This window comes from Rosa chinensis, chromosome 3 (assembly GCF_002994745.2).
Source record: "Rosa chinensis cultivar Old Blush chromosome 3, RchiOBHm-V2, whole genome shotgun sequence".
In the NCBI taxonomy this organism is placed as follows: domain Eukaryota; kingdom Viridiplantae; phylum Streptophyta; class Magnoliopsida; order Rosales; family Rosaceae; genus Rosa; species Rosa chinensis.
In genome coordinates, this window is record NC_037090.1 from 690,602 (window position 1) to 751,549 (window position 60,948).

At 38.6% G+C, this 60,948-nt stretch overlaps 6 protein-coding genes, 1 long non-coding RNA gene, 1 other non-coding gene and 2 pseudogenes across 10 annotated transcripts; 6 read left to right on the forward strand and 4 right to left on the reverse strand.

Annotated features, from left to right (window-relative positions):
* The first annotated feature begins 555 nt into the window (after positions 1-555).
* On the forward strand, positions 556-9,721 carry LOC112192321 (vacuolar protein sorting-associated protein 54, chloroplastic). Its single transcript, XM_024331983.2, has 19 exons — positions 556-1,509; positions 2,248-2,310; positions 2,428-2,507; positions 2,816-2,933; positions 3,342-3,416; positions 3,795-3,951; positions 4,173-4,261; positions 5,144-5,400; positions 5,788-5,959; positions 6,073-6,156; positions 6,247-6,638; positions 6,822-6,975; positions 7,323-7,404; positions 7,684-7,763; positions 8,217-8,378; positions 8,471-8,538; positions 8,848-8,928; positions 9,011-9,260; positions 9,428-9,721. Exons 1-18 carry the CDS (start codon positions 718-720, stop codon positions 9,144-9,146), a joined length of 3,042 nt encoding a protein of 1,013 aa, XP_024187751.1. The 5' UTR covers positions 556-717; the 3' UTR covers positions 9,147-9,260; positions 9,428-9,721.
* A 1,378-nt stretch (positions 9,722-11,099) lies between these two features.
* On the forward strand, positions 11,100-12,516 carry LOC112192322 (putative F-box protein PP2-B12). Its single transcript, XM_024331984.2, has 3 exons — positions 11,100-11,461; positions 11,627-11,745; positions 11,882-12,516. Exons 1-3 carry the CDS (start codon positions 11,192-11,194, stop codon positions 12,369-12,371), a joined length of 879 nt encoding a protein of 292 aa, XP_024187752.1. The 5' UTR covers positions 11,100-11,191; the 3' UTR covers positions 12,372-12,516.
* An 898-nt stretch (positions 12,517-13,414) lies between these two features.
* Positions 13,415-15,953, forward strand: LOC112194759 (putative F-box protein PP2-B12). The gene is made up of 4 exons (XM_040516408.1): positions 13,415-13,790; positions 14,279-14,421; positions 14,534-14,978; positions 15,807-15,953. The coding sequence occupies exons 1-4, from the start codon at positions 13,584-13,586 to the stop codon at positions 15,951-15,953; spliced, it is 942 nt and encodes a 313-aa protein (XP_040372342.1). The 5' UTR covers positions 13,415-13,583.
* LOC112191620 (putative F-box protein PP2-B12) lies at positions 13,473-34,484 on the forward strand. The gene is made up of 4 exons (XM_024331004.2): positions 13,473-13,488; positions 31,259-31,562; positions 33,502-33,620; positions 33,824-34,484. Exons 2-4 carry the CDS (start codon positions 31,287-31,289, stop codon positions 34,272-34,274), a joined length of 846 nt encoding a protein of 281 aa, XP_024186772.1. The 5' UTR covers positions 13,473-13,488; positions 31,259-31,286; the 3' UTR covers positions 34,275-34,484.
* On the forward strand, positions 24,362-24,463 carry LOC112195562. The gene has a single exon (XR_002934622.1). It is a non-coding gene; the product is annotated as a U6 spliceosomal RNA (small nuclear RNA).
* Positions 24,363-26,865, forward strand: LOC112192423 (putative F-box protein PP2-B12). Of its 2 annotated transcripts, XM_040516094.1 has the most exons (4): positions 24,363-24,731; positions 25,321-25,439; positions 25,538-26,029; positions 26,515-26,865. In XM_040516094.1, the coding sequence occupies exons 1-3, from the start codon at positions 24,429-24,431 to the stop codon at positions 25,995-25,997; spliced, it is 882 nt and encodes a 293-aa protein (XP_040372028.1). In that variant the 5' UTR covers positions 24,363-24,428; the 3' UTR covers positions 25,998-26,029; positions 26,515-26,865. The 2 variants fall into 2 exon arrangements, with proteins under 2 accessions (XP_040372028.1, XP_024187931.1); XM_024332163.2 differs by lacking the exon at positions 26,515-26,865 and having other exon boundaries at positions 25,538-26,112.
* Positions 34,485-46,882: 12,398 nt separating the features above from the next.
* Positions 46,883-47,994, reverse strand: LOC121052364 (annotated as a pseudogene).
* A 1-nt stretch (position 47,995) lies between these two features.
* On the reverse strand, positions 47,996-49,404 carry LOC112192425 (annotated as a pseudogene).
* A 1,311-nt stretch (positions 49,405-50,715) lies between these two features.
* LOC112192788 lies at positions 50,716-51,883 on the reverse strand. Of its 2 annotated transcripts, XR_005808776.1 has the most exons (5): positions 51,656-51,883; positions 51,448-51,564; positions 51,076-51,174; positions 50,860-50,938; positions 50,735-50,779 (listed from the first exon to the last, which is right to left on the reverse strand). It is a non-coding gene; the product is annotated as an uncharacterized LOC112192788 (long non-coding RNA). The 2 variants fall into 2 exon arrangements; XR_002933601.2 differs by having other exon boundaries at positions 50,716-50,938; positions 51,656-51,880.
* Positions 51,884-56,243: 4,360 nt separating this feature from the next.
* LOC112192786 (subtilisin-like protease SBT3) lies at positions 56,244-58,764 on the reverse strand. The gene has a single exon (XM_024332659.2). It carries the CDS (start codon positions 58,749-58,751, stop codon positions 56,421-56,423), a length of 2,331 nt encoding a protein of 776 aa, XP_024188427.1. The 5' UTR covers positions 58,752-58,764; the 3' UTR covers positions 56,244-56,420.
* Between the last annotated feature and the right edge of the window lie 2,184 nt (positions 58,765-60,948).

Sequence of the window (60,948 nt, forward strand, 5' to 3'; positions counted from 1 at the left end):
GAAACTTAAGAGACTGTTCAAATAAAGACCTCTCAATAAGAAATTAAAATAGGCCAAACAACATCATGAAGAGAATCCTTGATTTCTTAGTTGCACACTAATTGACACAAAGCCCTTTAACTTTCTCCGTGTTATACATACACAATGCACTAATTAGGGAACATATGGACCTAGATCACAAACATCAAATCATTGAGAAAGTTCTTCCTTTATTAGAAATCTAAGCCAAACTTCTAACTTCATGATCCTGCGTGGAAATTAACTTTTAAAACCAGAAGGTTTACGCTCTTCTTCGTTCGTTCATGCAAACTCTAAATATGACCTTTCGATTTCCGTAACTCACATTCCTATCTTACATATCAATGTAAAATGGTCATGATGGATAAAAAAACAGAACAGGCAGATTCTACCGGTGGACTTGGGCCAGCTAGTAGAATTCCCAATTGGGTTTGCCACATCAAAAAAAGAAACTTCTTTGGGCTTTCCAACTGAACCCAGGCCCTCCCTAATCCGGGTCAACCCGGTTGCATTTCGGGCATCATCACTAACTCTCGACCCCGTTCTTCTTCTCCAGTTCTCCTCCTCCTCCTTCTCTCCACAGATTTACGACCACTCCGATTCTCCCAGATCCACCTTCACATTTCCCTCTCCAGGGTTTATCCAACTCGCTCCGAGTCAACTCACCCCAACTCGCTCCCTCCCCCCTAACACTACTACATGAGCAGCAATGGTTCTAAGAGAACGGTGACGACGGCCATGGACTCCGTGAGGTCCTCCCACACCCGATCCAACTCCATATCCGACCCGAATTCCAGCACCAGCACCAGCCAGAGCCTCGCCTCCATCCTCAACAACCCCAATGCCTCCGACTCCTCCTCCTGGGCCGCCTGGTGGTCCTCCTCCGCCTCCGTCGCCCCGCCCGAGTTCCTCCCCCTCCTCCCCAAATCCGCATCCGACTCCCTGACCCGATCCGACTTCCTCCCCTACATCTCCTCCATCTCCGATCACTACAACCGCTTCGAGGACATCCTCAACCACGTCAAGAAGGAGAGCCTCGACTTCGACTCCATCGGCGGCCAGGGCGAAGCTCTCGTCGCTTGTCTCCGCGAAGTCCCCGCCCTCTATTTCAAAGAGGACTTCGCATTGGAAGACGGCGCCACTTTCCGGTCCGCCTGCCCCTTCTCCGGCGTCTCCGAGAACCTCGTCCTCCAGGAGAAGCTCTCGCATTACTTGGACGTGGTGGAGCTTCACCTGGTGAAGGAGATCTCGCTCCGATCAAACTCCTTCTTCGAGGCTCAGGGCCAGTTGCAGGACTTGAATGTGAAGATCGTTGAGGGATGCAATCGGATTCGGGAGCTTAAGGAGACCATTTTGCTCCTGGATGTGGATTTGGTCGACTCTGCTAGGCAGATTCAGGAGCTCAATGTTACCAGGAGTAATTTGTTGGCTCTTCAACAGAAGCTGAGGCTGATTCTCTATGTCAATCAAGCTCTTTCGGCGCTCAAACTGGTATTCCATTGCGCTTTGTCTCTTCGGTTTAGTAATGCATATCGATTCTTGTATGTTGATGACAATTGTTAGCTGTGTAGTGTAGAACTTTATCTCTTCGGTTTAGTAATGCATATTGATTCTTGTATGTTTATGACAATTGTTAGCTGTGTAGTGTAGAATTCTAGAGTTGTAGTTGCTGTTTTACGACTTTAGGGCCAGAACAGGTAGAACCTGATGCTAGAGATTTCTAGATGGCAGCGGCACTATAAGATGGCAATTTGCAATTGGTAATGTTTAGGTATATAAGACTTCATGCAACCTCATAGTTCAATCTCTGTAGCTTTTGTCTTGGTCATTCACTTCATGCAAAATTAGCTCCTAGTATAAGACATCGTGCTCGTTGGCACATACCAGTAACAGCCAATTGAAACAATGATATTTCGAATAAATCTTACCAAGACTCAATCTACGAAGTCTGTAAGGTTTTTTAGTGTTATGATTATTTTTTTTCCTGGCATTTCTTCTCTTCTCTTGGTGTTGTACAAGTACGTAAAGTTATATCCCATTCTCTATCTTGTGTTGTGATATTATACCCTAACCTTTTGTATTGAATTCTTGGTAGAATTAGAAAAATATGATTAAGAAATGTTTTTGATTATACCTGAAGAGCTGCATGGTAAGTTGTACAGTTATGACTTACGACTATAGGCAGCCACTTACTTGATATAAGTTGATATATTTTTTTCTGTCATACAGCTTGTTGCCTCTACAGATTGTGCTGGAGCTTTGGATGTCACAGATGACCTGCAGCATTTGCTGGTATTTTTTATTTACCCTTTCTTTTAGCTGCCACCACTTAACTAATGTACTTGAGATGAAACAGTCTACTGGACTACAGTTTCATGTTTCTTATTGATGTTTCTATATGTGTAATAGGACGGGGATGAACTTACTGGTCTACATTGCTTTCATCACCTCAGGGATCGTGTAGCAGCGTCAATTGAATCCATAAACAGGTACTTTCCCTTGATGGTGGCATTAGTTATGAAATGAATGAGCGAGACATTTGCATTGATTGGACAAGGGTTGGCAGTCATTAAATTCCATTATCCTGAGAATTTTAACTCAACAAAAGATTGTCTTCTTAAGGGAAATTAATTGTGTTGTGTTGTGTTGCAATTTGACATTTGCAATAAACATGCAATGCTGATTCAGTCTGATGAAAATATTGCTTGCTTTCTACCTAAATAAACATTCTGTCTTTGAGATGGAAATAAATGATATGAGACTTGTCTATAGTAACTTATTAAATTTATTCTTGTAGCATTCTTTCTGCAGAATTTATGCGTGCTTCAATACATGATGCTGGAGATACAGACTCTATAATTATATCTAAAGCGAAAGCAAGGGCATCCATTCTCATGAACGGGGAAGATGGTGAAGTAAGCTCAATTACATTTGCTTATTCACTGTCTGAAAGCTGTATATTTTTGGTTTAGCATGAGAGTCAAAACTCAACTCTTTGTCTCAAATCTCATAGTCTTTCTTTCCTTTATGACGAATTGAATTCTCTTCCTGGAGGGGTTGCATTGGCAAAACCATATTATCGAGTTGATTAATCTTTGCAGTTTCAGAACAATGCACTCACCAAATATTTTCCAACCCCAATCCTCTAATCCGTGAAACAAATGAGGCCGTAGAGTGGCTTCCCAAACTTCATTGTTAAGGGTCTGCATGTGTTAGTGCTATGTGGCTGCTTCAGTTTGAAGTTGTTCTCTTTTATGCGAATTTCATTAGCCAGTGGAGGATTCGTAGAAGTGAACTGACTGCTTTTATGTTGTTGTTTTCAGGTTAAGTTGGACGATGAAGAAACCTCCAATTATCAAGATCGTCTTCTTCCTATCATCATTGGATTGCTTAGAACAGTGAGTAATTATGGGTTGTTTAAGTATGAGTAATAATTTGCGGCTGTTGTTCATTAATATTATTCATGTTTTGGAAAACAGAGAGTTGAAGAAAGAAAAGAGAGTGAAAGAAGTTTATGTTCTGATATTGGAAAAAGGTGTTATATAGTTATTGTAATTTATATGCAGCATATAATATGGATAACTTTGTTGGGACTTGCAAGAATGTTATGATGGAATAATCTTCACCCCTATGTACGGATTCAACTCTCAGTTGGTGTTTCACATGCTTTTACAACTGTGCATGTGCATTGTGAATTTGTGATGCTGTTTTTTTTTTTTTTTAAATTTATTTATTGTTATTATTTTTATGTCTGATGGTATCCTTTTCACTTTCAGGCTAAGCTCCCTTCTGTGTTGAGGCTATATCGTGACCAACTTACGGCTGATATGAAGACTGCTATTAAGAATGCTGTTGCAGAGCTGCTTCCCATTCTTGTTTCCCGACCTCTGGAATCCGATTTTACACCTGGAGAGCGAGTTGCAGATGCAGACGGTGAGAAATCTGTTATATTGTTTCTTTTCTTCTCATATGACTGAAAACTTTGCTGATACAAAATAAGTGGTTGAAGATATATTATTAGTCATTATGTTTTCTTTGTGATCAGATTTTGTTCTTGTATGCAAGACTGAAAACTTGCATGATACAGGCACATTTTTTTTCCTTTTCTTTATAATATGTACTTTTCTTTAACCTTTGAACACTTGGTGATGTAGGCATAGGTGCGTCACTTGCAAGCAAGTTGAGGAGCCTGTCATCTGAAAGCTTTGTTCAACTTTTAAGTGCTATTTTTCTGATTGTAAGGGTATGTGTACTAGACTATGCTTGCCTAACTTTTTTTATGTTTCTTTTTGGCTTGGACTGGCTGTAGTTTTTTTTGTTGAATTTCCAGTACACTTCCTGTTTATAATGAATGACAATGATTAGGGATACAAACAAGTTTTTATCCTTTGTGAACAAGTTAAGCTGAGCTTGAAAATTGATTTGGCTTGGGTTCTACAAACTATTCAAAAATGCAACCCTCTTATTGAGTTTAAATTATTAAGCAGACAAGTTCAAGCGATTGCTAACTTTTGATCTATTCCTACTCTTCTCAAAATTAATTTTGTAGATGCTACTCTATAAACAAACCTAAGCTTTTTACCATATGAATCTCTGCTATGTATACCTTAATTCATTATGTTTCTTGCACAGATGCTTTGCTTATGTACAGCACACGATATCGCCTGTTGTAATTTAAATAAAACTGACAAGTAGAAGCACTTCAAATTTTCTTTTTATTTAGATCCTGGAGCACTGAGTTCGATTTATGTGTTTTAGCCTGTCATTGTCGTATTTGTTATTATTAGGGACCTGTAGATTTTATCGTTAAATGTCTAAAGAAATGATACAGGTTTCCTTTATGTCTACATTTTAAAAACATAGACTTAGTTTAAAGTTTGAGTGAAGCGGTTAGATTCATTGGGGATTTAAGAGTCAATCTGTTGTGGTGGTTGTGATCAAATGTATGGGTTGCACATATATAATCTCTTTTGGGTACATTTTTAGTTGTGCAATCACTAAACAGATGGAAGTATAATAATTGAGTGAGATTCTTCAAAGTTCGTGCCTACTCTTTTTTTTTTTTTTTTCCATCATGAATCGCTATTGGAGTGTGATGTCATATGATTTATTTTAGTGAATGCAGGCACATCTAGTACGGTCTGCTGAAGTGAAGAAGGCTATTGAGTGGATTATGTGCAACCTTGATGGTCACTATGCAGCTGATTCAGTAGCTGCTGCACTTGCAATTGGCGCTGAGGCTGCAGAAACAGCTCAAGAAAGTGATGGCCAAGGTGGCTTGCTCGTGTCGTATTCATCTCCTAGAGTTGCTGCAAAGGCCCTTTCATTCCAAGGAAAAGCAAATGATGCAACAAGTCCTTCTACTACATCTAAGAACTTTAGGTGAAGTCTGGTCTCTTGATCATGTTAGTTCTTCGGCATTAGTCTTGTTTCTAACTTGGACTCCCGAAAGTTCCCATGATTAAAAACCTTGTATATATTATTTAAGAAAATCTCCTTTGTCAATCTAAAAGTAGAAAATATGATTTATGCTCTATTTAACTTATTCAAGTTTAATAATAGTGCTCACCTAAGGGATGGTGGTTTCAAGATGGGTCTAGATTTCAGAATACTATGTCTGAATTGTTTGTCCCTCAAAAGTGTTTTCCAATTCCGAATTGGCTGTTTTATTCTGTCATATGTTCCATTTGAAGGTTTGGTTTTGATAGTTCTAATTTTGAAATGTTGCCAAAGTTATACAATATTCTGAAACAATGTGATTCTAAACAGAGCTGATGTGTTACGAGAAAACACAGAAGCCGTTGTTGCAGCATGTGATGCTGCTCAGGGAAGATGGGCAAAGCTACTTGGGGTTCGAGCTCTTCTTCATCCGAAGTTGAGATTACAGGAGTTTTTGAGCATATATAATATCACACAAGAGTTTATAACTGCTACAGAGAAGGTATTACTTTTTTTTTATTTTATTCCTTTTTCGTTACTTTTTGTTTCCTCTTCCATATTTTTTTTTTAGCTTTATGATTAGACAGCATCTCAATTTGTGCCAACCCTATTCAGGTAGGGGGAAGGCCGGGATTTAGCATCAGAGGAACACTACAATCACAGGCCAAAGCCTTCCTCGATTTTCAGCATGAATCACGAGTTAGTTCTAACTGTGCTTACTTGTATATAACATCAGTTTCACCTGGTATGGTATTTTAAGTTAACTGCTTTGTTTTTCGGTATTTGTAGATGACCAAGATTAAGGCAGTGCTAGACCAAGAAACGTGGGTGGAAGTAGATGTTCCTGATGAATTTCAGGTTATTGTCAATTCATTATTTTGTTCTGAAGCATTGGTAGCCGAGAATCTGGATGCTGGCCATGGTAGTACGGAAACAAGCTACAATGAGGTGGATACAGGACCATCAATTACAGAAAAGCAAATTAAGCAAACTGATTCAACTGAATTATCTACGGATATGACTGGAAACAATAAGTCTACATCTGCTGATGGAGCTGAAAAGAATAAGGCTGATGTTACAAATTCTGTGGCTCAGCACAACCACAGCAACATGAAGGAGAGGGGAAAATCAACTTCCCAAATCTTATCTTACAAAGGTGTTGGTTTTCACATGGTAAACTGGTTAGTATCCTTGTTTAACTTTGTTGACGCTCCCTCTCCCTCTCTCCCCTTAAATGTGCTTATGTTATCCTGCTATATGTCTGCCGATACTATCTTTTTCGTAACACTAGTGCTGTATTTGGAGTTCCATTCTGCTGTATAAGCTGTTAACTCCGTGTTCCTTCAATCTTTGTTTCCCTCCAGTGGGCTGATATTGATGAAGATGTTGTCGGAGTATATTGATATGAACAATTTTTTTCCAGTACTGTCCTCAGAAGTTGTTCATCGTATCGTTGAAATTTTAAAATTTTTCAATACAAGAACATGTCAGCTTGTTCTTGGTGCTGGTGCCATGCAGGTAACACTTTCCCTCAGTAATCAGTTGATATTGCGCTTACAATTTACTTTATGAAACTGCCATATAGATAATTGAATATGGTCATTGAAGATTTCCTTAAGTATCTACTGTTCTTGTATGTACGTGTATTCAAAAATTAAACTGTTTCTCTGACTTTATAAGTAGTGTTTGGTCTCTAACTCAGCAATCCTTTCAACTATTAGAAAACTCTTGATTATGTAGGACCTTATGAGTCATCTTGATCATTTTCATTGTTCATATTTTAAAGTAGTAGAATAGTGCGTACCTTTTTGATCCTTTGGTTAGTTCTGATTTGTGTACTAACCAGATCGTATGTGGTATTGCAGGTATCTGGTTTGAAGTCGATCACTTCTAAACACTTGGCCTTGGCAAGTCAAGTCATCAGTTTTACATATGCTATTATTCCTGGTAGGTGATTATAACTTACAGTTATTCCCCAAGACTTGGGTGCCTATTCTCATATGCATGCATTCACTTTGATGTTTTTGATTTCTGTAATAAACAATCGTTGTACTCCATAGACTCAGTGTCTGTTATATCTTCAATCCATATGTAATTTCTAATCAGAGACATAATATATAGTCTACTCGTCAGTAGTACTATATGTATTTATCTACATTTATTTCTGCTTTGACCATGGAGCTTTTGTTTAAATATCCTGACTTTAATTATTTTCTTTGCTTCAAGAACTCAGGCAAATTCTTTTTCAGAAAGTACCTGAGACAAGAAAGGCAATGTTGCTATCTGAAATTGATCGAGTGGCTCAGGTTTGTCCTCTTACATCGTGTAACAATGTCAACCTGGTTCCACATTGTTTATTTTTGTTTGTTATACTCATACCTGTGAAGCAAGTAAGGGAACTGTTGTGCCATATGAACTTTTCACATGCGTGTATTTTCTGTTCACATGTAAGAAGCAAGAATCAATTACTGTTTCTGATTGAAAAAACCACTAATTTGCTTGATGAAGTTGAAGATGATAGCTATCAGTAAAAAAAAAATGTACTGTTTGTACTGTCTTCTTTTTTTCTTAACTAAAATTAATCTATGTTTCTTCTAAGGGAAATAAGACAATCATGAGTCATAGTTATCGTTCTACCTTTTCTTTATTATTGTGCTAGTATATCTGTTTGTAATATATCCTCTAATATCTAAAATTATTCCTGGTCTTCTTATTCAATTTCTTTTGTTCATTTATGACTTGATTTCAATTGAAAACAGGATTATAAGGTTCATAGAGATGAAATACATACAAAGCTGGTTCAGATCATGAGAGAAAGGTTATTGGTTCATCTACGTGGGTTGCCTCAAATTGTAGAGAGCTGGAATAGACCAGAAGATGCTGACCTACAGCCCAGTCAATTTGCTCGATCACTTACCAAGGTAAATGCCATACTGACCCACCTCTAATAAGTGTTGGTTTTTGGCAATGTCTTTGTCTTACACGTTGTTATGCCTTCCCGACTCATTGCCAGGAAGTTGGATACTTGCAACGTGTTCTAACTCGAACTTTACATGAGGTCGATGTTCAAGCAATTTTCAGGTAAGTCTCATCTTTAGCATGCAATTGATTGTTGAGATTTGGGATACTTGAAGTACCTTTTCTCTTTGCCGCTGTACCCAGTAACTTGTAGTAAGAACTTACGTCCTCTCTTTGGGATCTTAATCCTAGCTAAAGTATGTGGAAATAAACTCTTGAAGAGAACACAACAAATTTGGGTGGCCCTTCTGTAGCATTTCTTGTTTCCTTTTTCCTTTCCGAGCACTCATTTAGACCAAGAGTCTATTTATGTAACTGGTTGTGAAACTCAGTCCTACAAAACTAATGATCAATATCGTTTCTACTTTTCAGGCAAGTGATTATAATTTTTCATTCACAAATTTCAGAAGCATTTTCCCGCTTAGAGATCAGCACACCACAAGCCAAGGACAGGTAATACCCATTCAAATTGATCCCCGCTGCATGTGTACTCTTTATCCTGTTTAGTTTAACAGATCGTTTCACTGTCTACCAGGCTCTGTCGTGATGTTAAGCACATTCTTGGATGCATTCGATCTTTGCCTTCTGATAAACTGAGTGAATCTGGTACGCCAAACTGGGGTCAACTAGATGAATTCTTGGTGCAGAGATTTGGGTCAGAAGCTAGTTAAGTGTTGTTGTAAAGTGTAGCAAATCAATTGCTTCTTTGGAGATAGCTAATCAAATTTTGAGGATGTCAGAAGCCAATTTCGGTCTGTGCATTTCCCTTGTACAATTTGATTGAGGTAAGGGCATATTCTCCCTCTTTCTACTGTCATGTTCTATGATTAATTTCTTGTCAAACACTTACTTGAAAAAGTTGGACAATGAATAATCACAACCATTCTATTCTTTTACATTTTCCTTTGCTTACTGGATGACCTTTTTTTTTTTTTTTCTTTGGCTTTTCCAGGTTTTGCATTTTTTCTGAGATGTATAAAGTCCTGTAAGAGATCCAAATATTTGACAAGAAGATTCTTGAGACCAGAATTTTTTTTTTGTACCAGTCACTGTCACTTGAACTACAAGTTGTACTTACTAGGCTCAGTGTTTTGTTCCCCCGATTGTAATGGGTTAAAGATGAAACCAATTGAGAGTTTTGATTCGGTGAAAGCACATTCATTCTGTATCCCGCTGTTGAGGCGCTTGAATCACATCTAATTGTACCAATACTCGAATTAATGCATAAATGCTTTTCCTGAATAGTGGTCAGTAAGAGCTCAATATCCTGTACCTTGCTTTGTTATTCAACTCACCGATCCTTGAGATAACAAAACCGAATCATCTTAAAAGAACTCTCCATCAGATCCAGTTGATTTTCAATGTCCAAATTGCATTGTAAGAAAAATGCCACAGTCCAAGTAAAAGAAGGCAAATTCCAGTCCGTCCCTCGTTACACTAATAGCAGTTCGTTGCGTTAAACATGTGTGGCCTAGTGGTTGAGCGTCAAGTTTGAAACTCGTTCGATCGACGAAGCTGTTGTTTGTGGCTACGGGGAGGAAACATTGTTACAAGACTCTCCCACTGCGTATTAGTCCTTGGTTGAAACTTGAAAGTTTTGGGATCTGCATGGAAACAGAGGTCGTAGTAAACACGGACGCTTAGATACAAAATATATAGGGGAACAAAACGTGTCAAAAAGGGGTCCAAGACCTTGTCACATATAGACATATAGTTCAATCGATTAGTCTTTTGCTACCTAGAGACTCCAACAACTAGTTTTGACATATTTGTTTACTCTAATCTAACCAATGTGTTAATTCAGATGTGGCTTGTGTCAATTCCAACGTGGCAAAAGACATATTGTAGACTCTGTCAAATTTGACAGCCAAGAGAACTGTCTTTTATTTTTTTATTCTCTCTTCTCTCCTCTCTCTTCTCTCATCTCTGATCTCTCTCATTCCTTCTCTTCTTCGTACCCAATATCCAGATTCCAGAGTTCCAGACTAAAGCAAAATCAAGAAGGAGAAGAAGATAGAGATTTCAACAACACCCACTTCCTAATGTCTTGGGTTTTCCAAAAACAGCAAGAAACAACTATTTCCCCAATCTATCAAAGCCCTAATTATAGCCCCAGATTGTCTTCTCTTTCTCTTATTCTCTGTGATTAGTGGCTTGTACGAAGGACCGGTTGCAAATCCACTGGCGGCAAAGCTCTGGGGAAGCAACTCCCCACCAAAGCTGCTTGGAAGTCAGCTCCGACAACCGCCGGAGTCAAGAAGCCTCATCGCTCCAGAAACCGACCTCCATGAAATCCAAAAGTACCGAAATAGCACTGAGAAATATGGGTATATGAACTAGAAGCTTGTAATTGGAGTGTGTATCTTTTGGATATTCAAGTAATGGAACTTTTGGTGTTCATCTTTTGTTGTTGGCTTGTTGCCCATCAAAGAAGAAAAAAGAAACGCAAAGAAGAAGTTCGCTCTTCATAAGAGATAGAAAAGGAGGAGAAAAATAGTTTTCTTTTTGTTATAAATTTTTTAAAAAAATAATAAAATAATATTTAAATATAACTAATCCATTAGATTAAAAATTTGTCAAAATGACGTAACACCTCATTCTTCAAATTCAAATTTGACACAAGTTTTTTAACCAATTCATTGGAGATGCTCTTACCTAGCGTTCTCAAAAACAAAGAAACGCAGGGAGAACGACAGCTAAATTGACCAGAGAAACAATGGAGAACGCGGCGGTGATGATGGACTTGCCGGAAGGCTGCATAGCCAACGTGATCGGCCTAACGACTCCTCGAGACGCGTGCAGGCTGTCGTTGACTTCGACGGATTTCAAGTCGGCGGCGGACTCCGACGCCGTTTGGGACAAGTTCCTTCCGCCTGATACCAGTGAGATGCTATCCCGCTCCGAATCTGCAATCGACGCCAAATCCAAAAAGGAGCTTTTCCTCACTCTCTCTGACAACCCCATCCTCATCGACGATGGCAAGATGGTAAAAATTACTTACTTCTACGTTTGGCTTAGGATCATGAATTTTATTTTAGGCTTTAAGATCCATAATTTGGTGTACTAGAATGCTTGAAATTTGATAGGTTAGAAATTAGAAAACTTTTCATTTGATGATCCTCATTCGATTCGCATCATATAAAATATGTAGAGCTTTTCACTTGACAAATGGAGTGGGAAGAAATGCTATATGATAGCTGCAAGGCGCCTTCGGATTGCTTGGGGTGATACTCCTATTTATTGGACATGGAAATCTCTGCCCGAGTCCAGGTCCGAACATTTCTTTCACCATCCTTACTTGTAGTTATTAATCAGGCTAGCTCAATTACTGTACTTGTTAGGCAGCACATATGAATATTAACTGTTGCATACAATAATGATGTACGTCGTCGAATTCGATCAATAGGTTTAAGGAGGCTGTCGAGCTTCGTCTTGTATGTTGGCTTGAAATCCGTGGGAGAATTGAGACACGCATGATGTCCCCATCCACGACGTATAAAGCGTTTCTGGTGTACAAGTTAACGGGAGACACTTATGGACTACACTGGCCTGCCGTGGTCACAGTTGGTGCAAGAGCTTATGGGTTTGATTATGAATGCCCTGGTTTGAAGGAAATAACTGCAGGCATTAAGCGCACAGTGTTTCTGGCGCCCCAAAGAGTAATACAAAGTGAGCTGGAAGCAGGAAGAAGGATGAGGCCCAACCACGAAATCAGTGAAGCCAAATTTCCGAATGAAGGGAGGGGGGATGGGTGGCTGGAGATGGAGCTGGGTGAGTTTCACTGTCAAGGAGACGAAGACGGGGAGTTGGAAATGATTTGTTGTGAGATTGAGACTGGTATGAGTAAGAGGGGTCTCCTTGTTCAAGGTATTGAGGTCAGACCCGAGAGGGAGTAGATCATGGATATACATATAGTGATTGTCAAGGTTGATTTGCTAGGGCTAGCTGCCCTGTGTTATCTTCATGTTCTTGCACGTACCGGTGGATACATGTATTCAAATTTCATAATCTAAAAAGGGAGGGTTTGATTTTGTGAAGCTATATCTGTTTGTTAAAATAAATTAGCTAGGTTCAGACTGAGATTGTGCGAATGCTTTTACTACTATATCCGGAGCCAGAACGCTTTTACTACTATATATATATCCGGACCAAAACATTTTACTTTTGAAGTTGTTGCTGGATATGCTTTTAGCATGCAGACGACGGTGTATCGGCTGGAGCCCAGCCAACTAATTAAACAAGTTCTGTATCATTTTCCTTCCAAATTTGAATGGCTTGCTTAGAATCCTCACAGTTGCTTCTCCTGATATTTCATGAAGCTTAAATCTTCAGCTGCACATTAACCTTGTTTTCTTGTTTGGCTTACCCCTTATTGCTACCTTCTATGTACTTCTCTAGCTATCGTCGTCTAGCTTTGTAATTGCTTTAGGCTTCTAACAAAGCTTTTGGATTGTGTTACTAGGGTTTATGCCTGTATTTAATTTTTTTTTTAATATAGCATTATTCCGATAATTGAAGCACCATGCTTTGCCTTTTGAAATCACATGTCATGCTTCGTCTTTTTAGCTAGCTTGGGACATTGCATTAGTCTCTTCTCAACTTTGCTCACTCCTCCCCCTTAAAAAAGGAAAAGAATGGCAAAGAAGATCTTTTCGGTTAGAACATGAATGTTTGTTTTTAAGAATAATGGAAACACAGATATCTATTGCTTTAGGCTTTTAACAAAGCCATGCATCTCTCAATCTTGACCCATAATCTCTCAATCTTGAATACTGTGTTTTATACATAACAAGGGTTTCTCTCATGCCTATGTTATGGAATATGGGCTTATCACAAGCCATAAGCCCAATTAAGACTAAAAGCATGCATGCGTGGATAACTATTAACTACAACCCAAACCGTCCAATCACTCCAATGTATATTAATCATTTCTCTAATTACAATCCAGCACAGCACACAGAGAAGACAGTGAGACCCGGCGGAGAACTCAGAGGAAGAGGAGGAGGAGGAGGAATCACCTGCGACGGAGATGCAGCAGCCGCAGCTGGACTTACAAGCTTTGCCGGAAGGTTGCATTGCCAACCTGATCTCGTTGACCAGTCCTCCAGATGCATGCAGGATTGCAGGGTCTCCTTGCAGGGTCTCCTTGCATCAGGTCGGCCGCTGAATCCGACGCCGTTTGGGACAAGTTCATTCCGCCTGTGACATACACGATCCTTTCCCAGTCCAATTCCCTCTCCTCTACCCCTCCCAAATCAGAGGAGCTCTACATGGCTCTCTGCGACAACCCCGTCCTCATCGACGAGGGCAATATGGTAATTAAAAAGTCCATTCACCCACTCTTTGGACTTGGTAATTTTGTTGAATCGAAGAATATCTTCGACCCTCGTACATTATTATTTTTTTGGTCTTGTGTTGAAATTCACAAAATGATAATAATTCGTTTTGCTATAACTCATCGAGGTCTCATTTGAATTGTTCATCCTTGAAATCTCATTGTTATGGATTCTAACTAATTTGAAGGATAAGCGAGTTATAATTTGCGTGTAATTTTTAGCTGATAGGGGAACCTAATTAGATTATCAGGTTCTATCTTGTACATTGCTATTTTGAGTATTGACCACGTTGTAGTGATTGCTTAGATTTGCTAGAATGCATCAAATATGATCAGTTTGGATATTCAGGATTCTGTTGTTTTAGACTGTTAGCTAGCTAGCTAGTCTTGTTATTGCAGTTGTTAAATATGCATGTATGCTTAATGAGCCTGGTGACCGATTGTAATTAATTTTCATCATATATATAGAGCTTTTCACTGGACAAATGGAGTGGGAAGAAGTGCTATATGATAGCTGCAAAGCGCCTTCGGATTGCATGGGGTGATACTCCTAATTATTGGACACGGAAATCTCTGCTTGAGTCCAGGTCGGTACATTTTTTTCACCATCCGTACTTGTAGTTATTAATCAGGCTAGCTCAATTACTATAGTTGTTAGGCAGCATATACGAATATTAACTGTTCTATACAATAATGATGTACATCGTCGAATTCGATCAATAGGTTTAAGGAGGCGGCCAAGCTTCATTTTGTATGCTGGCTTGAAATCCGTGGGAGAATTGAAACACACATGCTGTCCCCATCCACAACGTATAAAGCTTATCTGGTGTACAAGTTAACTAAACGCACTTATGGACTAGACTGGCCTGCCGTGGTCAAAGTTGGTGCAAGAGCTTATGGATTTGATTATGAATGCCCTGGTTTGAAGGAAATAACTACAGGTATTAAGCACACTGCGATTCTGGTGCCCCAAAGAAAAATACAAGGACATCTCGCAAGACATCATGAAATCAATGAAGTTAGATTTCCAAATGAAAGCAGGGCGGATGGGTGGCTGGAGATGGAGCTGGGTGAGTTTCACTGTCAAGGAGACGAAGACGTGAAGTTGGAAATGATTTGTTGTGAGACTAGTATGGGTAAGAGTGGTCTCCTTGTTCAAGGGATTGAGGTTAGACCAAAAAGGATCTAGCTAATATGGATATAGTTGTTGATCAGGATCATGGTGATTTGCCACCCGTAGTATAGGTGCCTTTTTTTAATTAGTTTCAAGCCTCCACGGTTGATGGCGGTTATTAGGAAGAGTACTTCCTCTCATATGAACCACATTTTCTAGTGGCTTATAATCCAAGGAAATCCTATCGATTTGCTTTGTTTTATTTCTTCGCTTGATAATTTATAATCCAATTTCGCTTCTGCTACTTGCATCCTTGTCAAGCGTAATCTTCTCAAGGATAGAAGCATTATGGATGAGAAGGAGATTGATGCTGTCACGAACAATTTCAACAATAACAACATTCAATCAACAACTTTCATCAAGTTTATATAAATGACATTTTAGATGTTTTATATATGAATTAAGTTATTTTATTCAAAGAACATATATGACCATGAAAATTTTCGTGTCGTGTGTTGATGACAAATTATTCGGAAATGGTTCAGTCTGTAGACATTTCTAAGAAACTATTATAAGTGTATAAAACAGTCATGAAGATATAAGATTGGAGCCAGATTTGAGAGAGTACTTTTGATTTTTAACACATTGAAAATCGAGCAATCCACAAGATGCTGACAAAAATACCACAATGGCACAATCCAATGAAAAGAATTCAAATTTCAGTATGTCTCTTGTTACAGTTTTATGAGTTCATTGTGTCAAAAATCGAAGATTTACATATCAGAAATCGGTAGTTTTCTTTTTTCCAACGATCAAATACAACAACTACAAACTAAAAACCTCTTAAACACCTGGTATGGTAAGGTTGGTCAAGTGGTTTAGAGTGGAATTCCTATGGCGTCCGAGTCTGACTACCACCAATTTGTGGCCACCAGGTTTGAGAGGCCTTCAGGCTTGTGCGCCTGCGGCAATGGATTAGTTTGGTTTAATTGGGATACTCTCGATGACCTCGGCCAGGATACTGGCTGAATAACTGCTAATGTGACCGAAGATTGCTGGCCAGTATGGGAAATAGAGGTTGTAGTAAACCCGGAGACTCAAATAACAAAACGTGGGGAGCAAGAAAAAATGGGGAGAGTCCAAAAGTTCTATGACTTAACAGCTAAAGAATTCGCTATTTATAATAGCGTAGGCAGAAACAGAGTTCATCACCTATCGACTACCGTCCTCACAAACAAAGAAAGACAGTGAAAATCAAAACAAAACTGACCAGGAAAACAAAAATGGAGAACGTGTTAACATATATACCAGTTTATCAATTCTGTTACTTCATGCTTTTCAAGTGTACTCTTCCCCTCACGTGTGTTGTTCTGACACGTGCCATATAGCTGATGGTTACATGGATTAGTTAGATAGATTTGTCAATTAGCATGGTTAGCGTGCTAATTAAGTAGGTCAGCTAGCTTACTATAAATACAAAACCTAACCTCTCTGTAATAAGTCAACTTCATAATATACAAGCCTAGTTTTCGTTTATTCTCTTTTCTCTGGTTTTCTCTCAAGCTTATCTTGAAGCTTTCATGGTATCAAGAGCCATGGCCGGTCACTGTGGAGCCTCGTCGCTGTTCCGATCGTAGTTCCGGCGTCCGATCGTCGTTCCGGTGTTCCTTCCTTCGTCAATTTCAGCTAAGTTTGGTCTTCCTACTGGTTTCGTTTCACTCTTCGCGTTCGATTGTTGATTTAGTGGTTGTTCTTCATCATCGAAGCTTTGGTTTCTTATCATAGTGGTTCAGATCTGGTTATTGTTCCTTGTTCCAAGTTGAAACCCTAGATCTTTGGGATTTAGAGCCTGTTCTTCATAATTGACGCTGTGATTCTAGTTCTTCTTTCAGTTTATATCATCAATACTATTCAGATTTGGTTATTGCTACTTAATTTTGTGAACTTGGAACCCTAGTTTTTTTTTTTTGGGCGTTTCATCTACTCTCTGTGCTTTGCTAGTTGATATCTCACATTATTTCCCTATGGCTATTACTCAAACCACTGTGTTTCTCCCTAACATTCTGTTAGATGAATCGAATTATCCTACATGGCTCTTTCGTCTTGAATCGTTCTTGAGAGGTCAGAACCTCTTTGGTTTCGTGGATGGATCCACACCATGTCCACCACAGTATGCTATTGCCTCTGATGGTACTAAGTCTGTGACCAATGAGTATGTTGCGTGGAAAACACAGGATCAGAGCATCGTTAATATGCTAGGCCAAACTTTGAGTCCAATTGCTATGTCTTGTGCTGTGGGTAGTCGATCTGCTTCTGAGATGTGGTCCAATCTTCGTCTCAAGTTTGCTGCCCCAAATAGGCAGAACATTTTGCAGCTTAAGTCTACTCTTCAAGGTCTTAAGAAAGGGTCTGACAATATTGAGACTTATCTGGACAAGATCAAGTCGGCTCGAGATGCCCTTGAAACTGTTGGAGTCTTTCTTGATGATGAAGATATTGTGGTTACTGTCTTGCGAGGCTTACCGTCTGAATTTGCTGCCATTAAAACTGTCATCCGGGCTCAATTTGTTAGTTGCTCTATGGGAGAGCTAAAAACTTTACTCAAGGCTGCTGAGGTTGACATTGAGAATGAGACTCAGGCTGTCTCTCTCACTGCAATGGTTGCACAGGGTTCTCCTTCCTTCTCACAGTCTTCTACACCCACCACTCCTCCGGTCCCATCTGCTCCTGTCTCCACACCCACTGTGTCCCCTCTAGTTCCTCCTGGATTTGGTCCCTCTCCTTCACATACTACTAGCACAACTCTTTCCCCGGTGTCACAGCCCTCTTATGTTCCCATTTCACCTGTGCCCTATGGATACTCCCCCTTCACTCCATTTCCTATACTTGATCCCAATCTTGGCATGACCGGTTTCTTTGCTGGTAGAGGGAGGGGGAGACTTGGTGGGTCTGGCAGAGGTTTTCCTACCGCTGGTAGGGGCTTTATAGGTGGCAACTACAATCCGACTGGTTTTACAGATGCTTCAACCTTTGCTTCACAGTCTGGAAACACCTTTTCTTGTCAACTGTGTGGCAAACCTGGTCATGGTGCCAGGACTTGTCGGACTTTGTCTCAGTATCAACCTTTTGTGCAGCCTCCATTTGTTACCAACTCCGTTGCAGGTGTGGAATGTCAGTATTGCAAGAAGAAGAATCATACTGCTGATAGGTGCTATCATATTATTGGATTTCCTAGTCACCAACAACAATCACCTCCACTTCATCCATCTGCCATGCTTGCATCCTCTTCAGCCACACCTCAATTTTGGCTTGCCGACTCCAGGGCCACCAATCACATGACTAGTGAAGTTCAATTGCTTAACAATGTTGCACCTTATAATGCCTCTGATACAGTTCAAGTTGGTAATGGTAAACAACTCAATATTACTCATATTGGTAATACTATTCTTGGTTTACTCAAGCTGGATAATGTTCTTATTATACCTGAATTGGCTGCCCATATATTATCCATCTATCAACTGTGCAAACAGAACAACTGTTCAGTTTGGTTTGATGAGTTTATGTGTGTGATACAGGACAAGGTGCTGGGAAAAATTCTTTATCAGGGACTGAGTAACCAAGGGCTGTACCCCATACCATTTGATCTACCTCTCAAGCTGGGTTCTATATCATCTTCTTCTGGTCCTAGTTCTTCTTCCAAGGCTGCATATGTTGGGAAGACAATAAAGAATATTAAACATTTTCTTTGGCATCAAAGGTTAGGCCATCCTACTAGTGACATAGTCAAAAGTATGTTGAATAAGTGTAAGCTTCCTGATGATTCTACTGGTGACCCTACACTCTGTGAAGCCTGCTTGCTTGGTAAACTTCACAAGCTACCGTTTCCAGCGTCTCAAACCAGAAGTGAAGCACCTTTTGATTTAGTACATTCAGATGTTTGGGGCCCTGCTCCTCATTTGTCCTTAGATGGCTTTAAGTATTTTGTAATTTTCATCGATGATTGTACTAGATATACTTGGATGTTTCCAATGAAAAATAAAACTGAAGTATTCCCTCATTTCAAGTCTCTCTGTGCCTTTGTTCAAACTCAATTCTCCAAAACCATTAAAACATTGCACAGTGATGGCGGAGGTGAATACACTAGCTCAGTGTTTAAAGCTTTTCTGAATGCTAATGGGATACTTCATCAGGTCTCATGTCCTTATACACCCGAGCAGAATGGTATATCAGAAAGAAAGAATAGGCATATTCGAGAAACAGCTGTAACTCTCTTGCAAACTGCCTCTCTTCCTTCTCCTTTCTGGTATCACGCATGTGCTCTTGCTACATATCTTATTAACAGGATGCCGACCACTGTCCTAGGGATGCTTTCTCCATTTGAAAAGTTGTACAATAGGATTCCCTCAGTTGAATTGTTAAGGGTATTTGGATGTGCGTGCTATCCTCTCATGACACCCTATAGGACTGACAAGCTCCAACCCAAAACTACAAAATGTGTGTTCATTGGTTTTGCATCTGGGTACAAGGGTTACATTTGCTACGATTGGATCACAAGGAAGTGTATTATATCAAGACATGTCTTTTTCGATGAAACGTCTTTTCCTTATGCTGGCTCTCAGTTATCTCATGGGTTACCGTTGCAACAACCTAGTGTACAGCCCTGCTCTTCATTTACTCAGTCCCCCACTCAGTCTACCATCCCAGCACCTGTTCTCCACTCTACTACCAATGTTCCTACTGTTCCTGCGTCAGGTCCACCTCTTACCTCCTCTACTATATGTACTAATGCTACTTTGCCTACACATGCAGCTATTGATGTTATGACTGCTTCCACAACGCACTCTTCCGCTACTATTCCTGCACATGCACCTACAAGTTCTCCCTCTACACCTACTGCTCCTACTATGAGTATTCCCTCTACTATTCCTGCACATGCACCTACTGCTCTCATGTCCACTCCCTCAATCAACTCTCCATCTAGTGCATCAGATACACACACAGTTATACACTTTGATGAAATTGACGGCTCAGTTGACATCCGTTCCCAACCTGGAATTGGTGTCTCTATTGAATTAGCATGTGCTCCCACCCGACCTACTAGTCACATATCTAGTTCCAATGTTCTACATCATGTGGAGGGGTTGACTGATTCTACTATGAATAACCATCACATGCTCACCCGAAGCAAACGAGGAATTATTAAGAAAAAGGCCTTTTTATCCTCTCTCTCTTCTGCTTGTTCGGACCCTACACTCTCTGAACCCCATTCTCACAAAACTGCTCTCAAAATCCCAGCCTGGAAGTCCTCCATGCAAGAAGAATATGATGCCTTAATTAATCAAAATACATGGACATTAGTTCCCCTTCCTCCAGATAAGAATCTAGTATCTTGTAAGTGGATTTTTAAACTGAAGAAAAATGCAGATGGTTCTAGATAAGAATCTAGTATCATAAGGCTCGGCTGGTTGCTCGCGGTTTCAGTCAAGAATATGGTATTGATTATGACGAAACTTACTCACCCGTGGTTCGCCACACTACTGTTCGTTTGATGTTGAGTATTGCGGCCTTTTATGGTTGGAAGTTACACCAACTTGATGTCAAAAATGCATTCTTGCATGGTCTACTTCATGAAGAGGTGTATATGGCCCAGCCCCCTGGATTTGAAGACTCACAGCTTCCCACTCATGTTTGTAAGCTCCACAAATCTCTCTATGGTCTCAAGCAGGCCCCTCGGGCATGGAATGAACGGTTTACCTCCTTTCTACCCTCTCTTGGTTTTAAATCTTCACATGCAGATCCCTCACTCTTTACCCTTGTCTCTGGTTCTTCCAAAGCTTATCTACTTCTCTACGTTGACGACATCATCCTTACTGGCAATTGTGAGCATCTCTTGGCTGAAATTAAAACGTCGTTACAGCATGAGTTCGACATGAAGGACTTAGGTCCACTTCATTATTTTCTAGGCTTGGAAATCAAATATCTATCCCATGGTCTTTTTGTGTCCCAACACAAGTATGCAACAGATCTTATTCACAAAGCCGGTTTGGATACTTGTCATTCCCACATTACTCCATGCCAATCTGGTCTCAAACTTCTAAAGGACAGTGGCACCTCTCTCTCTCCCAGTGACGCAGCTCACTTCCGGAGTCTTGTCGGATGTTTGCAGTATCTTACCTTCACCAGGCCAGACATTGCCTATAGTGTAAACTCTGTGTGCCAATTTCTGCATTGCCCAACTGATCATCATTTTCAGGCTGCTCTACGTATCCTCAAATATGTCAAAGGCACCTCCGATTATGGCATCACCTTCAGGAGGGGTTCCTCTCTTACCAATCTCTCCCTTCATGTCTTTTCTGATCACGATTTTACTCTCCAAGCCTATAGTGATGCGGATTGGGCTGGGGATCCTAACGATCGCAAATCCACCACTGGCTTTGTTATCTTACTACATGGCTCTCCAGTTTCATGGTGCAGCAAGAAGCAAACCGCTGTTTCCAGGTCTTCCACTGAGGCCGAGTATCGTAGCATGGCGGACACCACATCTGAGTTGCAGTGGCTCAAACTTCTCCTTGCTGACTTGCATCTCCCTTGTGCCTCTCCTCCAACGCTTCACTGTGACAACATCTCTGCTTTGGCGATTGCCACAAACCCTGTCCATAATTCCAAGCTCAAACATGTTGAAGTTGACGTCCATTATAATATTAGGGACAAGGTTCGTGATGGCTCCATCCGCCTTCGGTTCGTTTGCTCTCATGACCAGCTTGCTGATCTCTTTACCAAGGGCCTTTGCTCTCCACAACACAACTATCTGTGTACCAGCTTGATGCTCGGTCCCTCCCATCGAGCTGAGGAGGGGTGTTAACATATATACCAGTTTATCAATTCTGTTACTTCATGCTTTTCAAGTGTACTCTTCCCCTCACGTGTGTTGTTCTGACACGTGCCATATAGCTGATGGTTACATGGATTAGTTAGATAGATTTGTCAATTAGCATGGTTAGCGTGCTAATTAAGTAGGTCAGCTAGCTTACTATAAATACAAAACCTAACCTCTCTGTAATAAGTCAACTTCATAATATACAAGCCTAGTTTTCGTTTATTCTCTTTTCTCTGGTTTTCTCTCAAGCTTATCTTGAAGCTTTCAGAACGCGGCGGTGGTGATGGACTTGCAGGCGTCGCCGGAAGGCTGCGTAGCCAACGTGATCTCGCTGACGACTCCTCGAGACGCGTGCAGGCTGTCGTTGATTTCGAGGGATTTCAAGTCGGCGGCGGACTCCGACACCGTTTGGGACAAGTTCCTTCCGCATGAGACCAATGAGATTGAGACTGGTATGAGTAAGAGGGGTCTCCTTGTTCAAGGTATTGAGATCAGACCCCGAGAGGGAGTAGATCATGGATATAGATAGAGTGATTATCATGGTTGATTGGCATTGTGTTACCTTCATGTTCTTGTCAATAATTAAGACACAAGCTTATCTCTCATCTATTTCCTACAATACTTAACGACCTAGACAAAAACAACACATTGAAATTTTCAAAAGAATGGTGGACTTGCATGCGTTGCAAGTCAACTGCATAATATCGATTCATCCTTAAGCCGAATTCACGTTCTTCTACTCTTGGACCAAATTACATAGACACATGACGAGCCTAAAAATACAGTCGACTAGCTATAAAGGACAATTCTTAGATTTATCTCTTGGATGAATGTGCATATTCACCCCATTGTCAGTTAACACATAATAACTTTCTAATTTTTTAGTCCAACCATTCAGGTTGTATAATGTAATACAAAGATTAGCTCTTTAAAAAAAACAATCAAATTGAAGATCTTTTAGTTATTCATTTCTATGAAATACATGGATAGTTCATCATAATAGTAGTAAGTGTTGTTAGAACCATCCATTTGTTTGATTCGATTAGATTATCAAACAAATTCCGATTCGATTGATTTTTTACAGAGGTGATCTTTAAAAGCTAATTTAAAATATTGACCGTTGGATTATAAATTTATTAAGTAAAAGTATGTTAATCAACAATGAGGGTGAACATGTTCGTTCTCCCTAATGGTGAACCTAAACATTATAGAGCTATAAATATCAGAAGCATGATTGATAAATAAAATATATAAAAAAAAGGGTTGGGATCCTGGGACACATAATTTTACACAGTTTTTTACAGTTCTTCTAAGCCTTTAAGATTAAAAGCATTCAATGGCACAGATTAAATTTGTAAATGATGTCAACATACCACAAGATGATTGGACAAATGACGTGACATCAAATTAATTAAAACAAAAAGATTAGATTAAACTTTTCTTTTTATAACAAGCCATAAAATTGAACAATAAAAAATCATCTCAAACATAAGAACACAATTAGAAAAAAAGTATGAGGAACAATGAAGAACCCTAGCTCTATCTCCATTGTCTTCTCCAAGGTCCAAGTATTGAACTCTAGACAACTTAATTACCCAGGAGGAATTCTCTTGTTTATATGTTTCGTTTAGAAAAGCATTTGATCATTGGTTGCTATTGATAAACATGTTCAACTCAATTTTACTTCGCTTGCCATCCTCGATCTTTCTTACAACGTGTTTTATTCTTTGATGGCAAGGTGGGTTTTCAGTCTTAGAAATATAGTTTATCTTCATCCAAAGCGCTGCGAGTTCCAAGGTCCTATTTTCAGGAGTTGGCACAATATCATGTCTCATAAGGAAATTGATATCTCCATGAAATTTCTTAATCTTCTAATACCTAAGTGGTTGTACAGTTTGAAGTTTTGAACCATCTTGAGTCCTTAATTCTTTCTACCAATGCCTTTCACGGTGAAATTTCATGTTCCATTGGAAACTTAGCATCCATCATAAACCTGAAGTTGGGTTCAAATCTTTTGGAAGGGAAGATCCCAAACTCATTGAGAAATTAATTAACCAATGAGACTATGCAAATGCTCAATCTCCAGTCGATCCTCCTGCTCCATCATGATCACAATCATGAAATAAAGTGCAAAAATTCCCACCAAACAGAAGACAGATCCTCTACAATAGAATACCGTAATATCTTGGGGAATTAAGTTATCTTGATTTCAATACTTGGACCTTGGAGAAGACGATGAAGTTATGCTAGGTTTGTTCATTGTTCCTTTACTCTCTTTTTTTCTAATCGTGTTCTTCTCTTCATCTAATTGCATTTTTTTTTTCATTTTATGGCTCCTTATAAAAAGAAAAATTTAATCTAATTTTTTTTATTAATTTGATACCACGTCATTTGTCCAATCATCTTCTGGTATGCTGACATCATTCACAAAATTAATCCGAGCCATTGAATGGTTTTAATTTTAAGGGCTTATAAATTGTGTAAAAAATTGTGTAAAACCGTGTGTCCCAAGATCCGGATCCTATAAAAAATTAATAAATAACAGAAAAAAAGAGGAAGTGTCCCTTCGAAGATATCCCAAAAAATTGGAATGATACAGACAAGATTATCATGGCTCTTGTATAAAGATGACACGCATAAATGAGGAGGAAGATGCTGCAATGCTGCATCATATAGACTTGCAAGCGTTGCCGGAAGGATGCATTGCCAATGTGATCTCATTGACCAGTCCTCCAGATGCGTGCAGGCTATCGGTGCTTTCTAGGGTTATCAGATTGGCAGCAGAATCCGACGCCGTTTGGGACAAGTTCCTTCCGCCTGAGACCCATGAGATCCTATCCCATTCCGCCACTGCCTCCGCTGCCAAATCCAAGAAAGAGCTCTACATGGCTCTCAGCCACAGCCCCGTCCTCATTGACGATGGCACTATGGTAATTTAACATCACTACCCTCTCCTTGCCTATCAAAATCAATTTCTTACTTTGAAGATTATTTTTTTGAAACGTACTTTGAAGAATATTTGTTTCTGTAAGAGTTGCTTTGATTCCTCCCCTGGACATTTTACACTTAACTTATTTACGAATGGTTATGAATCAAAAAAGAATTCTACTATGTTGTTCAACATTAATGTTGGATGCAACGAGAATCTTAAATTAATTGGGTGTATCGATCTTTTGGTTGCTTGATATGAATGGTTCTGACTTATAAATTATCAGAAATTTGGAACATTTGGGGTTGCGGATATAATATTGCATCCGGTAGTCTTGACCTCTTTTTATAGATTGTACATTATGGTGCATGTGCAGGTGATTGTAGGTTAGCCTAATAGGGGAACCTAAAATTTCAGAGTTCTATCCGTGCATTTCTATATATTGTGAATGCTTAGTAACATTATTTGTAACAAAAATGGTGCTAGTTAGCTTTAGGTATTGACCAAGTTCGAATGATTGTTACAATTGCAACAATGCTTATATGCTAGCTCTATCCGCTAACTGCCATTAACTAATGCACATCATGCAGAGCTTTTCTCTGGAAAAATGGACTGGAAAGAAATGTTACATGATAGCTGCAAAGCGCCTTCGGATTGCTTGGGGTGATACTCCTCTCTATTGGCAATGGATTACTCTGCCTAACACCAGGTTTCTTATATTCTTAATTTCATCCCCAAGTTTTGTCAATCGGTTTTTAATTAAAATGTGAATGTGAGTGAAGTACATAATTAAGTGAACTTGAACAGGTTCGAGGAAGTGGCTGAGCTTCAGTGGGTTGGTTGGTTTGAAATTCGTGGGAGAATTGCTACACGTAAGCTTTCCCCATCAACTCTATATAAAGCTTATCTTGTGTACAAGTTCAATGCACACTCTTATGGATTTGATTACTCTCCTGTGGTGGTGGCGGTTTCTACAAGGCCTTATGGCTTTGATTATGAATGCCCTAGTTTGAGAGAAATTGTTGATGGAGGAGACCTTAAGCACACTGCCTTTCTGGCGCATCCTGAAAGAGAAATGGATGAAGCTGATGATCTGCTGTTTCCAAAGGAAACGGCAGATGGCTGGTTGGAGATGAAGTTGGGTGAATTTTTCTGTGAAGGAGGAAAAGATGAAGAGTTGGAGATGATTTGTTGTGAGATTGATATTAGCAGCAAGAGTGGCATCATTGTGCAAGGGATTGAGATCAGACCATGCGATAGGAACTAGAATGATCTACCATCGATAAACGGTTAATTCTGGTTAGTTTGCCTTATTGTATATTTCTTTTATTTTTCATCGGAATTAATTGGAGGCATGGATGATGAATCATGTCATTTTCATTGTTCTGACCGCGTTGCTTGGTTCTAAGCTACTTGAGACTTGAATTTCTCTTGTATCTAATAATAAGTTCGAAAACACAAACTTACCTGTAGTGAGGGAACCTTCATAAATGTCAATCTAAAACTTTTCAAATGTAATAGAAACTTCATTTGAAGAGTGCAAAATCTAACTACCCTTATGAAGTAATTATGCCTCGTCCATGTTTATAATGAGCATTATAAATTTGTTATGTATGCCATGCTGCTAACATGCCTTACGAATTTTTTGGAGCTTGATTCTTTCATATTTATGGGTGGATACCAATCATAGTCAATAATGGTGAGTGCAAGTGCCTTTTCAGCCTTCATGTAATCGAATTTGACAATCTAAAAAAAGTTTTGGTTTTTATTTGTTTCCCTTGAAGAACACGAAGTGCCTGCACCTGCAAACTCACCCAGTACTAATAAGATCTGTAGCACCACCCTGCACCTACAAACTCACCCTGATCCGACCGCCATCAATCACCACCTCGACCAGAACGTATCCGGGACACAAACCAGATCAACCAAACGCATCCATCAGTCAAACCACAACCACTCCGATAGCCGCTGCTATTGTCCAACGACAATGTCGCAAGGACGCGCCACTAAACGAGCACAAGAAGAAGTCAAGGAAGTCTTAGGCACGTGTGGCGCATTCTAGGGTTTTTTCTTTAAAAAAATTTTGTGATGCACTTCAAGGAAATTTTTTGTTAGTGGGCATTTGCTGCAGTAAAATAAGGCCGGAACTCATCCTTACATTTGATATAAGTAATGACCTATTTCATCATATTCCAGATCCAGATTTTGATGAGATTGGTAATTGATGGAATGGACTAAATCCGTATAAACCCGCAGACGATGTCTCATGTGAGATGTATATATTCTCAACAAAATTGATCATGAATTTGATATGCGGGATAGTAAGATGCAACAATGTATGTATTCTGCTTTCCCATTGTCGCATTGCGCAATACATACTAGAAGACTAGATCCCCAGACGTCATGACAATTCACTTTCAGGCAAGGCCAAACCTAAAAACTCTAAAAGCATGCATTATTAATTAATTAATTTATTTATTTATATTAAAATGGGAATGATTGATAAATATCAAAAGCAAGCATTTTCAATTTTTATAAATTAAAAAATTAAAAAAATAACAGAAAAAGAGAGAAACAAACATGAGTGAATACGATCCCTTTCACACACACAAAAAGACGATCTGATAAAAAAAAATAAAAAAAAGCATGAATAAGCATGAATAGGAGGAGGAATCAGCTGCGACTATGATGCAGCATCTAGACTTGCAAGCGTTGCCGGAAGGATGCATTGCCAATGTGATCTCATTGACCAGTCCTCCAGATGCGTGCAGGCTATCGGTGCTTTCTTGGGTTATCAGATTGGCAGCAGAATCCGACGCCGTTTGGGACAAGTTCCTGCCCCCTGAGACCCATGAGATCCTATCCCACTCTGCCACTGCCTCCGCTGCCAAATCCAAGAAAGAGCTCTACATGTCTCTCAGCCACAGCCCCGTCCTCATCGACGATGGCACTATGGTAATTTAAGCTCACTACCCTCTCCTTGCCTATCAAAATCAATTTCTTACTTTGAAGAGTATTTGTTTCTGTATGAGAGTTTCTTTGATTCCTCCGCACATTGTACACCATGTTTAACTTGTTTAGGAATGGTAATGAATGAAAAAAAAATTCTATTCTGTTGTCAACATTAATGTTGGATGCAACGAGAATCTTAAATTGAATGGGTGTATCGATCCTTTGGTTGCTTGATATGAATGACATTGACTCTTAAATTATTAGAAATTTGGGAACGTTTGGGATTGCGAATATAATATTGCATCTATAGTTTCATATATGGTCTTGATCTCTTGTTATAGATTGTACAATTGTAGGTTAGCCTGCTAGGAGAACCAAAAATTTCAGAGTTTTATCTGTGCATTTCTATATATTGTCATATTGTGAACGCCTAGTCACATTACTAGTAACAAAAATGGTGCTAGTTAGCTTTAGGTATTGACCAAGTTCTAATGATTGTTACAATTGCAACAATGCATATGCGATGGCTCAATCCGGTGACTGTCATTAATTAATGCACATCATGTTGAGCTTTTCTCTGGAAAGAAATGTTACATGATAGCTGCAAAGCGCCTTCGGATTGCTTGGGGTGATACTCCTCTCTATTGGCAATGGATTACTCTGCCTAACACCAGGTTTCTTATATTCTTAATTTCATCCCCAAGTTTTGTCAATCGGTTTTTAATTAAAATGTGAATGTGAGTGAAGTACGTAATTAGAAAGTCATGTACTGAAACGATGATGAAGACATACTACAAGGACTAAACATAAATTAGCCCATCTTAGTTTAATAAGTTAACTATCAGTACTCGATTACAACAGTACCCTCGATCAAGCACTAGAACTCTTGTCTGAATATTTCTTAATAATATTGTGTTTCCGCTATGTAATACAAAGTACAGGAAAGCATGCACCTCCTAGTACTTAATTCTGGTTTCGCCTGATTGTGCTTGTTGTCGAAGCCCCAAGGCATTGCATTAAGCCACTAAGGAAAAGTCTAATTGAAGCAAGAATGGTAGACCTTCTCCATACTGAATCAGAAGGTTGCATCAATGGCCTTTATGGCATTCCTTAGAGGCTCAAAGCTATTGTCTATTGTACGTTAAAGATATTTTCAGGATCCAAAACGCTTTCACATCAGTTTTCCTTCAAACATATATTCCATGAAGTCAGTTTTATACAAGGTTCATGTTTGGCACACGGTGGTGATGGTGCCGAAGTGGGATTTTATTTAGCTTCTTCCTTTGTAGGGATGACAAAAATACTCAGCGGGGCGGAGCTCCATTGGATACCCGCCCTTAATAGGGGGAGAATTCGGGGACAAATGGGGAATGGGGATGGGGACCCCCAATCCCCACTATCTAAGATTGGGGATGGGGCGGGGATGATATTGTGATCCTCATCCCCAAACATGCCCCAATAATATATACATATTTTAACTTATATATATTTTAATTTATTTTTATAATATAAATCACAAATATATACATTTACTACTTTTACTTTAATGATGTTTTGACTTTTGCATTCACTAAATTATGATTTATGAATTTAATCATATTTTAAATTTATTTGTTGTAGATTTTGATTTTAAAGAAGGCAATATGAGAAAAAATTATTTTATTTATTAAATTCTTATTGGGGATTTGGGGCGGGTTTAGAGGCTTAGTCCCCAATGGGGATGGGGACGGGGAATCCCCAATATATTTTTATTGGGGATTTGGGGCGGCGATGAGGGTAGAAAATGACCCTGGGGATGGAATTATGATTCTAATCCCCAACCCGCCCCATTGCCATCCCTATTCCTTTGTAGTCTTTAGAATATTGTTAGACCATGCGTATATAAAATTAGAGCTTCTATTCATACCACCGAAATTGTTATTTAGACCTCCGTTGGAAGCTTTTCTCAAAATTTTCTAATTTTGCCCACCCTACCTTTTTTATCTACACCTTTTTTTCAACTTGCACAAGCCCTTTCCACATCCAGCAAAGAGTTCAAATTAATGCCGTCAAGAACAAATGGCGCTGCTCTTATCACCTTCTCATGGCCGCCTAGATATAATTTCTCCTTCATTAAAGGAACAAAGTCTGATCCCCTTTCTTTCCATTGAAAATATATATATCTTTCTCATTTTGTACACACTATCATCATGTTTGGTTGAAACCTGAGGGGACTGACTGAAAATTTAACAAGAGATGATTCATGGTTGTAAGTCAATTAGTCATCTACAAGTGATTGGTCTTTTGGTCTATTTAATTGGTTAATTCAAACAAAGATGAAATTAAATAGTTAGTGTGTGAAATGAAGATGTTATTGTTATTAGCGCGGTTGGTGTATGTAGAAGCGCTCAAGTGCAGAAAAATGATGTGAACCACCAAGCAACTTGACTGCAACAATAATTACAACAGAACAAATGACTACGTCTGAATCGACGTTCCTTACCTCCTCAACTCATTGCTCACCTTTATCGCCACTAGAGCTGTCAATGGGTCGTGTCGGGTTGGGTTCGTGTAGGGTCAAGGTATATATCGTGTCACAAGAGACAAACCCAAACCCAACTCATTTATTAATCGTGTCGAAAATTTAAACTCAAACCCAACCTATTTATTAAACGGGTTACCTGTTTCCAACCCGCTTAACCCATTTAATAAATATATCGTGTCATGTTAGACAAAATGACTCATTTAAGGGTTAACATTGTGACCCATTTAACTAAAAAAATGCATAAATTGATTAAATTCACTAAAAACTCCATAAGACGAAGAATATAAATAATTATATATAATTCATAAATAATTAAATCCAATAATGATGAAGCAAAATATTTCAAATTGTCCAATCCTAGGATCAAATACTCCCAACGTCCAAAATTTCAAAAAGAAGTATAGCATAATCGGGTTATATGGGTTCACTTCGTGTTAGCGGGTTGACCCGCTGCTGACCCGCTTTTTAATCGTGCGGGTTCAACCCACTTTATTTCGTGTGGGTTTCGAGTCGTGTTATCAGGTCATGTCGGAATTGACAGCCCTAATCGCCACAGCTTACATCTCTCCCGTCGACCACCGTTCCTTGTCAACACCTCAATCTCAATAAAAACTCTCCACCATTTCATCTATGTCCACTGCTTCATCTTCATTCTCATCAGTTAGTTTCGTTGGATTTTTTTTTTTTTTTTTTTTTTTCACTAGGGCAAATAGGATTTTAAAAAGTATCAAAAAATAGGGAGGTCAATATACCAATTTAAGAGGTATGAAGAAGCTCCCATATAAAAAAAGGTTTTTTTTTTTTTTTTTTTAACAAAAAAATTGCATTGCTGGTAGGCAGGCTCTTCGATCTCCTGCCTATCCCCTAGATTATGGCCCAATTAAGCCTAGAAGCATGCATGAATATCATGGTCCAATACTTATACCGCTAGGTTCTATTCTCTTACTTTAAGCAACGTTACGTTACATTACAATCCAGCACAGCAGATAACCAGATACAGAAAAAGAGTGAAACTCTTGAGTGTCCAAATTACATAAGGCAGAGAATTAGACGGAGGAGGAGGAATCGCCTGCAACGGAGATGCAGCAGAGGCAGCTGGACTTGCAAGCTTTGCCGGAAGGATGCATAGCCAACGTGATATCGTTGACCAGTCCTCCAGATGCATGCAGGCTCTCTTTGCTTTCTAAGATTATCAGGTCGGCGGCAGAATCAGACGCCGTTTGGGATAAATTCATTCCGCCCGAGACACAAACGATCCTATCCCAGCCAAATTCCCTCTCTTTCCCTTCCAGATCCAAGAAGGACCTCTACATGGCTCTCTGCGACAATCCCGTCCTGATCAACGAGGGCAATATGGTAATTGAAAATTTTATTTTCTTCTCTTTTAATTCATTTTCTTACTTATAACTAGGAAGTAGGAACATGAATTCAATTTTTTGAAGAATATTTAATCATTGATTTATTTATTCACATCTATATTTGAACTTCACTTTCATGCTCCAAAGGAGAGTATGTAATGTTTCAGATTTTTTTTTCCCGCTAGATATAATTCAGAGCATCACACATTCGTGGTAGAATCTTGACATTTAATTGAGTTCGATGACGTTAAACAATAGAGTTGAGACTATACATTGATATTGATTGTACGGACCATTAAATTCCGAGGACATATATTGGTTTTGGAACATTACATTGAGCATCGATCAAGCTCTTCCTAGATATGGTTTGTCTGTGATTGGATGAATTTGGCCAAGGCCGCTAGACCTGAGTGGACATGAGACTATGGCTAAGTTTTTGCTGGGTTCCAAACCCCTTTCAAAAAAAAAAAAAAAAAAAAGTCTAAAGTTTGCAAATTTAATTGAATTCAGGCATATAAGATAATATTAAATGACATAAATATAATAAAGGAACAATGGTTTATAAACATGCCCTTGTATTACCTTCATTCATCCCCTGCAGCAATTTGTTATTTTTTTCATAATTTTTGCTAGTATATACCTTTATGGTGGTGTGCAGGTAGCCCTATATGTGATGTGATGTAATAAAAAAACGTTACTAGCTAGCTTTAGATATGGACTAAGTTGCATGTAATCGCTGCTATAATTGCAAGTGCACGAAAAATACTGATCATTAATTAGAAGTTCTTAGAAAGGAAAATGATTTGTGGCCTCAATGAGGCCTAAGATTTGTGGCCTCAATCTTATGTGTCATGCCATGTCATCTATACAAATCATTTATTTGTCAAATCATGCCACGTAATTCTTGAGAAAAGACCATCTTATCCTTCCAAAATCTAATGACTCTAAATTATTTTGATTTTCCATCTCAAAAATTATTTTGGCTTTCTTTCATTTCTTTTTCATTACACTCATGCTTAGATTTAAATAACAATTTTTTTTTCTTCAATCAAGAGTAGAAAAAATTTCATGAAATTTAATCAATAGATTTGCACGTACATTCGATTAACAGATTCGTATAAACATGTATATGAATTCAACCTTTGTTGGGTTTCTGCAAATTTTGAAAATATAATGTGAAAAATACATATTCATATAATTGTATTTTTTCTTTTGTTCATTGTTTTCTCTTTATGTAGCTAGGGTTTAAAAGTTAGATCTGAATTTATTATTTTTGTTTGTCTTTCCCTTATATTTAGATTGTAGATGTTAATTAATGGTTGCTAACGTGTAATTTTTTCTTACCTCTTAATTTAGACATAAGTATTTCCCAAATTCAATTTACTAATGCTATATTTTTGTGGATGAAATTAATCAATATTTGGAAAGAAAAGTTAACGTCTATTTCTTGACACATAATTCAATATATTATTATATTAATGCCATTTGGGAAGAAAAATTAAAGGAAAAATTTTAATTAAATGAAGAAAAATATTGATCAAAGAATCTGTAAACATATCCCTTAAATTAATATATAATTAATAGCTGATATTTTTTTTTTTCACCTAATTAAATTCATTAATGTAATTTATTCACCTCCTAACATCTAAAAGGAAATGTAAAAGGGTAAAGTTGGTGTTGAAATAGTATGATGTGGCAAGATTTATTATATGGAATTGAAAATAAATTTTTATTTACTTACATGGCATGACACCTAAGATTTGAGGCCACAAATCTTAGGCCTCATTGAGGCCCTATATCATTGCCCTTCTTAGAAATTAGACTCCGGCTTGTTGGTTTAGGTTTTCAGCCTTATTATTCTCATAGGCTAGCTAGATATACACTTATAAAATGCTAGCTTGCTCTGATGGTTAATTATCATTGATTTGCATCTGTAGAGCTTTTCATTGGACAAATGGAGTGGTAAGAAATGTTATATGATAGCTTCAAAGGGACTTCGGATTGCTTGGGGTGATACTCCTCGATATTGGGAATGGATTTCTCTGCCCGAGTCCAGGTCTGTAAAACTCTTTCATCCTAAACATGGTTAAATTGGTTTAAGCCTTTAAGGGTAACTTTTCTATTGAAAAGTTGCATATTGTAGTAGTATCTCTCTCTCTCTCTCTCTATATATATATATATATATATATATTCTTGTTACGTGCTTTGATTATAGATTAGAATTTGAACGTGTCTGAAGTGTGGAAATAGCTTGAACAGGTTTGAGGAGGTTGCTAAGCTTCGGGTGGTTGGTTGGTTTGAAATTCGTGGGAGAATTGCTACTCGCATGCTTTCTCCATCCACTCTATATAAAGCTTATCTTGTGTACAAGTTTAATGAACGCCCATGGACGTTTGACAACCATCCCACGGCGGTGGCCGTTTCCGCAAGGTCTTATGGCTTTGATTACGAATGCCCGAGTTTGAGTGAAATGGTTGAAGGAGGAGAGCTCAAGTACACTGCCTTTCTGGCGCAGCCGGAAAGAGAAATTAGTGAAGAGACTCGACTTCCAGACAAAAGGGCGGATGGCTGGTTGGAGATGGAGCTAGGTGAGTATTTCTGTGATGGTGAGGAAGATGTGGAGTTGGAGATGATTTGTTGTGAGATTAATAGTAGCGGCAAGTGTGGCATCATTGTGCAAGGGATTGAGGTCAGACCCAAAAGCAACTAGATCAATGTACTATCACTAAATATGTTTATTTTTGCTAAACTTTCTTTTTACTTTTCTGTTCAGTGTTTGCATTTTACATTGGAATTTCTTCAGTTGACATTAGTTAATGAATCATGTCCCTTGCTTTAATCTTCTGATCATGAAGCCAAGAAAACGGACTTACATGTATCCATAATGCTTTTCAATTTTTAATCCCAGTTATTGCTTTCATGTTTTCGATTTCTAAGTCAAATCCCCAAACAGTGATTGAGTGGAAATTTTGGTGGTAATTGCAGCCATTAGAGTTTCTTGAGTTTGTAACTAGAGCATCATTTGTCTTCGATTACCGCCATAATTACTTCTGAAGAGTCTGCCAAGGGATGCTTCACATTAATTTTCTTATGCCTTAGGGCTTTAATCCACGGTTGACTATATGTTAATAACATCTATTATCCTAAAAACACCAACTTCAATTTTCACACTATAACCGAGATATTCTCTTTAAAATGCCAAGATGCCACTGCACAAGTGCACACGTGTGAATTACACTTAGCCTTGTTGAAGGTTGAAAACTTAAAATTGATATTCTTCTTAGAGAAAATTAGACAAAAACTCAAAAAATAAAGCTCCTATTAAGAAAAATTCATCCATATATTTTCTTTTAATCTACACCCAATTCACATAATTGAACCTTCCTTATAGGTTTTACATCTATAATTAAGATTTTTCACTTTTTTTAGTTTGACTTTTTTGCCATTCTGATTGAATAAATAAAATATTCCTCAAATATAGCTGTTGACTATTTTTTGAATTTAAATATTTAGAATTTAATACAATCAATTTAATCCTTGATTTTTCTCTTAATTATTTAAAACGATTAATTGCCTTAATTATCCTATATTTCTTTCTTTCCCAGATCTATATATTTGTAATTTTTTAATAAATATGTTTGTGTATCATCAGATTATGTTATATTCCTATTATATCTCGACATGAGTAAACATCCTCTCATTAAGGTATGCTATTTTCTTATCCGTTCTAATAGGTGTAGTTATACAATCATTCCATATTCATTAATTTTATAAAATAGTAGAGTTAATGTAATTAGCCCATGTAAAATGTACTTGATGTACATTGATTGCTTTAAGATATATTTTTTTTTCCGCCCCTACATTTTTCTACACATAAATGCCTGATTTTATGGGGTGATCGAGGACCACATAATAGTTATGTGTAACTGTAGAGTTTGTTTAATATATAATTATCCCTTAATTTTGACACATTGAATAATTTTGAATGCGCAAGGGTTTTTAATCCACGGTTGACTATATGTTAATAACATCTATTATCCTAAAAACACCAACTTCAATTTTCACACTATAACCGAGATATTCTCTTTAAATGACAAGATGCCACTGCACAAGGGCACGTGTGAATTACACTTGTCTTGTTGAAGGTTGAAAATTTAAAATTGATATTTTTCTTATCATCCAAAAATAGATATCATGACTTCAGATTTCAGAATTTAAAAGTTTTATTCAATTTAAAAATTGTATTTACTCTGAACTCTCGTAGAAGAATAAGGATCCTTAAACTCCATATGCAAACTTTTCTTTTTGAACAACTACCTACGTCCCAGCTACCTCCGCAAAATCACCGGTAGAAAACTTAAATGGTTCATCTGCTTCACATTTTCAATCTGAAAAAAAAAAATATATATATATATATATATTAACTATTTACACTTCTCTACGTACTTGAATTGCACCAAGAAATGGAAACTTACTGGAGACGAATTTATTACATTTGGTAGTAGTAAACTAGTAACCGGCAAGACATTAAGAGTGAGCTAGTTAGGTAGCACATGTTGGAATCTGTTCTGAAAAAGCAAGCAACACGTTTCTACTTCTCATTGGTCCACATTTTCCTCCCATTTTGCCCTAATTTACCTTTATATAAATCCACGCACATCGGAATCATCCTACACCACCCAAAAACCCTCACCACCAAGACTTCAACTCTCTCCGGCCTCCTACACACACGCACACAGATATAGATATTAGATATATAATATCTTTATCTCTCCCGCCATGGTCAAACCTTGCTCCAAGAAGCCCAAGGCTCGCGCGGTACTCATCGTCATCATCTGCTCCATGGTCTTCATCTAAGGCCCTCCGCCGCAGTTCCTCTTGGTGGCCGGGCGAACGACAAAGAAGCCGGCGGCCTGATGATCATGCTGCCGATCGATCTCCCGATCTCCTCCTGTTACGCGGTGCTCGGAACCGTAACATCCGATCTCTCTCCCCTGTGGTTGATCAACTCCGCGATCCTGTACGTTTACGATATCTTCTTCTTGGCCTCCGCCTTGCCGATTCTCCACCTCGACATGCGTATGGCCTGCGCTGAAGCCACCAGTCTGGTGTTATCTTATGGGAACGGGTTCGGCAAACTTCCACAGGCTTAGGGTTTGTGGAATTTGGCTGGTAATATGTGCTGCTCAAGTGCTCGCTCTCAGATTCTGTCATTAATTAAGGTTTAGTTTTTATTCTTTGATTCAGCTTAAATTAGTTCTCAGACTTTAACTTGTTGTAGTAGTTCATACCTGATCTAGCTATCTCGGAACTTGCTTAATTAGTAGTAATTGTTGTAATGTGGGGGTGATTGATCAATATGTATGTTCTAGTAGTCGTGTTTAGTATCCCATTAAAGCTTCCTAAAGCCTGTGAAATCTTGATTGGACATGAGTACAGATATTTTGGGATCTGGTCCTTTTAACTATCTTATTAATTAACAAGATAATTAGAACTATCTTATTAATTAATTAATGACCCGGCTAGAGTTAATTAATTGATCAAACATATCCTTTTGACCCTTAGTCAATGACCCTTAACTTTTGGGTCACTTGTTGAGTGGGTCTCAAACTCTGAAAAGCTTATTTGAACACATTGAAAACATGCTCTCCTACTCTCTTAATGAAGCGGTGACTATCTTACTCTATCTATAAGCTGTCACTACTACAATTAGGGTACAATTATGGGTAAAAGCCACACACAACATGGGTGACAAAATGACCTCAAAGGATACACGTGTGTGTCTAGCAACCATAGCTATAAGCTGTCACTACTACAATTAGGGTACAATTATGGGTAAAAGCCACACACAACATGGGTGACAAAATGACCTCAAAGGATACACGTGTGTGTCTAGCAACCATAGCCACACTGCAACCACTTTTAACAGGGTCAGTGTTCTATAAAGGGGTGGTTTTCCTCTTAATAATCTCGATTAATTATGTGTGTGACTTATTTGAAGCTCTGACATAGTGGGACCAGTAATGACAATGGTGGGTAGGAACATTATTATACTTGCTTAAAAAAAAAAAATTGCTTCTGGTCCAATATCGAGTCTTTCTAGGGATAAATGGTTGATATCCTTATCTTATTCATTTGATTTCATCTTTCCGGAGATGGATGGGTTCAGTGATGATCAGTGTCAACGATTATCTTCTTGTGTTTAGTCACTGTCATGGTTTTAGCTAGCCTCCTACTCAGTGATGAAATTTGAGATATTCGATTAGACATGATATGCATAGACCTCATACTTGATTGAAACACTGAAACCAGAATCTGAATCTCTAATGAGGTTGATTTGGTTGAGGTTCTTCCGGTTTAACTTATCATGCATCATGACGGCCATCCTTGCATACATAAAAACAGAGAGCGAATTAACTCGGAGCAAAGCACTGGAGAACAAGTTTAGATCACATCTTTCAAAATCAAAGAGGTTATATTAACATCGAAGCAAACTGAATACATATAGCTAGCAAAGAACAAGATCTGTATAAAACATCCCAAATCTGATATCATACAGCTAAGAACAATAGTTCTATTTCAACTTGATATATTCACGTTGAATCCAGCCACTTCATCACTAACAACCAAAACAAGGTAATTAAAAAGCAAGAGAAAAGATGAAACCCATTTAATTTCCAGCGTTTAAATTTGTGACTGAAAAAGCAGATATCCATGTACATATATTCTGTCAACAATGTAAAAACGACTTACAACACCTTCTTCCTCAGATCCGACTTTCCCTTCTTCACGGTGGCCATCACCATGTTGCTTACGCAAGTCGGAGGCAAACGGTTGAGACTTCCCTTGATCCCCTAGCCTTGATCTTCTTCCAAATTTCCCCTTCCCCTTCTTCACGGTGCTAAGGCTTAACTGGTTGAAGGAATGATCATTAGATGATGGATTGGTTGTTTCGATGAGTTCAAGGAGAAGGGAAGAAGTTGCAAGTGTGGGAGACTGGGAGAGGACTGAAGAGAGTGAAGAGGCTTTGTGTTCCCATTTATTTTAAGAACAATTCTTAGGTTCACCCTTTGGGTGAATTAGCATATTCACCATCTCTTGCAATTAAGGCATAATAACTTCATAATTATCTAATCCGACCATTCATATTGTATAATGTAATATAAAGATTAGCTCAGTTAAAAAATAATCAAATTGAAGACCTTTTAGTCATTCATTTCTATGAAATACATGGACGGTTCATCATAATAGTAGTTAGTGTTGTTAGAACCATCCATTTATTTGATTCAATTAGATAATTAAACGATTTTTGATTTGATTGATTTTTTACAGAGATGATCTTTAAAGGCTTATTTAAGATATGTACAGTTGGATTATAAATTTATTAAGTGAAAGTATGTTAATCGACAATGGGGGTGAATATGCTCGCTCACCCTAGGGGTGAATCTAAGAATTGTTCTCATTCTAATGTAAAATAAACAAAAATAACATCCACTCATAAAGAAAATATTTATAAAAAAATTGAAAAAAAGAAAAGAAAATATAAACCTTCATTAAAAATTCAGCCAGGTTGTACTTGTTTTTAGGAAGAAGATCTTAACAAGTTTAAAACAATACCTATCCGCACTTTGTGCTTGTCTGTGGGAGATATGGACACCAACATGTTTCAAAACAGTAGGTATGACCCCAATCTCCACAGTTTCTTAAGTTCGTGGCAATACATGTGTGGTTGTTGCCCACAATTGTAGTAGTGTGTTGAGAATGTGAAAAATATAACATTTTTTATGAGGTTTGTGTCTCTCCATCCATTGTCAATTGGTTTTTAGATTTGAACCCTTGATTACTTTATCATGGTATCAGAGCGGGTTACTCACATGCTTGGTTTCAGCAATGCTTACACGTGCTCACCATCACCCAATATAACATGTCCACGTGTACGTGGCTTGAGAAATCTCTACATGTGCGGGGGCGTATTGAGAATGTGAAAAATATAACTCCCACATTGGAAAAATATAACCTTCCTTATGGTTTTGAATATGAATCCCATATTACTTTATCATAAGCATCATTTGCCAAGTGCTAAGCAATTTTAGGGTTATTGTAAGCATTACATGATATGGTGAGAAAGCTACAAAAACCCATCATCAAATGACACTGATAATAGCTGATGATCTAAACTATATGCATGAAAAAGCTAATTTCAACTAAATTAGCTAATTAAGTGGAATTATGTGTAAAATCATATCACAGGGGACGTTACGACGACCTCATAATCTTAATTTGCATCCACGATACAGCTTCTAGTGGTCTAACAACAACCATCAAGAATTTCCCCTATATTTTTTAACCCCAACTAATTACTTGATCGAGTGACCATTTTCTCATTCACCTATGTACCTATAGTAGCTCGAGAAGGGATTCAGACAACTAATTACCAGTAATCACACCAATTGTTATTATTTGAAATTATTTCCATTTTGTTTCAAGTTTTAAGGGCATAATGAAGGGTTGATGATCTTGGAATCAATGCAACTATAAATGGGAAAACTCTTCTATACACTGGCTGTGTAAGTGAACCAGCAGATCCAATAGATCTCAACTGTTGATATTTGTAGAAAATTTCTTTTTTAATAATAAAAAATGTACTTAATCCATTCTTATTAGTGCAAGTGCATGGTGGTGCACTAAATACTGTTTCCTGTAAATGATCCATCATTCTCAGCTGGGCTCAACCCTCTTCGGGTGGTCGCTTGGCTGTCAGACTGCAAGTTCCCCAGGTCTTAAACCAAAGAAAAGGAAAAAAAAAAAGTGAGAAGCTTGTCTAAGATCTTGACGCGTTTGTGTTGAAATGAATTACTTGTCCGTATACAAGGGCACTTTACCGGTTGTTACTGTTCCTGATTCCTCTCAATTTACTCTAGCTTTTTTAGTAGACCCAGAGTCACATAAACCCTAAAGCTGCCTCCTCCCTGCTTAAACCCATTTTCTCTCTTCTCTCCCGCCCACTCTGTAACAATTAGCTAGCTATGGTTTCACTTTCGTTCCTGGGCTCACTCCTCTTGCATGTTCTGTGACACATTCTACAATATGACTCATCCCGGGGAGTTTTAGCTCTCCATGACCAACAGCCTCTCTTTCTGGTTAAGTCTTGTGTTCCTCCCCATCGAGATTTCCTACAACAACTGTGCCGCGCAAGCGATTTGTCATCTACGATACCACATCTATTGCAATGCTGATTTTGTGAACCAGGGCCTCATCACCTTCCTCTTCAAGTCTTCATTGTGATTGGTCTCAAATACCTGCTTGTCGCCTACACATCTCTGCTCGCCCTCTACTTCTGCAGTTGGTTGGTTTCGCTCCTGGTGGCTTTGATTAATTTGTTAGTGGTTACTCTGACATCAGAGCAAGTGGTTCGTCACAGTGCTAAGATAGATTTTTTGAAATATGTGTTTTAGCTAGGTTAATTTTCGGTGTTGCAGTTGTACGTGTTTATTGCGCTCTATCGTTAATGGAAATGTTAGATAAAAAAAAAATGCTAAAAGAACTATGAAAATCATTAGCGTTGTATATTTTCAATCAAGCACAGAGTGTCGGTTATTTCTTTAGTTTTTACGGGCTTCTTGTAACTTTTGTTTATAAGCAAGCTCTTGCTCACCAGAATGTCGATGAGTTGCAAGTTATTGCATCAATTTTCCATGAAATCTGTGATCTTTAACAATAAAAATCTACAACATTTGCAATTGGGAACTTCAATTTGGAATCGGAGATAATAATATGTTGTATTAATTGCATTCCATGAAGTAGTTTAATGTGCATTTAAACTTGAGAAGTTGTGCTTTGAATTAGTATTACAAACTCTCAAGTTTAGCTTTGAATGAGTTTTTTTTTTTTTTTGTAATTTTTTTTAAAATCCCTTAACCCACCCCACCTCTACATATGTCAGTGAGAATCGAACTCATGACCTTTACAATGTTGGAATTATAATTTACCGACAAGTTACAGCTCACCGACACTTTGAATAAGTTGTATCAAATCTGGCTTGAATTGGACAGTGTGAGTGTGTGATACATGTTGAATTACGTTGCACATTTAGGCTTGCTCAATGCTTACCGCTTATTGAAATTAAGAGAAAGACAATAATACAGTTTCTTTTGGTGTGCAAATAATAAATGTTATACTTGTACCCTATGTAATACAAGATAGCCTCGTCCAAATTTTGCTTTATCCAGGCCGTTTCCCTTGTTTACTTTTTTTGTCCTATTTTGGGCTACTGTAGTATCTTTTATTTTGGGCTACAAGCTAGTAAACTCAATCATGGGTATTGGGTCACAATCAATTTGAATTTTTGAAGATTGAAGAGCTTTTCCAATTTCCAGTGCACTTTGATTTTATGTAAAATTAAAAGAAAATCAATTTTAGTTTTATTAGTCTTGCCAGGATATAAGCCAGTTGAACAATTATTGGATCCAGATTCCAGATAAAGAAAAAAAAAAAAGGCTGTTGTTGATTCATTGGACGATAATGTTTTAGTCTGTCAAATAGAGATTAACATACATACCATTCAAATGGACAGTTCAGTTCACAAAAAAAAAAAAAAAAAAAGTTAGGATGCGATGAGAAAGCGACAAATCTAATAAGCCAGTAAAGCAGTAGTAATTAAGTGACTACACAAATAAAAGGTCTGCGTAAATGAGCTAGGGTGCGAACTCCAAAACGCCAAAATCTGCTCTGGGAAAAAGCAGACGACACGTTTCGACTTATAACTGGTCCACGTACACCCTGCGCCCATTCGTGCCCTAGTTTCCGGTCTTTAAATACCCCCACAGATCGGAAAAGTTAAAGCAGGGCAACGAAAACCCTCACTGAGTTCAACGCTCTCTCTCTCCGGCCGCCTCGATCTCTCCCTCTCTCTCAGCCATGGCCAAACCTCTGTCCAGAGAGCAACGTACAGAGCATCTCTTCCGTCTGGTCCCTTATGTGGTTTTCCTCGCCAGCAGTTATGTTCTCTACCCTCCGGAATGGTGTTTGGAGGCGGCGAAAGACAATAAGCACGTAACCCTGATTCTGGTGTTGGATTACATGGTCTCTGCCGGACTGGCCTACTCGCTCTTCAAGCTCAAAACCCTAATAACCTCAGATCTCCTTTGCCACCAGCTGATGATGATCCACCTCGGGTTCATCTCCACCTACGTCGCCGCCTTGTTCTTCCTCTCCTTCACTAGCGTTCCGAAGCTCCACCACAGCGTGCGTGTGGCAGTAGCTGTTGCCACCAGTTTGGTGCTTTGGAGGCTTAAATTTGTCGAAGAAAATGACAAATCATTAGAGGATAGTGGGTGGATCTGTGAAGTAATTTAGGGCCTGTTTGTGATACAATTCTCAGATCTCTCCACTCTGAGCTATGTAATGGAGGTGTTCACTCTCACGATTCTGTCAAATGTTAATTCAGGCTAATTTAGCTGTCTGGCTTAGCTTAATTTTCAGTTTAAGTATGACTACTGTTGTACTTAATGGTGTTAATTAGCTCTTCTATCTCTAGCTAGCTAGCTCTCTATCCGAGCTTTTTTAGCTAGTTAATATAAAAGTATAATAATGTAATGTGGCTGAAGTAGTACTTCAAGTCCAGATTAATTGTTATCTATCCTATTACTTTTTAATGTGCTTGTTTGTTTTATTAATTTGCTGTGAATTAATCTTAATTTGATGATTAGGAAAGAAACTCATCTTCAGCTCAAATCGATCAGGGTTATCATAATGGAAATGCATTTTTTGCAGAGGCCCTGGCCTCCTCAATTTCTAATAAAAGACTAATGATAGGTTCATTCATTTGTTAAGACGAAAGTACACTTAATTCTAAAGTCAAATTGGTAAAATTAGTAAGTTTTGAAGCTACATGATGGGGTGAAAAAGATGACTAGTAGACGTATCCGATTGCGATCAGATATTGGAGCAAAGATCGAAAAAGTTGGTTTCGGAGGTACTTTATACGTTAATTCTTAAATTGATTTGTGAGAATCTTTCTTTACAACGCTAGAATAGGCAAGTGTTATGGTTAGAGATGGGTATCCTTATTAGCTCATGTCTATTATCTCTAGCGATATGCCTAGCTTTGACCTATTTCCAAATTAGGGACACGAGTACCTCACACCCTTTTTGCCTTGAGAGGATGCTGGAGTTACCCAAAATCAGTCCCATACTTGTATTGATTTCATCTAAGGAATAAAAGTCAGTCTATCTTATAAAAAAAAAGGTCCGATTCGATGTACAAGTAATGTTTTATAGTTTTTGCATGAATTATATTATCTTTACGTGGTAGTAATTAAGCAAGATTAGTACCTAGTAAAGGACTCAAGTTATCCAAACAACCTACTAAAACCACGCAATTTTTCCCCCTTTTGTTACAATAAATCAGACAATTTTGGAAATGAATTAGGTGTTGGTAAACAAGGACACGTTTCAATTTCTTAGATAGACTAGTGTCTCCAGTATAAGTAGGACACCCATATCACATTATTGACATGAAACCCTAAAGCTGCCTCCTTTGGATCAAAATTGCTTGCTAACATCTCTCTCACTCTGTAACCATGAGCCGGTTCTTAGCGAGCTTCCTGAGAAGTCCACTGTGTCCAATCGTTATGTTCGGCCTCTCATTTTGGCGTATGACTCATCCTGGTCAGGGCTATCTCTCTTTGGTTAACAGCCCATCACTCTTGGACAGTCTGATGCTGCTCCCCCTTGAGATCAGCTACTCCGGCCTCGCAGCTGTCGAAATTTGTATTTTGTAACCTGAGAGCTCACTTCTCCGATGCTTCTGACTTCGTTGATGGCCGCTTGTTCACTGCTCTCTTCTCCGTCTGTTACGCCGTCTACTTGCTCGTGGCTTGTGTGTCTATGCCGCCCCTTTTCGTCTGCGCTCGCTTGGTTTCGCTTGCGGCTGCGACGGATCTGGCGTCTGTTGTTTACATCGGGCGGTGAGATTTAGGTGTCCGATGAAATGAGCCGACTCTTGTTGGTTCGGAGCTTGATTAAGCTTTAGGGGTTTTGATAGATTGTGTCACGTGTTTAGGCTAGGTTGGTTTTTAAGAGTTTGATGTTGTGTTGATGATGGGTGTTGGTTGAAATGGAATCTATTATGGAACAATATGGAAGCTAATGGATTAAGTTAGAGTGCTAAAGAGCTATGAAAATCTTCCAACTTTCAATATTTTCAGTGTACATTGAAGTGTGTTCTTACCCTAACAGTCTAACACAAAGAAATCGAATGGTTTCTACTATTGTTTATAATCAAGTTCTTGCTTCCCAGAATACCACAGTTAACTTAATTGCACCAGTTTACCATGAATCTCCAATTAATCTATAACACTATAATCCAGATGTATTGTATTGCATTCCAGTAATCTTTTATGTGCATGTTAAGTTAACTTGAGAAGTTTTCTTTGAATTAGATGAGCATTACTAACTCTAAACTGAAATACATATTTAGAGTTTTAGACACATGTTATTGACTAGGTCTTGATCACATTTAAGCTTGCTCAATGTTTATTGCAAATTCAAAATCTGAGAAAAGGCAGGGACTAAGAAGCAATATTACAGTTCGTTTGGCTTGTGGATGATAGGGTTACAGTTGTTTCCTTACTAGCACTGCAAGTACATGACAATACAAGAAGAGAGCATCCAAAGTCAGATGCATTCAAATTTTGCTTTTGCCATTTCAATGTTAACCTGTTTTAGCTTTGGCTTTCAAAAGCTACTGTCTTCCCATTTTGGGTAAATTTTGGATACAATAAACTCAGTCACGGGTTACATCCAATTTCAAGATTCTTTGAAGTAGAGTAACAAAAAAAGGATAAACTTGTAATATAAATTATCAGCCAGTTGAACTTATAATATTAATTTTAGCCGGTAATAATGTAATATACTTAAGGTTTAATTAACCGCGATAAATAAGAAGTTATTATGTAAGGAAAATCACAAAAAATTGGCATGCAAAATATATTAGAACTCCATCGGCTTTCAAAAGAAATAGAAATTTATCTACACCGCCTTCTCGTGTGCCATTGTAGATGACTAGTCTAACACAGAGTACGTGAGACATAGGCTATTCATTTTAGCATAGCCAAAATAAAATGTGTCAGGTACCGTATAATATGTATGCGTTTTGTGTACATAATTCTGGGCAATTATATGTGTTTTGTGTTCCAATATGCATGTCTTAACAAAATTCTAGGATGTGCAATTTTAGAAACTGAAGATTTGCAAGTGAGAAAGCAACAAAAACTAACCAATCATAAAGTTAGTGAAATCATGCACTCATTACCGCTAATGGTCTAAATTATTTGCATAAAATAGCAAGTGATCGAGATTAGTAGCTAGTGAAGGTGATTTATAGACAACTAACAATTACAGAACTTAATATAATCAAATTGTTACGAGTCGAAATGAATAATTTGTCCGTTACGAGGACACGTTTCGAATTGTTATTGGTCCAACACCACTGAGGTTTACCCCAATATTTCCACTATAAATACCAATACCACCCACAGCACATAAACCCTAGCTAGCTCGCTGCCTCCTCAGATATCTGACTCTATCTTCTCTAGCTAGCCATGGATTCACCCCTAAGGAGAAGGGTCTTGTTCGTCATTTCACTCGTTGGGCTCGGCGTCACACTCTGGCTCATCACTCACCCATCGCCGGCGTATCTGGCCTATGCCAACAGCAATTTGGGCCATTATGTGGTCCTTCCAGTGGAGCTTGTCCTCTCTGCGGCTTTGGCACTCTCGCTTTGTCACCTGAAGTCACATATCTCTGATCAGAGAGACGATGAGCTCATCACGCACAGCCTGCGCCGCTTCTCCGTCGTCTTCGCCATGTGCTATGCCGTCTAGTTGTTGGTGGGCTTTGTTTTCTGGTGGTCTTTGGGGGACCAAGGGCTCTTCAAACCTTGAAGTCTTTAGTGCCGGAGTAGTTTCCGGGAGGGGAGGTCCACGTAACGTGTTCTATGAAATGCCCAAGAGAAGAAGAAGAAGGTTTTGCAGACCCAACTCTTGTTTTGCTTGTTGGGTAAACTTGAATGTGGTTTTGTGTGGTAAATAGGTAATGGTTACTCAGATTCTGTCAAATATGTGTTCGTTGGTAGCTTTTAGGCTTCAGTTTTGACGGTTGTTGTTAATGGAGATGTGGTTGTGTTAGTGTGAATGTCAGTCAGTTTAATTGCAGTTATTATGTTTTTACTTTAACAAATGAAATGGCTTCTCGTTTCTTCAAATTGACATAAAGATAACAAATTGGTATCCAAAATGTAGAATCGGATTTCCGTTTGAAATTATGGATGACGTTTATTTCTATGAGTTTTGCTGACAAAAAGTATAGAAGCTAAAAGCATGATGAAGAGTTGAGTATGCAAAATTGATAGAGCTAGGGATTAACAACTCGAGCAAGAGTGATACCAATAGGGCTCCTCACAGCGTATTTTCCATTGTCTTCGACCCTATCAAGTGCACCAAATCGGTCACTCTGGTTCTTGTTGCTCTTATACTTGATTGTGACAGTGTAGTTTTGCTTCTCATACTTCTTATTGAACACAATGTCTCTGGCGACACTGTAACAACAGAACCCTTTGGTGCCATAACTGTGACATTGTAATTCGCCGAGCCATCACCTACGTTGGTTACAAATCTCTCAAACTTTTGGTTAACGAATGTCTTAGGGGTGGTGTAGAATGCTGTAAATGTTGGATAGTTAGGATCCGAAGATTCCTCAGAACATGTATAGTTTTTTGATATTGTAATGGCTAGAACCTGCTTCGTGCTATATTTCATGGAGCACAAAAGATTAATTGATGTAGTCTTGTGGCGTTGCATCGTAAATTAAACCCGGGTGGAGTGTCCTATTTGGATCAATTTGACCAGCTCCCATAGCTGAAGGAGAAGCAGGTTGCATATGGTAACTGTGATCTCGAATTGGATGGTTGGAGTTATCAAATGGATTATCCTTGGTAATCAGCGCAGAATCTAGTAGCGGCGGGACTCCATTCCGGGTGTGCACTTTAAAAGGGAAAATACTCCGGAAACGTGAGGGGTAGCCATTGATGTTCCAGAAACCATATTATAGTTCTCAGATAAGTAAACATTTGTCCCAATCTATCCAACTATTTCATTTGGAATCCAAGCAGCTAGTATGTGAGAACCCGGTGCTCTTATATATCTGGCTTCAAGATACCTGGATAATTCGGTGAAGGGCCTCTTGAGCTATGAAAAGGCTGCAGCTGGAGCAGGCTTTGTTCCAAGAATGATTTCTCGAAACTTCATGCTTACAAAAGGTTATGGATTACTGTCCACATATTTGATCACAGCTGGTGCATCTTTTGGGCTAATCACAACGCAAGCACAAGGAATACCTCCCAGTTCAAACAATTCAGTGTCGTTGGATAATAGTATACCCTGTAGTGGCACTTGCCAGAAACAAGGTTCACCCTTTTACGGTGGTTGAACCCGAGGGTTACTGTTTCCGAAAACGAACGGTCTATGGTACGTGACTGCTGCAGCACTCAAGACCCATAAGGGGGATTCCAATGTGCAAGCTCCAAGGTGCGAGGCCTTCCCGCCGAACTAGAAACCACTACTCCCTTTTCCATAGCGGCAAATGAGGCTATTGCTACTGGATCTTCGTAGAGTGGTGCGCCATTGAAGCCGAGAGAGATGGAATCATGGAAATTAAACCCACATCGTCTTCAATTGCTTGGTCCATCCCGGCAAGAACATAGGACACGTAATGCCCCTCTTCCCATGTGACTTGTAGTCTGTAGACGGCTAGTCTAGCACGAAGTGCAACACCTCTGGCTATTCCTTTAGCATAACCAAAAAAATTAAGATGCACCGGGTACATAGTTCCTGGCAACCGTGTGTGTCCCGTGCTCCAATGTGTCCCTAGCAGAATATGAATTTCAGGATGTGCAATATGAGACCCTTGATGTAGTATCTAGCCCCAATGAGTTTATAGTTACAAGTTACAAGTTACACATAACACATGGAAGTGTTGAAATCATGTCCAACCTCGCATGTAGCCTTCCACCTAGGTGGAAATTTGGCGGGCATCCCATCGTCTTTGAAGCTTAATTTCTCTTCTGGCCAAATCCCACTAGCAATAAAACAGATGGTCATGTCGTCACTGAAATTCGAACTAGGCCATAGAGTGATAGAGTCATTGACCATGCGAAAGGCTTAGAGAGAGGAAATCTGTGGTGTGGGTGGTACTGTCTAGTGGGGCATTGCTATCCCTATAAGGGAGAGGAACTACGGGGGTATTGCCCCATATTCATCTACGGATAAAGACGAACTAAAACCATGAAGAGCATTAATTGTCGTAAACATGGACAAGTGAGGGCATACAATGATGCTCATCAACATCATCATCATCTGAATACTTAGGATTATCAGGCTTCAAGGCCACGTGACTATTAATTGCAGGCTGGCTCTTCTTCACTTTGCCTTTCTAGCTTCCACTTTTGTGCTCGACTGTGTTTTTTTGCGGCTGCGTCTGTGATCTTGTGGTCAATTAGCTTAATCAATCATTAATTTCAGCATCATTTTAACTTAATTGTTGTCGGTTTTATGCATGGCTAACTTTTATTGTGCGTATATATTTGCGAGTTTATTAATCGATTTTACGTATGGATCTATCTGTTATATAATAAAACTAAGATATATTTTGAACAATATATTATTTTATTTTGAACAATATATTATTGTAGTGTAATTTTTATCACTAAATAAGTACTGTATACTAAAAAAAAAAGAGGATCAAAAGATTTCACTCATACCCTCATGATGACTCGAATCCATGACTTCGTCAGCAGGTAGTTATGAGGATTAGTTTTTATTCATATCTAAGCAAGTCATTTATAAGAAATTGGCACTGTAGCTTGCAGAAATTGCCATGGAATCTCTCTCCTTAAAGAAAATAAGAGAAAGGGGAGGGACCAAGAAAGAGAAGCAAAAATGTTAAACAATGATTAATGCAACAGATCGAAAAGTAAAAATGTAAACACGTTCTTTAACAGTAGATAGCTATATATGTTTTGATCCTGAACCCAAAGTGATATTAGCTTCATTCAAATTTTTCTTTCCAGATTAAAATTGATTGCGCGAGCCAACTCCTTGTCCACACGTACAGTATTCAATCCAACTACCTAGCCTAGTCATTTTTTTGTTTATCACATAAAAGATTTCATTGATTTAGAGAGCAAAGTTATAATTAGGATAAACAATACAAACCAGAGCCATAATCAATCTACCATCTAAAAGGACAATAAAAAAAAAAAAGATATAATCTCTAGCACACCTTGAGGCTACAAAGATGGGCACCAATATGGCAAAGAACCAAATAAATTGGTTAGGATTAACTGGCAAACCAACCGAGATATGGCTGGCTATCCCGCCAGGTTATGGCTCAAAACCCACATTATACATATACTCGACGGAGTAGGCTGCAATGAACCAAAACTTTTTGCACCAAAGGGGCCCCACTGACGTGGCCAGTTATCATCCTCACAAATTGGTTACTTTTTGTTGACTGGTAATGAGACGTTAACCGTAATTTTTGTGCTGTCATGGTAAAAGGATGAGGAGTTTCTGGTATTTTGGCATGTTTGGGATGAGGTTTACATGCAGCTGGGTTGGTATCTTGTTCATCAAAACCACGAGAACTCATTTGGTTTGGGCGTTTGGCAGCTCCTCCCCCTCGGCTTCAAACGGGAGGGGAGTTGCGAAGTGAATTACGAGTCGGATCAATTTGCAAATCAAGCGAGTGACCTCTCCTTGCAATGCAATGATTCAGTGCTCTCCGCTCAGTAAGAACAACTGGAAAGGGGATTTTGTTCACAACCGAGAGCAGGTCGATTCAAGCATTAGCCTTAGTTCTGCTAAGGCAAGGTAAGTATAGTTTTCTTTAGGCCAAGCAAGCATTTACTGCAGCTACTGTTTGTTTAATTGTTAATCTTACAGTACATAATTGTGATGTATCAGAAAAGGTGGCATCTGTTATTAGTTTTACTGTCGTGACATCAATGGAGAACTATCATGATTTTGATATTTTGGTCCCAAATCTTGAGGTTTTGGTTTTGTTTCATATTACTTTGATCATGCTTTATGCTTGAACAATTTGGCTGGATCCTATAAAACCAGAACCAGCATTAATGATAAACATACAATTCACAGTCTGCAATGAAAACAAGAAAACTCACAGTTGTGTTGTCCACAAAAATAATATAGACCAAAAGATGTTCGTATAGATAGTACCTCAGGATAGTTGTTGCTATCAATCGTCTGAAGGCAAGTGATAAGTTCCAATCTCACTGAAGGCGAATCAATCATTCATCTGAAAATTTAGCAATTTCACTGGTAATCGATTTTCCAATCTCATGTTGAAAGAGAAAAGACTGAAGCAATAGTAAATTCCCTTGTCTTTGTAACCTCAAGCATTGTTTACAGATGTGTAAAAAGATATAGACTGACCTCTCCACTTGAGGCTCCTGTTTGAGCAGTGCTTCATGTTCCTTATTGGCATCAACAACTAGTGCGTGCAGCTGGATGTCTCCTATGGTACTCATGGATCTGCACATAGCATAGGAATCCTTCTAGTCATGTACGAATAAACAGATGAAGGGTGGGTGCATGAGTGATGGGTATCTCATATATGCAATTATGCAAACATCAGAGTTAAGAGTTTCGAGAGTAAAGTTTACAGAAATGGTTAAATTCTACCTAAATCAATAGAACATTCCTGCTTTGCTAAACTTGATCACAAATTTTGTCTTCGGATGATCAAATTTCTCACATTTAAAAATCCCAAAAGAAGATGCAAGAGAAAGAGAGAAAGACACACACCCGTACGTTTCAATCTATGATAAAATGCTGTGAACACATATTGGTCATCGATCTGAGAGCAGAGCCGCAAACTCGTCCTTGCTCGCATGCATTACCGTTATCCTCATAGATCTCAACCTGAAAACACCAACAACCAATTTCCAGACCTGGAATAATTCACAATCCTAACAAACGAAATTGCAGAGAGATTGAGAACAGTGATACTTACGAGTCTCTGTGTGTTGATTCTTCAAACTGGACCTTTATCTCCGACCTCCTCGATGCACATGCCTTTCTCCTTCTCCCTTAAAACCCCTTATGGTAACAACTCCAATTACAGTTTCATCTTTCCTGTCATATGTGAGTTGACGAGGTCAATCTAACGGAAATCCTCACGACATCTGTTGGTCTACAATTGTTTTGGTTCATTCCAGACTCCTCCATACTGGACTACTCGAGCCATCTCCCACCTCGCCACTAGGAATACACGTGATTAATTTGGTTCAAGTCATCGTCATTTATATTATGATCGCAGGTGTGATTTACAATTGAAGCAACAAAATGAAACAGAATTTTGTGTCTGTCTGTCCAATCCAGGCCGAATTGGGCCCCAGTTCCAAAACCGGCCAGTTTCAAAGATAAGACCAAAAGTGAGCCTAAATTTAAAACCAAGCCTAAGCCAAGTCCAAACCCACTCCACTCTCCTACCGCAACCAAACCCCTGTCATCTTTCCCTAAAACCTCTGCCACTTTTCACCCAAAGTCACATCGATCGTCTTCCCCTAAACCCTAGCCCACTCATTAAGACTCTTATTAACTGGAGTTGATCCTTTCATTTTTCGAGTAAGCACAAAGATCAGTGCGTGATAATTTCGTCCATCGCTTAGAAATTATATACCTCAACATATTTAGAAACTCCACACCTTCTGTCCTATAATTTATAGGGGAAACAATGGAAAAGATGAATTGATTGGAAGAAAAAACATGTACTGCAAGAAAGGCAGAAGTAAAAGAGTAAATACAATTGCTTGCAATTTGGAACCTGATGAATTATGAATGGGTCAGGATGTGAATCAGCAGAGCCCAAATTAGATAACTTCTGATAGCCCAGGCCTACCCCAGCGGTAACTCATATAAACTAGTGCATCTGCTCGCGCGATGCTGTGGTTTTTTTTTTTCCTGTGTTTTATACATATTGAACACATAATTGAACTGCGTCATTATTTTGAAAAGATCTTTATGCAAGAACATGAATCCTGTGATGTGTTCAAACTCACTTTCACTGCATATTGCATATTACAGTAAACCAAACAAAATGACTTTAAACATGACAATCATACTACTTAAAAAAAAAAGAAAAAAGAATCATTAACAAAGGTAGCACCTTCTTTTGAAATCAATACTATCCAAATTGGTGTGATTGATCTGAAATTGGACATATAACTTATTTCGTTTTCGGTGAAGTAAGTTTACTTGGAATAACCAAACTAATCTAAAGAAAGTACGTAGAATTCCGTATGCCAACCTATACAGCTTCAATGAATTTGTGATTTTGTCCCTTGGCAAGGGCAGTTTCAAAGCCTTGGGCGGGTAAGCGTTCCTCTGTTGAATCCTCCTGACAGTTCAAAAAGACTAAACGGCAAATGACTTGTACACAACCAATACTAAAATAAATCCAACACAAAGAGTATAAGGGTTGCATATCTCGGGAGCTTTTGGTGGTCTTCTCATTGAGTGTGCAAGAAATTTGCTAAATGCATCATTAAATCTTTTTATGGGCTGAACACTCCTATGAACAAAATAATAATCGCTTAATGCATGTCTACAATGAGTAAGAAACAGAAGAAATGCGATATTCAAGTTTATAGTGAACATATGGAGACCTTGATATCCCAAGATTTGAAATTCATTGGCAGCTTTCACCTTGTTCTTGAATTCCATGAGCAAGGCATAAGATATATAAAACTCAAAATGTGTCTTTCCAATCTCATTTTATTAAACAATTTAAATCTTTGAACTATATGATTAAGAATTAAAAATTTAGGAGGGATATCAGCGATGATGAAGGGGAGTACTTGATTTATATTTTCATACTTCAAAATAGTTTTGGAACTGCTAGGGAGGCTTAGGAACTATTCCTAGACCTTTGCTATCCTATAAATGTTCAAAAGAGGCAGAGAAGCTGCTGGTAATATTTATTTAAAGAATTGTAGAAAAGTTAATTCACATAAGTTTCATGCTTTTACTTATTAGTAAAGTAACTCAGCACATTGATATGATTACTCATATTAGTGGTTAGAGTTATTCAACCTTGGGCATTTATTTTCCGAAGATCGATCAACTCAAAGACTATTCAGCCAAAAGCAGTAATTGTATGATGACCCTATAAGCAAACAAATCCAACAAAACAAAGTTTAATCGCTTTTAAGAGCCTGGAAAACCAATTTTTACATATGGCTCAATAAATTCGATAGCTTTCCGAAGTTGAAGTAACTTATGTTGCAGAAGGTGCCACTGGGTACTTACAGATCTGTCTAAACCTCTAATTAATACTTTTCACTCCAAAACAAACTACAATAACACTACCAAACAAAACACAATAATCAGATCAATTCAATGCACAAAGACTAGTAGTAAAATACAAAGGAAATACCTCTGACCCAGAAGCAAAAATGTTTACTGGGGATAATAAAAAATAATACTAAGAGTTGAAATTAGCAGTTATAAGAGTCAAAATGAGGAAACTACCTTCTCTTATTTAGTACCTGCAGTTCAGTTATCTGCAATGCCAGTTAGCTTCTTGCTTACAACAGTCACCTGCGAGCACACATAATTTCACATACTAATGGCTGACATTATGAACAACTTAGCGGTCACATCATGAACATAAAAACATTTACTACATCCACATCCCTCTCTTATAGAAACAGAACATACTAATCACGTTTTGAGGAAAAATTTCACCTGTATTAACAATATGATCGGTAAATATATTATACATTGCATTACTCATGCAAGCCAAGCAATAATACCATTTCAGTTTTTGTGTTTGTTTTGTTTTTTTGCCAAAAGTTAGGAAATGATCCACACAGCTGGGGTCAATGTTGGTCATGAGTTTAATAATGACTAATATAGCAAACATCAGGGGTAAGATCGATTATCACCTTTAACACAAACACCATTAGTAACTCAAGACAGTGCTCAAGCTTTGTTGAACATTTAATTTTGGTTCCCCAAATGAAATTATGATAAGTGTGGAGCATCTTTAGTTTTGAATAATTGAAAAAGAGTTATGGTAAATTCTTCTAACCTTTTCTTAAGTACTGAGGTCTGAGGTGTATAACGTAAAAAAGGTTAGCATCATAAGTAAAGCTTCAAAAATAGTTGAGAAATAAACATTTACTGCTAATGAAGAACTAGATACGGAAAGGATTTAAAATGAACAGGTCCAAGAAACATGAAGCTGATGTTTATGATCATTACCAGAAAACTATATCAGAAGCATATATTCACTCCCTCACTTCATTAGGTGAAGCAAAATCAAGACAACAATTCAAAATCTTATGGGTTTCTCAAGTAAAATGAACCCAGAAAAAAAATGCAAGTGAACATGTGATTGCTAATCACAGAAAGCAGGCCATGAAATTTACAAACCCAAACACAAAAACTTCAAACAAATTTCTTTTCCATTTCTCTACTACATATCATCAGAATTAAATCAAAACCCATAATCAAGATTTCATTTTTCCTATTCCTTCACTTAGCCACTAACCAAACAGAGCTCCTCCACACACAATCAAATCCTCAAAACAGATTGAAGATAAAGCCGTAGCAAATGAAACCAATCCGAAAAATCAAAACTATTTGAACCCGATAGCGATAGTGATTTGAATCAAAATAAGCGATCGATGGTAGGGGACCTTGTCTGCTAGACTCTCTCTGAAACGAGATTTGATTGGAAATAGCAGAAGAAAAGACGGGCAGTGAGTACTGGAATGATGTGATATTAATCATATTATTGATTGATCTCGCTATCACGATTAATTCTTACCCGCACATCCAATTTCTCCTCTTCTCCTCTCTACTCCTTCGCTCGCTGTCACAATCACTCTCTTATCTATCTCTGCACCCAAACAAACAGTCGGTCTCGCTATATCACAGTTCTTATCACCCAAACAAACGCATAATTAAGTTGGAGTTATAGCCTATAGGGTTCCTTCCACTGCACTAAAGTCGCTGCAGATTATATTGTACTGCCTAAATTGAACATTTCTGCACTAAACCATACCTAAATAAGGTGTCATATAGCAAAAGGAATCCCTTTTTCATAGCTTTCACATACCATTTTCATTTAGTGATAGGGGGACTATTGTAGGTTTTCACTTTTTCAGCAAAACGTACACCAAATATATAGAGACTTGCAAGGATTATGATATCAGAGGAAAAGGTGGAGTAAGCTTGTGACTCTGCATAGCTTTCACATGCCATTTTGATTCCGAGTAATGGAGCCTATTGCAGGAGAAGGATAGAGGCCAAAGTGGAATACGCTTTATTTTGTAATTGAAAAACAATTGGACCACTTCATGTGCTCATCAATATTTGCAAAGCTATTACTTAATTTGCCTTGGGACAAATTTGTTACATATCATTATCAAGTCTTTGTCATTTCACATGATAAGTCTGTAAAGGATTATTGCCAGCAGTATCTAACAGCCACCTCTATGGGAAGATTAACAAAACTGAACAATGCGTAAAGTTGGTCCAAGTCAATGAAAATCAAAGAAGCTAATGAGCTAGACTTGCAAAATTTGAATTTGATTCTTTCATATTACTCCTACTTTCAGAACAAACTAATAATCAATTCCATTAGAAATAAGAAATACAAGAGGTTACGATAAACATATGTTTAAATGCTCAGCTCTTATTTAATTGTAATACTGATCTGAACCTCTTGAGTTTCATAGCTAGACATGCAACACCATTCACTCAAGACACTAAACAAGAGGTGACACTACAATGGGGCTCCTGACATGGTACTTTCCATTTTCTTCCACCCAAACAAGTTCACCAAATGACACATTTCCTTTCTTTTCTCCCTTGTAATTTATAGTAAGAGTGTAGCTTCGCTTCTCATATGTCTCTGAAAAGAACAATGTCTCCGGTGACACTGTTATTGTAGAGCCCTTTGGAGCTGTCACCGAAGCCTTGTACTTAGCTGCACCATCTCCCACATTTGTTACTATCCTCTGAAATTTTTGGATCCTTAGTTTCCTTGTGTGATGACGAGGATCATACAAAGCAATGAAGGAGGGATAGTTCAGATCAGAAGATGGGTTAGAACAATCATAGGCACGTGATCTAGTGATGGCTAAGATTTGCTTCCGGGTAAAATTTGTGGAGCACAAGAGATTGACATAGTCTTGTGGGGTTGCATCATATATCAAACCGGGTTCAAGTGCTCTATTAGGATCAATCTGGCCTGCTCCCATAGCTAGAGGTGTAGCAAAGTTGAAATTGTCACCATTGTCACGAATCGGATTCTGAGTATTGTCTAATGGGTTGGCTGTGGTGACCAAAGCAGACCTAATGGCAGCTGCACTCCATTCAGGGTGTGCACCTTTCAGTAGAGCAGCTACGCCTGAGGCATGAGGGCAAGACATGGATGTTCCAGATATCAAATTATAGCCACTTGGTAACATCACATTTCGACCAATTCTGGCAGCTTCTACATTCGGAGGCCAGGCAGCCAAAACTAATGACCCCGGTGCCATTATGTCCGGCTTCAAGATACCCGGATAACTTGATGAAGGACCTCTTGAAGAATAAAATGCAGCAGCCGGTGCAGGCTTTGTCCCAACGAATGTTTGTTGGAATGTCATGCTAACGATAGGTTCAGCACTCTTTGCATATTTGAATAGAGCTGGTGCATCATCTGGACTTACCACAACAATAGGAGCTCTAACACGTCCTAATTCATGAATATAAGGATCGTTCGAAATAAAGACAGCTCCAAGCACTTCTGCAGCAATGATATGAGATATTTGACCATAGATATCCGAAATGTCATCACATATGAGGATTGCATTGGGGCCAGTATACAATAGTTCTGTGTCGTTGCAAGCTGATAATGTCTTGTTGTAAACCAGTGGAAGCTTATTTATCAGAGCATTTACTGGGAACAAGGTAAATCCAGGAACGGTTAAACCATTACCAAGACTTAATGTTCCACCAAATGAGCGGTCAATCGTGCCAGCTGCAACAGTCAGGGCCCAAGGGATGCCATTGTGCAATTTCCCAAGGCCATTTGTGCCTTCATTTCCGGCTGAAGATGAAACTACTACATTCTTCTCCATAGCGGCAAAGGATGCTATTGCTACGGGATCCTCGTACAATGGCGTGTCATCAAAGCCCAGTGAGATTGAAATAACATCCACACCATCCGCAATAGCTTGGTCCATGCCTGCTAGAACATCAGAGGCATATCTACCTTCATCCCAAAGGACCTTGTACATGGCAACCCTGGAACGTGGTGCTACACCTCTAGCTGTTCCTTTAGCATAACCGAAATAAGATGCCCCATTCACGAAGTTCCCTGCAGCGGTCGAGGATGTGTGAGTCCCATGGCCTTCAGAGTCTCTAGCAGAGTTCATGCTAAGTGTGACACCGGGGTTTGCAGCCCTCACACCCTTGTTAAAGTATCTTGCTCCTATTAATTTGTTGTTACACAAAGAGGCATTGAACTCTTGTCCAACCTCACATCTTCCCTTCCACTTAGCTGGAATGTTCTTGGTCAGACCATCATCTCTGAAGCTTTCGCTCTCTGGCCAGATCCCACTATCAATGACACCAACAATGATGTCTTCACCATAATTCGAAGCAGGTAACAAACCTGTGGAAGGGTTGAGGGAGAGGAATGTAGTGGTATGGGTGGTGTCAACTGTGACTTTTTTGTCATTATAAGCTGAAACAAAACCCGGGGACTTTTTGAGGGTCTCGAGTTCATCTACAGACAGAAATGCAGAAAAACCATGCAATGCATTATCATAGGTGTATAAAAGGGATGGTGAGAAGCTGTGGCTATCGGATGAGGTTTGAATTTCTGTTTTGAAGGAATCAACAATGGAGGTATACCAATGTTGATGGCTAGTGAAGAATTTGGGCATGAAAGACTTGTCCATGTGGACAATATAAGTGGATCTCTCTGCCAAAGAAGTGTTAACATGGAGAGCCAACAGAAAAAGCTGAAGAGCATAGAAAATGCAAGGAAGAGGAACACCACAATTGATCCCCATGTTTCTTTTGCAACTAGAGCTTTGCTTGGGCATGCATATGCATTATGAGCTTCTTGATATATATAAGGGCATAAAGGCTATGAATATGGGATATTGATGAGACTATGAAAAAAAAAGAAATGAAAATGAAAATTAGCTTGGTCCCATGGGAATGTGGAAATGCTAGGCTCACACTCAGACTGGGGGTGGATTAGCCACACGCAGCCACGTGTAAGCTTCAGGTAATTTGTTGCCTCGTTTTACGTATTGAAACACTGGAATATTAAATACACAAATGCGAAATTGTTATTTCCCGCTTATACCCCTTCAATTTTTCTCTCTCCATTCTCTTCTGAGTTCTGACACTACCTCCTTCACTTCCCATGTCCAACGCCTCCTTATTCATCATGTTTTTGGGTTTTGGCATCTATACTCCATTTTGGTTCGTACTTTGAAGATGCCTTGAACTGAGTTTTGGATTTTTCCCAAGAAGCCTATATGGATTTCTACATATCGATCTCTCTTCAGTAAGAATTACAGTCTGGACTTAAACATTACAGTTTGAATCACAGATTTTTTTAGTATCAACTATATAGTCAGTGCCACTTGGTCATAAGCAAATCCTCAGTAACGAAATTTGATTCTTAGCAACCCAAATAGTTAAAAATTTAAATTCATCCCTAATTACTGGTCTATCAAATTAAAATCAAGCTATATATTCAACAGCAAATACTCAAATCTATTACTAAAGAACACAACTTAATTTACGTAAATACTTGCACCATGGCACGTCGATGGATTCGAGACCATTGAAGTCGGTGCGGCAAACGGGGTCGTAAGGCAAGACGCAGACGAACCTGCGGGAGTTTAAATGACGAAGGCGAGGAGGAGGAGGCAGGGCCAGACAGGTCAAATTCGAGTCAAGTAGTTGATGACTCAGGTGGTGAAGAAAGAGATGGGCAAATGTTTTTTAGTTTTGAAATCGTCAGAGGCAATGTCGTCGGTTTTGGCGTCGGGGTGAGGAGAGGACGCGCTGGAGCATTTCGGTTGGATTTTTCTGCCCAGCTTTGTGATTTCTGCAAGTCTGAACCGAGAGAGAGAGAGAGAGAGAGAGAGAGAGAGACTGAGATAGTTTGCAGGGGTATAAGCGGAAAATAACAATTTTGCATTTGTGTATTTAATATTCAGTGTTTCAATACGTACGAGGCTACACGTATGAGTGTGAGCCTAGGATTAATTCCTCGGGAATCACAACGTTGTTTAGCTATCAATAATTGGACTAGATGAAGACAGTCAAAGAGTTCAATGATAAGACATAAAGTATTCCAGCAGTAATACAAGTCATATATAGAAAGTTGGAGATGTCTAGAATACAACCGACGTAACTTACGCCTTAGACGGTCGTTATGACGGAGGGGTATTCTTGATAATTCCACGCGCTGGTAAGGTTAAAAAACAAAACATTTTGACTGTGACCCTTCCCTCTCACGTGACACATCCCTACTGCTAGTAATTCATCTCTAGCTTCCATAGTTTCATTCATCGACTTGAAGATGGTATCAGAGATTCAGTTCTTGGTACTGGACGCATTTAGATTTCTGGACATTCGCTTGCCCAAAACATTACCGCATCGAAATTGATTGAATCTGGTTCGGGTTCGACAGCTAGATTAATAAAGAGGCTCGCTTTGGTCGATGAGATGTCAGTACACCTGACTGGGATTTAATTGTATAACTGTGTTGATCTTTTTCGTCTCCATCTTTGTAAGTTATATTTGGGTTTATCAGTGTTTTTTTCGACTAGTATTTGGGTGTTGGATTTGCTCAAGCAATCGTCACTTTTGTTGAAAGGGAACTTGGGTATAAGCCCGCAGAACAGCTCTGCAACGACTTAGCTTGATTAATTCATAGGACCCATAGGTAGGTGATTTCTATTCCGGAATTATGAGGACAAATTGATCGTGGGTGGAAATCCTTCTCGCCTTTTGTTAGTTTAGATGAATCAAATCAATCTGATACATTTGATTCAATTTAGACCATCATATGAATCAACTCAATCTCATCTCTTATCTTCTTCCTAGTTCGTTCCAATTATAGTGAAAATAATGGATCAAATATGGAGAAGTGTAAGTCATAATCACATCCAAATTGAATTGCATGTCGGAGATTGAGATATTAATGTTTCTTTGATTTTGGATACTCTGCAATTTTATCAGAGCCTCCATCTAAATCAAAACCAACCCAATATTAAT

Bases quoted from the DNA above. Each gene is read 5' to 3' on its own strand.
- LOC112194759 (XM_040516408.1), top strand. From the start codon at position 13,584: ATGCATGCAGGATTGCAGGGTCTCCTTGCAGGGTCTCCTTGCATCAGG. The intron at 14,422-14,533 runs GTACTTGTAGTT...TTCGATCAATAG, and splicing joins GTACATTTTTTTCACCATCC to GTTTAAGGAGGCGGCCAAGC. The intron at 14,979-15,806 runs GTTAGACCAAAA...CAAGTGGTTTAG, and splicing joins TCCTTGTTCAAGGGATTGAG to AGTGGAATTCCTATGGCGTC.
- LOC112192322 (XM_024331984.2), top strand. From the start codon at position 11,192: ATGGAGAACGCGGCGGTGATGATGGACTTGCCGGAAGGCTGCATAGCC. The intron at 11,462-11,626 runs GTAAAAATTACT...TAAAATATGTAG, and splicing joins TCATCGACGATGGCAAGATG to AGCTTTTCACTTGACAAATG. The intron at 11,746-11,881 runs GTCCGAACATTT...TTCGATCAATAG, and splicing joins AAATCTCTGCCCGAGTCCAG to GTTTAAGGAGGCTGTCGAGC.
- LOC112192423 (XM_040516094.1), top strand. From the start codon at position 24,429: ATGACACGCATAAATGAGGAGGAAGATGCTGCAATGCTGCATCATATA. The intron at 24,732-25,320 runs GTAATTTAACAT...CACATCATGCAG, and splicing joins TCATTGACGATGGCACTATG to AGCTTTTCTCTGGAAAAATG. The intron at 25,440-25,537 runs GTTTCTTATATT...GAACTTGAACAG, and splicing joins ATTACTCTGCCTAACACCAG to GTTCGAGGAAGTGGCTGAGC.
- LOC112191620 (XM_024331004.2), top strand. From the start codon at position 31,287: ATGCAGCAGAGGCAGCTGGACTTGCAAGCTTTGCCGGAAGGATGCATA. The intron at 31,563-33,501 runs GTAATTGAAAAT...TTGCATCTGTAG, and splicing joins TGATCAACGAGGGCAATATG to AGCTTTTCATTGGACAAATG. The intron at 33,621-33,823 runs GTCTGTAAAACT...TAGCTTGAACAG, and splicing joins ATTTCTCTGCCCGAGTCCAG to GTTTGAGGAGGTTGCTAAGC.
- LOC112192321 (XM_024331983.2), top strand. From the start codon at position 718: ATGAGCAGCAATGGTTCTAAGAGAACGGTGACGACGGCCATGGACTCC. The intron at 4,262-5,143 runs GTATGTGTACTA...TAGTGAATGCAG, and splicing joins CTATTTTTCTGATTGTAAGG to GCACATCTAGTACGGTCTGC. The intron at 7,764-8,216 runs GTTTGTCCTCTT...AATTGAAAACAG, and splicing joins AAATTGATCGAGTGGCTCAG to GATTATAAGGTTCATAGAGA.
- LOC112192786 (XM_024332659.2), bottom strand. From the start codon at position 58,751: ATGCCCAAGCAAAGCTCTAGTTGCAAAAGAAACATGGGGATCAATTGT.